Genomic DNA, 70,014 nt, shown 5'->3' on the forward strand with positions numbered 1-70,014 from the left:
AGGGGGTGCACCCTGAATGGAGTGGCGCCCCTGTTCCACCGCTCTGATCGAACATCCCAAGAGCTGGCCCTGCTCCAGCCAATCAGCTCCCAACTGAAATCTGTTTGAAAAATGACAGTTGGGAGCTGATTGGCTGCAGCACCAATTATCATACGCAGAGCAGCTGGTGTGCTGTACGAGAACAGATGCCGTGCGCATGCGCACGGCATCTGTTCTCTTGTGTAGGGAGAACCTGGGGGCTGCCCAGCGTCTCGGAGACTGCTGGGCACGCCCCCAAAGTGACGAAAACGGGGGAAGCCGTGAGGCTCCGCCCCGTTTTCTGTAAGATCCACCCCTTTTTCTTAAGCCACGCCCCCCTTTCGGTCACGCGCGTCTAAGGCGCTCGACCTGTCCCTCCTTTGGAGGATGAAAAGTTGGGAGGTATGTGATTGTCATTTCCTTTCATTCCTTACCAGATTTTCATTCCAACCAATCAACTAGTTGGATGGTTGGACAGAAAGTCTTTACATGTGTACCCAGCTTAATAGTCCTGGTTTTAGTGATATCCATGCTTAAGCACAGATGGTTAAATCAAAATAACTAAGGCACTAATTAAGTCACCTGTGCTCAACTATGGCTATCCTTAAAACCTGGACTAGTTGGTTAGTGTGCCTTGAGGACCGTGGTTGGGAACCCCTGCGCTAACTTCTGGACCTTATCTGAAATATCTTTCTGTTAAACTGAATGGGTGTTACATGTATTAGGGGCCTATTCATCAACACTAAAATAACGTTTTTAAGGACATTTTCCTTAAATAACGTTATTTTGGTATTCATGAACAGACTTAGCACAGGAGATATCACAGATATCTCCTTGCTAAGTTCCCCTGCGTTAATTTCCACACTCCCCATACATTAGTACATTAGTACATTAGTATAGGTACATTAGTACATTAGTACATTAGTATGGGGATGTGGAAATTGTGGTATTCATCAAATTCCGAAAATTATCAATTTTCGGAATATGATGCAGTTACTATTCGCCACTGTGAGGTGGCGAATAGCAGAATCCACTAACCTGTATCCGCGTGTGCAGGTCCCCCGAAGAGTCCCTCCGGCGCTCTGCTCCGTCCTCAGGCTCCGGAGGCTGGTCGGACATGTGTGCTCCCCAGCAGAGCACAAGAAAGTTTAGAAAAAGAAAAAAAAAATTTATTTTTTTTTCTAATCTGTCATGTGGTCTGCTGGGAAACGACATGACAGACCAGCAGGACGGAGCCGGAGGCTGCTGCGCGGACAGGTAAGTCGGGGGGGGTGGGGGGGTCGGGGGGGGGTACGAAACTTACCGCATCTGTAGGCAGTGCTGCGCATGCGCTGGTTTTACAGATGTAACAGCGCATGCGCAGCACTGTTTCCAGATGCGATAAGGTAGTGTAGGCAGGAAAAGTATCTATTTCTCGAAAAGCTGTCATCACAAAAATGACAGCTTTTCGGAATAGATACTTATGGAGAGGTGGAATGATGAATTCCACCTATAATTAGCTAGAACTCCATGAGAGTTCTAAAGCTAATTATCTCCATTGAATTTTTACGTTTAATGAATAGGCCCCTTAGTCCTATAAAATATAGCTTCCATGTCTCATCCCTGGAAACCCTGAGAACTAGATAATGAAAGTTTGCGTTTAGGAACATTTTGTCAGAGGAAGACAATATCCTCCTTTATCTTTTAAATTATTCATATGAATTCTCTTGCAAAAAAAAGGCCTGGAAGGAAATATTGCCACAGCACAATGTGAATTTCACTCAGCAGAAATATGATTTGTGGTTTGGAGTGATGAGAATTTATTGTTATCATGATTTATTTTTAGTCTAGACCACAGGTTCTCAAACTTGGGGGTCGATTCAGACCTGGACGCTAAGCCGCGCTCTCTCGCAGCCGTCAAGGGCCGGGTATGCAAATTCCGCGATCGCACTGTCTCTTAAGGACGCCCTCTATGTTTTAGAGAGCGACGGCAGAGTGAGCGCACGCCAGTGTAAAGACGCCCACTTTTCTTTCTTAGTACGCGTCATCTGCAGGAAGTGTATGATTAATCAGTAACATCGAGAGCCATCGGAGCTGCACACAGCGCTTGAGGTAGACCCTACCCCGCCGTAGGGCACTGCGATCACTGCAGGCTGAAATCCGACCAAGTGACGTGTGCAATGACGCCTCCATGCTAATTATGCACGCCCATTAAATTCCGTTTTGACGCCCAGACACGCCTGTGTTCGCAGCACCACTCCCCCGTTCACAAGCACCTTCCCCACAAACGGCGCTATCTGTCACTCAAAGTAGCGCTCAGTCTGTGTATAACGAGCGCACGATTCCTGATCACAATGACTGGCTTGCGCACGCTTCAATGACTTATATGCATGCGCAGACGGGCAACAGTCGCCCATAGCGAGCGTCCGTGGCTTAGCGTCCAGGTCTGAATAGGGCCCTCGGTCCTCAGGACCCCAAACAGTGCATGTTTTCCAGGTCTTCTCACAGAATCGCAAGTGAAATAATTAGCACCACCTGTGGATGTTTTAAAATGTGTCAGTGAGTAATGAATTCACCTGTGCACCTGCTGGGTGACCTGGAAACCGTGACCTGTGTGGGGTCCTGAGGACCGAGTTTGAGAACCTCTGATCTAGACTAAAGAACTGTTTTCCACTGAAATATCTTTGAAATAAGTGACACATAAAATATGGTCATAAACAGGGCTGGCTCGAGGCACGTTCAGTGCGTGCGGCCGCACAAGGGCACCAGGTGGCCGGTGCGGCTGCACAGTGCAGAATCTACCAGCCACTGCTACCTGAGCGGCTCGTGGGGTAACCCCGCCCCCACCATACTACAGGCGTTATTGGTATAAGCTCAGGGGGAGGGACTGGGGGAGTGAAGGGGCGTAGGGTGGAGGACAGTGGCGACAGAGCAGCACAGGCAGGTGCTAGGTGCCAGGAAACCTAGCACCAGCCCTGATCATAAGAGTGTGGAAATTCCCCTCCTTTCATTGCCTTTAGTACATATGGGGTCTATTCATGAAGCAGAGAAGAGCCCTGTTTAGCTGAACTCAGGACACTTCTCTGCTTCGTGCTATTCATGGAGCAAGTTACCGTGGAGAAGTGTAGTACTTCCCCCAGCAGCACACCCGCTCCATGCCTGCATCGCATCACCATACTTTTGTATAGTGAGTGTGTTTCATAACGGAACACAAAGCTCAGCTTTCCCTTCCTCTCCTGTGGTACAGATTCGCCATCTGAGGACGGCGTAATCTGTACCGCAAGCCGAACAGAGCAGGGACGCTGCGTACTTCTCTGCTGTCTGCCCGGCACCCAGCGCTGGCTCCGCCCCCTTCTCCCAGTGTCCTTTGCAGCAGGGCTGACCTGACCTGCTGCTCACGGATGCCGGGGCATACGCAGTGAGGAGCAGGCATATTGGGCTCCCGAAATGTCTGTCTTCTCACTGCATCCAGGGATCGCGGAGGGGCCGGACAGCTCAGAAAGACGTTGGAGAGGTAAGTGTACATGAATGGCTACTAAACACCACCATATATGGCATCGATGTGATGTGATATATATCGTGATATTTATCGTGAACCACTTGATTGGTTGCTATGGGCAACATCTCCACTTCTAAAATCTCTCACTTTAGTAAATTTACCCCCCCCCATTGTTAGACAGTCAATAGGTTGACAAGGGCAAAATGTCTACAGGGACAAAAGGTCGATACACTAAAAGTCGACATGTAAGGAGGTCTACGGGTACAAATGGTCGACGTGGTCAAAAGGTCAACACACAAAATGGTGCCCGTTCCACCTCCCAAACACTGCAGCCTGTCACTCAGATGGAGGGCTGCACATGTGCTGTATACATCCTGTGCATACACAGTCCTCTAATAATCGGAGATGTGCGTTAACCATCGGGTTAGTGTACATCTTTCGGAATCAAGGCCTGATTCAGAGCCGGACACTATTAGCGCTCGCTCATTCAGGAAAAGGGGCTGGCTATTCAAATGAACCGTTCGCTCTTTGGGGTCTGTTGACGCCTCCATGTCTGAACAAGCGACCAAAACATGCGGTCGTTTTTTTAAAAAATACGCCCCCTGGCCGCTCGCACCATACGTCATGTCCGCTATTTATTAGATTAATCGGGTACATCGAAAGGCGTCTGAACTGCTCGCTATTCTTGTGGTTGGTTTTTCCTACCGCAATGTTGCGAGCAGTTCTGACTTTAAAATAACCAAGTGACGTGGGCAATGACGCTGCTGTAATAATTATGCACACCCATAAAACGCCCGTTTTGACCTTTAGGCACGCCTGCGTCCTGATCTCCACTCCCCGTTTTCAAGCACCTTCCCCTGTTACCACCCACATACGCCTCATCCTGTCACTCAAAATAGCAGGCATTCGCTATTCAGCGAGCACACGATTTTCGGCCGCACTGACTGGTTCGCGCATGCGTATTACAAACCATACGCATGCGCAGTTGTGCGACCATCGCTCGGAACGAACGAGCGGCCGCTTACGAGCGGCTCTGAATGAGACCCTCAGGCCCTATGCAAGAAAGTATTGTGGATAAATACTTTTTTTTTTTGCCGCTTGCTTCATGAATGACCTTGAATGTTTGCTCTTTGTTGCCAGTAAAGGAATATAAGTAACATTTCTTCTTGTTTTTTGTTCCAGCCCCACTGCTGATATCCCCTGCATAAAAGTGTGACACTGCACTCGCTATTCGGGGGCTAAAAAGAAGCCATGGATAAGATACTAGAAGCCGTCATGCAGTCCTCTTATCCCATGTATGTCAAGCAGAGCTTAGCGCGACGAGTGATTGAGGCCTCCAAGCTGCCGATCGACAGTGAGCAATGTTGGTCTATGCTAGAAATATCCACCAAGCTCTTCTTTTTGGGTGAATCTCGATTTGCAAGGGAAACAGCCAGAGAAGTCCTAGAGATCTACGGCAGGTACCACCCAGAAGAGTTTGAGGAATTTTTCAACGTCAGATTTATATTGAGCCTCCTACAGGAAGGATATGGCACTCTCGGAAAGAGACACGTGCACATCTTAGACTACGTACATCTTGGGCTTCAGTTTGTGTTGGACAAGCCTTCCGCCAAGGAGATCTTCAGGCTGCTGAGAATAGAGGTTCTCCGTATCGTCTGCGAAAGGCCGAGTCTTAAGGTCTGTGTGCGGATCAGCAAGCTCTTAACGTTATGTCCACAGTGCATTCCAGAGGGGAAGCACCAGGTCTTGTTCTGCCAACAGCTAGTCAGGTGCATTGGTCAGTTCCACTGCCATTCTGAAGCAGAAGAGGGGATCATACAGTTCCTCGACCAGGTGAACCGAGTCGGTGGGCTGCTGCAAAACATCTGGAGCCTTCAGGCCTCCTTGGTCCTGCCATCCTTAAAGGAATTATTTGCTGTTATCTCCTCAACAGGTAAACACTTTCAGGCTACATTATGATATATATACTGTAAGTAATACTGTCAGGTTATTGAGTGGGATAAGAGAGAAGAGAAGATTGCTTTGGATTAAGTAAGTGTTGGTCTTATTATTATAGCAGACGTGCCGACCCTCCCGACAAGGCCGAGACCCTCCCTAAAATCTGAAAAAAATAGACAAGTTGGTAATCTCGGCATTGTGTAGTGGGGGCGTGGCCATGATGCCGCCATTGTGCGGTCATGCCTCCTGCTTCGCCCCTAATTAAGCATGCTGTCCCCGCCATGCCTACTTATGGAGCGCCACGCCCCCATCACTATGGCGACGTGGCTGCCCCCTCCTGGAGTCTAGTCTTTGGATGGCTTTTGCACTTTCGTTCGACTCAGGATCACATTACTTGCACCTTACGGGTAAGAAATATAATCTAGCTACCAGTATGTAATCGATCACTGCTTATTCAGGAGCTAATTTACTAAATGACTAAACTACTTTGCAGAAAAATCCACAAAACCAGCGCTCCCTTCAATGAAGTAAAGGTTTAGTCATCCACTGATCCTAACGTATCCATTCCATGGTGTCTATAACACATCAACACTTACATTAGGGTTCTCACCCGTAGGCATATAAAGGTATCTTTATCCTTACATTCCATCTTCCCTTCGGAGTAGAATATCTAAGGAACTTACATCAGTATCCTCACCCGCATGCCACAAAAGGTATCTCTACAAATCCACGTCACACAGGTATTCATACATGACGTGTAAACAACCCGACGGAAAGGCACTTACACTGAAGTTCAGTCTCGAGTGTACACAAAGGTTTCTTTTATTCCAATAAGGTATTGATCCTTATAAACAGATCCTCTGTACTCTTGTGTCCGGTTAAAAATAACAGATTTATTAAATAAAATAATAAATAAAATCCTTGGCGTCTGTATAAAAACACAAGTCCTTCAAAGGGGAAAAGGGAACATCCGCATAGCTGATTGGACTTGCTGTGTTAGGAGTCCACCACTGTGCTGCAGTATTCACAGGGAAGATGGTATTCACTTGTCCTCAGCGCGTCCCAGGTCCCCCAAAGGTATGATAGCCACGGCTTAACAGCTTCAGTGCGTTTCGGGGAGCTAACTCCCCTTTTTCAAGAAGTGCCGTGTTGCTTCCTGTGTGTCGATGTTGAGTGACAGCACGCCCCCTTTGGTGGGCGGGCCGGGGGAGTTGCTGTCCAAACTGAGGCATTCCCATGTGAACGCCTCCGTTTGGGGGCGGCCCCACTGACATCACGGTGATGTCAGTGGGAGAGATTTCGGCTCTGTTAGAGCCGAAATCTCTCTGGGGCTTGCGGCAACGAGACCCTACCACAAGGGTCTCGTCGCAAGCCCGATGGTCGCCATGGTCTTGACCATCGCGACCATCTTCCTGGCCGCTCGCTATAGCTGTGGGTGGTCCCCCACAGCTATGCGAGCGGCCAGGAGGCCGTTCTAAAAAAAAAAAAGACCGGCCCTGATTCAGAGCGAGCGCTCTATCAGAGCGTCCGGCTCTGAATCAGGGCCTCTGCACACACGCAGCTCTTATAAAATACATATAATATCTGACTCAAAAATGGATAATTGTAAAACATTATCACACAACAATGAATGTTTAAAAAGGATTATAATCACTAAAAAAAGATATGATAACTCTAAAAAGAAATAAATAATTCCTCAGCCAGCCGGGTGAGATAAAAGAGGGGAGAAAGAAGAAAAGTATTAGGAATAATCCAACTGTCAAGGGGAATAAATAAAATCATAAATAACACTCGAGCTATAAAATAACATTTGGACTCGAAGTTCATATTTAACCCACACAGTTTTTAGTTGATAAATGGTTTTCATTTCAAGTTTCGCAAGGGATTCTACTATATTGCTAATTCTCCAATTCCCTTTGCATATTTTAATACCACAAAAACTCTTTCATTTGTTAATGTTACAATTGTGTCTCTCTTTGAAATGTGATGAGACACTATGTAAATTGTAGTCCTTTTCTACATTCCTAACATGTTCAGTTAAAGGGTCTCTCAACCTTCTACCTGTCCTCCTCACATATTGTTTTTCACACTCACATTCCAGTAAATAAACAACATTTTTACTATTACAAGTAATAAAATCCTTAATGGAATGAATCTGGCCTGTGGTCTTGAATGAATAGTGTGTTATTTTGTTCCCCAATTTACAACGCTTGCACATGGAGCAAGAACCACAGGGATAGAAACCTTTGGATAAAACACCTGTCACCATTTTTTCCACAGGGAGGGCACTCTTAACTAATAACTTTTTTAGATTATCTGCCCTCTTGTATATAAATTTGGGTTTCTCTGTAATATGGTCCTTTAAAAGGGGATCTTTAGTCAGACTTTTCCAGTGTTTACTTAAAATTTGTTCAATACATTTATATTCAGATGTATATTTTGTAATAAACTGCACTTAATTTTTCAGATCCTTACTTGTATTCTTTTTCTATCTGAATTCTCCAGAGATTCTAATCTGGACAGGTTTCTACTCTTGCTTTTAGCATCTCAAACTTTCATTAGATCATAGCCTTTGCCTAAAAATTGTTGTTCCATCATCGCCACCTGTTCATCAAACATCTCTGCTGTAGTGCAGTTACGTCTGAGATGTTGGAACTGGCTATTTGGTATACTAGCAACCCAATTCATATGGTGGTTGCTATCCCAAGAGATGTACCCATTGCAGTCTGTAGGCTTGGTGTAATTCTTTGTAAATAATCTTTCTCCTTCAAGGTATATGGCTATGTCCAAAAAGTTTATTTCCTGAGCACTCACATGAAAGGAAAATTAAATATTTTTATCGTTGGCATTTAAATTTTGACAAAACAGATCCAAAAACTCTCTATCACCATTCTATATAAATAGACAGTCGTCTATATAGCGGATCCAGAGCACCAGGTTGGCACCCCACTGGTGGCCAGTCCATACTGATTGGTCCTCCCAGTGAGCCATAAATAAATATATAATTTAAAGCCTCTGGGCCTGATTCAGAGCCGGACGCTCTGATCAAAGCGCTCGCTCTGAATCAGGGCCCTCCTACCTAACATTGGAGCGGCCTCATGGACGCTCACATAGCTGTGGGTTACCACCCACAGCTATAGCGAGCATCCATGATAATGGTCGCGATGGTCAAAACCATCGCGACCATCGGGCTTGCGACGAGACCCTGCGGTAGGGTCTCGCTGCCGCAAGCCCTGAAGTGATTTTGGCTCTATCAGAGCCAAAATCACTCCCACTGACATCAATACTGATGTCAGTGGGGCCAGACTCAGACGGTAGGCGTTCCCATAGTAACGCCTCCATCTGGCAGCCACGCCCCCGGCACGCCCACCAAAGGGGGCGTGCTGTCACTCACCATCGACAGCACGCCCCCTTTGGTGCGAGACCCCGAGCGACGGATTCCCCGTCGCTTGCCGGGTCTCGCGCATGCGCGCGACAAAGCTCCCTCTGTCGTGCGCATGCGCACTTAGGCACCATCGACCCGCCTGCGAGCGTCCAGCGCTCGCGAGCGGGGCAGAATCAGGCCCTCTATTCCTAATGAGTGTTTTATAATGGTAAATAAAGATTTGACATCAGTAGTTACCATCAGGTAACTGGATTCCCACTCTACATTCATTATTCTTTTAATCATGGAGATTGTATCTTTCACATGTGATTTTGTTTTACATACCAAGTGTTGAATTTTGTGGTCCAAAAATCAATATAAATTGGATGTAATCGAGTTAACCCCTGCCACAATCGGGCATCCTGGCGGCTTCTCCAGATTTTTATGGACCTTCGGTAGCACGTACAATACAGGAATGGAGGGGTTATTTATTTTTATAAAGCCTACTTCATCCTCGAAGATTACAAGGTGGGTGGTGTAAATACCTATAAGAACATCTAACTTATTTTGTATGTTCGAAGCGGGATCACTTCTTAACTTTTTGTACGTATCTTTATCTGAAAGTTGATTTAAGATTTCCGCATGATAATCATCGCTATTTAACACCACCACACCACCGCCTTTATCGGCGGGTTTAATAACTATTTTGTTGTTATTTTTCAATGACGTTATAGCTTTTCTTTGTATTATTGTCAAATTATTACATTTAGGGAATTTAAATTTCGTATTCTCGAGGTCCTCTTTAATCAGATGTTCAAACGTCTCCACAAAACATTCTCTTTTATGTTAAGGGAAGAAAGTGGATTTCTTTCAAAAGAGTCTCCCTTCTACTGGAGTCTCCTTTAATTCTTTATCTGCAAAAAATCTTTTTGATGATAATTTTGTTATGAATCGTTGTAAGTCAATGAAGACTTCGAATTCATCTATCCAGTTAGAAGGGGCAAATTTCAAACCCTTTTCTAAAATCTCACTTTCTTCTTTAGTTAGTGTATAAATACTCAAATTAAAGACCTTAGTTTTATTCTTTCCACCTTTAGCGGGATCATTAGAATCAACTAAATCCACATAATTTTTTCCTGTGCTTTATCTTTTTGTATAAGTTTGAACCTTTTCCTTTTGAACATATTTTTAAAAATCCCTGATCTACAACCTCTTTTATATTTTGTTAAAGCTTTAGTAGGAGATGTTTCTGAGGTCAAGTTCAGTCTCTTTGGAACCTCTCCCTCCATAAAAAATGATCCGATCGATCATTTATTTTTCTGTCTGGTGATCGGTAACTCCCTCTGTTGTTTCTCCCGTAGTCTTTTACAGCCAAATCTTATCTATAAAGGTGCGTACACACTGGGTGATTAAAGTAGATGACTGAACGATAACGATATCGTTCAGTCGTCCACTTTATCGTCCATTTTTAACACAAAAACGATGAACGATAACGACGACGCGCGTTCCTGCGGGTCGTTCGTCGTTATCGTTCATCGGGTTAACATGCAGGCCAACCTGACGATGTCGTCAGGTTGCTGCATGTTATGGAATGGGGGAAGAGAGCCCGGCGCTGAACGATATCGTTAATGATATCATTCAGCGGGTGTGCTCAGTGTCATGAACGACATTGAGCACAACCTGCCGGGGACACACTACACGACATCGCTCAGGGAGCATATCGTCTAGTGTGTACGCACCTTAAGTGTTGCCTTTTACATTTGTTCTATATCCCCTGTCTACCCTTCTTGGTTCATCATATTCTTGAACCTTGAGAAATACAGAACACGTTCCCTGTTTCCGTTCTTAAATTCATTATTCCTCCTCCTACCGATATTATGCTGTATTGTATAATCTTTCTGTCTAGTAGGTCCAGTATTATTTGAAAAGACCGGGGGAGGAAATTACCTCTTATTTCTCTCTCTCTAGTTATTCCTATTCGACCGTAGGGGTCTTCTATTACCTCCAGGAATCCAATCTGGTTTAGTAACAACTGGTTTATAAATGTTGTCACTCCGTGCAGCCGGAGGCAAATCCTGATTTTGGGGAGATCTATCGACACACCCATTGTGCATAGTCTGTTTTATCTCTAAAGAGTTTCTTTTGTTTCTTATTCATAAGTTCTCTTTAATTTTTCTCTATCCAAAATGTAATTCTTTTTTCAAGTTCCTTATAATGCTCTAGTAGGAGTTAGCTCCACGAAACGCGTTGAAGCTATTAAGCCGTGGCTGTCATACCTTTGGGGGACCTGGGACACGCTGAGGACAAGTGAATACCATCTTCCTTGTGAATACTGCAGCACAGTGGTGGATGCAAGTCCGAACAGGCTATTCGGATGTTCCCTTTTCACCTTTGAAGGACTTGTGTTTTTATACAGACGCCAAGGATTTTATTTTATTTAATAAATCTGATTTTTTTTTTTTTTACACCGGACACAAGAGTACAGAGGATCTGTTTATAAGGATCAATACCTTATTGGAATAAAAGAAACCTTTGTGTGCACTCGAGACTGAACTTCAATGTAAGTTCCTTTCCGTCGGGTTGTTTACACGTCATGTATGAATACCTGTGTGACGTGGATTTGTAGAGATACCTTTTGTGGCATGCGGGTGAGGATACTGATGTAAGTTCCTTAGATATTCTACTTAAAAAGGTAAGAAAGAAAGTAAGGATAAAGATACCTTTATATGCCTACGGGTGAGAACCCTAATGTAAGTGTTGATGTGTTATAGACACTACGGAATGGATACATTAGGATCAGTGGATGACTAAACCTTTACTTCATTGAAGGGAGCGCTGGTTTTATGTTTTCTTATATCTATAGGGAGTTCAGGTGTAATCCATTTCACTTTACTAGCTGCTACACCCTTATCTTAAAGCGCTGGTGTTGAATACTTCTTTTTTTTTTTTATTACATATCTTTTTTATTGAATTTTTGAAAAGAGAATGTTTTACATACATCAGTTGGTGCACATAAGTAAAATCGAATTGTACCATAAAACCCAGAGAATTCAAATAGCCAGACAAACTCAATTAAATTGCCAATATAATTTGCTGTAATCATAACAAATCATACAGTATATAAAACTTTGCAAAATAAAAGGAAAAAGGGGAAAAGGGATACTTTTTATCATTTACTTTGCAGAAGAGTCTGAGACGCCCTCGAATTCTTTGGCGAGTGTGGTGCAGTACATCCCGCTAGAACTCATGGAAGGAGTCGTTAGAAATTTGGCTAACGCGGACAGTGTCACAGATGCGCAGATGATGACGGCCATTATCAGGTACAAAGAGCAGCAGCGGAAGTGTCTGAGGAGGGACTGTATGTGTGGGGAAAAGCTATTGTACAAAAGACATAAATATATGTAAAATATCCTAAAAATATATAACGCACGATCTACTGTACATTGTAAAGGATATAAAAAAACAAGATGGATTTCTCTGCCCGGTTTATCCGCACTTGGCCTATGACCTTGTGTTTCTATATGGTCACCAAATGTCTGTGCGACTTTCAGGGCTGAATTCCATTTGTCCCGTCTTTGCCGCAAATTGCTTAATGCGGCTGCTGCTTTTTGCTATTCAATTAAAAACTAGTTAAATGAATGCGTCCGCCAGTCTAGTTTATAGTTCGCAGCCCGCCAGCCTAAGTGGAAAGTAGGAAAACATTTTAAGATAGAACCGTTGAGGTACCTCTGATACACCACCCCCCTCATTTAATAATAATTCATGTTAATAGCATGATTTGGCCAATAATGATTTTTATTTTCTGAGAAAAACTAAAAAAAAAAAAGGGCAGAATTATGTGGGACATGTAATTTAGAGTGTTGTATACAGTGGTGCTGACAGGGGGTTGTTACTCTTTGCCCTGGCCCAGGCTATTTGGAGGTGCCCGGGTCAGTTGCACATCTGGCAGAGGGCCTGATTCAGACCCGGTCGCAAGTGCTGTGCGCTCGCAACCGGGTCGATGGTGGGCCAGTGTGCATGCGCACGATGGAGCTGGCTCCGTCGTGCGCATGCGCGAGACCCGGATAGCGACGGGCACTCCGTCGCTCCGGGTCTCGCAACAAAGGGGGCGAGCTGTCGATGTTGAGTGACAGCTTGCCCCCTTTGGTGGGCGGGCCGGGGGAGTGGCTGCCCAAACGGAGGTGTTCCCTTTGGGGGCGGCCCCACTAACATCACGAGTGATGTCAGTGGGAGAGATTTTGGCTCTGTGAGAGTCGAAATCTCTCTGGGCTTGCGGCAACGAGACCCTACCACAAGGGTCTCGTCACAAGCCCGATGGTCGCGATGGTCTTGACCATTGCAACCATCTTCCTGGCCGCTCGCTATAGCTGTGGGTGGTCACCCACAGCTATGCGAGCGGCCAGGAGGCCGTTCTAAAAAAAAAAAAGCCGGCCCTGATTCAGAGCGAGCGCTCTGTCAGAGCGTCCGGCTCTGAATCAGGGCCAGAGAGCGTGAGTGAGAGAGAGAGAGAAGACTGCTGCCGGTTAACGGAGGGAGCCTCTCTCCCCAGCCCAGCACATGGTCACCCCCCTTCGCTGTACTATCTGCCCCTTGGCTGAGGGGGACAAATATTGAGCGTGCGGTGCCGAGCACGGTACTTTTTTAAAGAAATTTGTGATGGGGCGTCATTTCATTGTCATTTAAGGTAAAACATATCTGTATATATGGATTTGTCTGAAACTGAGACTTTTGTTTTTGAAAAATAGAAGGATATCAGAAGTCACATTTTAGTTCAGTGACCTACAGGGCGTGATTCAGAGGTGAACACACTGCCGCTGTTGGACGCAGTGAAGCAACGTTTTGTTACATCATTAATACGCACTTCAGCAGCCACCTCTGAATAAGTCCCATATACTCTGCGGCCTGCGGCCTCATATTTCTTCTTTAGGTCATGTATCTCCTCTGTAACTTCTACCTTCCTTCCCCTTACTTGCCGCAACATTCTCTGTCTATTCCTCCTCTCTCGGTAGTGGGCTGCCTAACCTGTTATTTGGGCCAGAGCTAATCTAATCTGACTCATCAGGCCTTGAAAGTTTCAGTTGTTTAGTGTATAGCAAATCGATTTGGAACTCATGCCCGCTGCCGTGGTTGGATCATTTGAAAACTCTCATCATATATGGGCAGCTTAGCGCATAGCAATACAAACCTTTATTACAATGTGAAATGGGGGCCCTTTCATTTGCAAACCTCATATTGGACCAGAATAACCAGCTAACAAACCCATGACTTGAATTGGTTGGGTATAATACATTTATTTTGGGCATAAACTTCTCTCCTGCAATTTCGATTGTAGTGGAAAGGCCCTGGAGAGATAGAAGTGCTGTCCTTGCAGTAGAATTTCCTGTGCGCTTTATGACAGCGGAAGTCAGAGACTGGTAATTGTCGTTTAATATTAGATAACAAAACAAAATGTGCTTGTCCTGTGCAGTAACTGTTATATTGTATATACTATAAACTACCAACAAGTACTCAAATAGGATGAGTTGGCTCTTCATTCAGGTGAGTAAGGAGTAATGTAATACCAGGTCTAGTTCACATTACAAGACAGCTGATCTGCCTAGGAACTAGGAATATTCCTCAAATATAATATATATATATATATATATATATATATATAAACGGATGGCACTCCGGTATAGAAACAATAAATCAAGCCACTCAGTGGTGTTGGTCAACGTTTCAGAGGCGTAACCTCTTTTATCAAGACCTCATCCCATGAGGTCTTGATAAAAGAGGTTACGCCTCTGAAACGTTGACCAACACTACTGAGTGGCTTGATTTATTGTTTCTATACCGGAGTGCCATCCGTTTCTACGTTTCTACATTATACCTGTACCATACGGATTACAGCAGGAGGGGCACCTGAACTGTTGAATATATCTCTTGAGTGCAGGACAATTCAAGTACTGTATATATATATATATATATATATATATATATAGCTGAAGAGTGATAAAAATTATGTAATGTAATGGTCTAAACTCTGACCCCTCCCACCAGTGTGAGATGTTACTTCCAGAGGGTTCTGGCATAACACACTACTACGGTCTCCAAACTGTCTTATCACACACCATCTCATCAGGGCTGTAGGGAGGGGTGTACAAGTGGTGCTGTGACCCAGGGTGCAAAGCCCTGGGGTGGCACCATCACTGCTCCCAGGGCTGTAGACAGTGGGGACAAGTCCAGGTACTGGATGCGGGCGTGATCAGAATTAAGGAGCGTGGCTACACCCCCTTCCTCCAAACATTTAAAAAATACTATGTGCAGTGCCTCAAGCTACAGGATGGAGAGTGCCTCCAGCACTACAGGGGGTGGTGTGTAGCACAGAGCTGGGTACCTGTCTCTCTGGGATCCTTGTTAGATCTGTGACTGTGACCGCTTTCACTCTCAGTCACATGATCCCCAGTTCCCGCCATGACTGGCTCTCAGTGCTAGGCCAATCAGGTCCCTGGGAGAGGGGCCGAGCTCCGCTGCATAGGGGGACAATGTGAATATCCCCCTCAGCAGCTTACCATAGTGCTGCCCACTACAGCACCGCTGAGGGAGACAAGTGCACCCCTCAGCAGCAGACTCGGTACCCTGCCATGCCCCACCAACCAAGCATAGGCCCAGGTAAACAGTACCTCTCCTTTTGGTGCACCTGGCCCCTACATCTGGCTAACAGGGCGCCTGGAATCCATAGCTCATGGGGTGAAATTTAGTATATTAGTAGAGAGGAGCCAAAGAGCATCTTTTAGGTCACTGAGACATGGCCAGTCTCCCATGCACGCAAAACGTCGCTGGTTCCTGGTAGCACTCACCCTTACCGATTAAAGCACTTCAAAAGGATATGGCTAAGGAGATTGCTGAGGCATGAGACACTCTGTGCCTTATACCTCAGTGCTGTCACTGGTTTATAGTTAATTATTAGGCTGCATATGTTACTGTATTGGCTCATCCCTGTCACGTTTAGGGTTTTTAGATCTGAGTAAGGACCCGTGGACTGGGCTGACGGCTTGTGGTAGGATCAGTGGTCTACTCATGGGTGAGACCCATGTGGTCAGGGCCGGCTCCAGGGGGATCCGCGCCCTGTGCAGGACGGGACTTATGCGCCACGTTACCAGGACCGAAAATGGAGGCGTGACCTAATTACAAGAGGCCATGCCCCCTAAATGATGTTGTATGGGGGCGTGCCCGTATGGCACGCCTCCGGTTAATGTCAAGCTGGGGGCAAGCCCAGCACTACGTCAGTAGCTGGGCTGCAACCCAGCCCTATTGCTGCACTGAATGTATGCTGCGTGCATATGCGCGGCATCCATTCAGCTTCTCCGGGGCCGGCACCACTGCACAGCTGCGGCGGTGGAGATGCTCAACCTCCCGACCACCCGCAGGACACTTCGTCCCGTGGGTGGAACAGCAGGGCAGTGCCCGAAAAACTGGATTGTCCCGCTGAAATCGGGAATGGTTGGGAGGGGTGCGCCCTCTATGGAGTGGTGACCCTGTTTGACCGCACTGGTCGAACGTGCCTCGAGCCGGCCATGCATGTGGTAAATGTCTGATGCCTTCAGAGAGGTCAGTGACAACAGCAAGGCTCCCTGTCGGCCCCTGGAACCAATTGAGTGTAACGCAATCTCTTACCCTGGGTATAGGGATGCACTGTGGTCTGTCACAGACTTGCCGTCCTCTCTGCATTCCCTTCTCCCCGCTGGTCCTGTCAGCCTGCACAGCCATCGGACATGCACTGTGTGAGGAGGGAGCACTTCATGTACAGTCAGGGAATATCTACTCCCTGGCCGCAGGTGGCACAGCCTTATTGCGCCCCACCTCGGCCAGCGCCCATGGCGAGTGCCATCCTGGCCAAGGGGTAGATACGCCCCTGCCAGTGAGGGTAGCAGACAGCCAGAGTGGAATTGCAGGCTTGGACAGGAGTGGAACCAGAGAGAGTAGCAGCCAGCTGGAGTGGAGTGAGACCAGTGAGGGTAACAGTAGTTGAGCCAGACTGGGATCGGTGCAGGCTGATTTCCGCTGCTTTTCCGCGCGGGAAGATAGAGCGCTCTAGTGGGGGCCGACACAGGGTGCTCCAACCCCTGGAGCCGGCCCTGACTCAGAGGCTGCAGCTTACAGGAATCCAGCAGCACAGGTTCAGGTAGTGGATCGAAGGTAGCACTTGCTCACTAGCGAGTGAGATCACTGGAAGGTAAAGAACCACATTGTTCCGACAAGGTGCTAGTGTCAGGTGCAGGCTTAAATAGGACCCTCCTGTCAGGGATAGGATGAGCTTGTCATGTGAGAGCAGGAGACAGATAGAGACTGGATACTGATTCTCACCTGATCAGAGACAACATGGCTGCACCCATGAACCCCAGGGAATGGATTGACAGTGTACTGGGACAGAATGGCCCACCTTGATAAGGCACCACCAGACAGGGTAAGAGTTACTAAATCCCGCTGTTGTGACTCTGTACCTACTACTTACTTACTATTGGTAGGATGCATTTTATGTATTTTGGCTGCCTGGATAGTGTGTGGATGATGGGTACATTATAAAGATTTTTTCCAGAGTGCTGGACCGGGCACCTGGTGTCTATTGTCTATGGTCTCTCTTTGCAGGATGATGGACTGGGTGTCATGGCCACTGGGCAAGAATATTGACAAGTGGATTATTGCTTTGTTAAAAGGCCTGGCAGCCGTGAAGAAGTTCAGCATACTGACAGAAGTTTCCCTCTCCAAAATACGAAAGGTTGGTTCGAATCCATCTGTATGCTAGTCATGATATAATTATTATAATAATTACTTTTTTAGTTGGCCAATGCCGATCTGTGATATATGTAGCACAAATACCTATATATATATATATATATATATCACAAAAAAATCCTAGACTGTGCTATTAATACAAGTTACAGCAGCACCCTTCAGTAAGTCCTCTGCTGGAAGGACTATTATACAAATGAACAAACAAATTACTGATGGGGCGCTCTTAATAGAACACAGCTTTTTTATATAATAATAATAACATGCAATGCATTCCCTCTTAAAATGTATATATCTTCTATTCTCTTTGAAGAGACAATTTCACTGTGGTTCCTATTTGCTTTTCGATTCAAATCAGTTAGTCCAGATAATGAGCTTGCTTCAAATCCTCCTCGAGGTTCTATAAAAAGATACCCTCGTACCAAAACACCCAGACAGTTGGCCCAAGGCCAATATTAATAAACAAATTAAGAAACAATTAAAATTCTAAAATGATAATTTTATTTCTTTATTAAAAATCCAACAATATTCTTACATGGTATTGATATTAAGCAACAACCGATCTTTAAAGAAGGATAATTTTCACCTTCCAATCGGAAAAATGTTTAGATGTAGTGTCCACCTTTCTTTTAAAAGAAAGGTGGACACTACATCTAAAAATTTTGAATTTTAATTGTTTCTTAATTTGTTTATTAATATTGGCCTTGGGCCAACTGTGGGTGTTTTGGTACGAGGGTATCTTTTTATAGAACCTCGAGGAGGATTTGAAGCAAGCTCATTATCTGGACTAACTGATTTGAATCGAAAAGCAAATAGGAACCACAGCGAAATTATCTCTTCAAAGAGAATAGAAGATACATACATTTTAAGAGGGAGTGCATTGCGTGTTATTATATAAAAAAGCTGTGTTCTATTAAGAGTGCCCCATCAGTAATTTGTTTGTTCATATATATATATATATATATATATATATATATATATATATATATATATACTGTATATAGTGTGATAGTTTGCTTAGAAATGTCCTATTTAGAGATTGTAAAACAATGAGAAGGGTTTCTGTGTGGGTGACAGGTGTCGCCGTGTTTCAGCATCATCATAGCTTAAAGATGGCGGCATGCCAAAGCCAGTTGTGAGAATGCAGACATGGTCATTAGGTCGACAGAGTACACGTACATTGTGAAATCACGTTGACAGAGAACATGTCAACATGTTTACAATTACACTGGTGGAACGCGTGGTGGTTGACCTAGTATGTAGATGGATGTCGACAAGACCACTACGTACCATGTCAACATTGATGAATGTTGGCATGGCCACTATGGCGACATTTCATTAGTAATGAATCCCTAACACTAACCCCTAAACCTTACCCAACCCGACTTTAATGCTAATATTGATATTTTTGTTGAAATTCTGGCAATGTTAACATTTACCAGTTGTCTACATGTTAGATGTCAACATTTTAACCATGTCGGCATCTGGTGTCTGCATTATGAATGTTAACATACTGTAGCGAACATCGACTAAATGACTGCATACCAAATACATATTTAGAGACAGAGCCATCACAAGGGCTCTGATCACCTTGTGCCGGCCCCAACCCTTTTGCACATGATGGAACTGCAGCAGTGCCTGGAGTGTCTTGAAGCAGCTGTGTGTTTGCCTGTAGCATCCAAAGGACTCTATAGGTGGCGATATTGGCTGCAGGGAGCAATTCCAGGCACTCTGTTAGCCAGGGTCAGGGTCATGGGATGGCGACAGTACCACCTACAGAGCCCTGGTCGCATCCCTAGTTACGGCCCTGTTTAGAGACACTTTTAAGGTCTTATATGAGCACAGTTGCAATGAAATTTCGTGCAAATCAATAAGATACAATTCATGGAATTTGCAGTCTAAGGGGCATATCTAATTGACTGTGAGGTTTGGCCCGCAAAAAATTATGCAGACCTTGCAACTAATTTTGGATTACTGCAGGTATGCGCGCTCCAGACACCTGCGATATCCAATTTAATTGTTTTTTTGTTTTTTTTAAATATACCAGCACAAAAAATAGAAATAAATGGGGAAATCATCCTGTCTCCCGCCCCCCAAAAAAGGAATGTTTAAAAAAAAAATCAAACTTTACATTTAATTTCATTTGAATAAAAAGAAAAATACCAAACTACAAAAAGGTATTACAAAAGGTAATTTTGTCATAATTTTAGGTCAATAAAAACAAAAAATGTAAATGATAAAAATAAACGTTCATTTAGATACAAACAATAATATGCATAATACCATATGCAGGAAAAAAACAAATTTGGGGTAATATTAGGACAATAAAAAAAATAAAAAAAAAGAAATAAAGCATTTATTTTTAATTTAAATAAATGCTTTAATTAAATTTGGACTGCAGTAATTAACGGAAAAGTTGATTTTGGGGTAATTTGGGGTTATTATTCATTTTATCAACATGTAATTTTTGTACTAATAAAGCTAATTGGGGTTCTGTAGCAAGTCCCAACAATTTTTCCTAAAAACAACTATTTTAGGAAAAACTAATATTACTTTGAAGGAGCGAAAAAAAAAAACTTGCACACTAAAAAAACAAAATCTTGAACCTGCGTGAATAAACCTGCAGCACAAGTTTTTTTTTTCTTAAATTTTGCTTCCAATTGGATTTGCCCCTATGAATTGAGTTGGTTAGATGGGAGTCAATTCATTCTGCTGTGTGTTGAGGGTGGGTTGTGACTTGTAATACTGAAAGCCAAATTCCCCTAGGTGAATGTGCTAAACCTAGAGGTCTGAAGAACAAGCTTAATATTTTGCTAAACAGTTTTAGTATTGTATTTATTGTTATTCATTTTTCTAACCAGAAACATGCAGTCACCCAAAGCATTTAGTTTTTTGCAAATTAAATTCACAAATCTAATCCAACCAGCATGTAGTGGTAGCTATATAACTAATTTATATTAAGGGAAAATTAATTTTGCAAGAAAAATATTTAAATAATATTTAACAAAATGTAAACATTAAAAATAAATAGGGTGCATAACTGAAAAAAGAAAAATGGTGGTGTTCACTGAGATATGTGTTGCATTGCTACCATCACTATGTGTAATAGCCGTCTCTGTTTCTAGGTCTTTTCCAAGCTGTTGTACCCTGTGATTCGGGAAGGTGCACTCCCTGTCCTGAGATATATGTTGCTGAGTTTTCAGCACTCACCGGAAGCATTTCATTTGGTAAGAATCATATTGGTCGTATCAATTCATAATATGCTGGGCACAATTAAATTCATATTACTCTGTTTTTTTTAATTTGTTTACTAAACAGATTATCCTGGCAGTCCATTAACCATTTTCCGCTGTTCCAAATTCCATCTTACATTTCAAGTACAATTATTTGCAATCTTACAAATAGTAAATACAACCGAAATATAATATTGTAATCCCTTTTTATGAATAACCCTTTTTCCTAATTATATTTTATGTTCTCTAGGAGCTCAGACCAAGTTCTCTAATTGGTTTATGTTTACGTATATCCTCTAAAAAGGTATGGACTGGTGATCTGGTACTTCTGACAAATGCCAGAAGGGCCGATGTCCTTATGGGGTGGTTCGGCCACTTGAAGGCCTGGCCGAACAGCTCTGCCTCCCAATGCTCTGCTATGCCAGTGTGACTTGCGGCACACCCCAGCTATGCGTGGCCATGCCTTTTTCCCCCACCGTAAATGTCAGGGCCGATTATTGCCCACAGTCTGTCCCTGCCCCTATCTTCAAACTATTTGTTTTTTAAGATATGTAGTTAGCAGACTGGCGGAGAGAATGCCATCGGTCTGAATCCCGTCGCTGGAAGTCCGACACGGGATTTAAGATAGGCATCAAAATATTGACGCCCATCTTAATATGGACACCGGAACACAGACAGTGGCCAGCCCGAACCAGGGGGGGGAAGGTTAGGTTTAGGTAGCATAGCGGAGTTAGTGTTAGGTTTTTGGGGGGGAGGTTTGGGTTAGGCACCCATAGGGGGGGTTATGGTTAGGCACCACTGGGCGGGGTCAGGTTTTATTCACCAAGGGGGGAGACATAGGTATGGGCAGTAACGGGGAGGCTTAGGGTGTGGAGTGGGGAGGGTTAGGCTACAGGAAAGGAGGGTTAGAGTTAAGTCAAGAAGAAGGGAGGGTAAGTATAATTACCCAACGAGATACCAACTATTGGGATGCTGCTGTTGGTATTACATACTGATTTAGTTTTTTAACATTATCTTTATTTGATTTTTGTTATTACTTCACACTCTAAAAGCAGATAAACAATATCTCACCTGGAATAATATGGGAGGCCCATAAGGCCACCATTCGGGGCCATTTAGTGGTTAACGCTTCTGCAATTCGCAAAAAAGGCAGCCCAAGAAATTCTGTCTTTAGAGTCCCAAATCTCTCTCTTTTGGCCCAACATCAACGCTCCCCCAGGGCTTCTCTTCTTTCTCAGATAGAATGCCTAAAAGGGCAGCTGAATGGCCTTTTGTCCCATCGGGTTGCCGCTATTTTACATAAACTACACCCGCGGTTTTATGACAAAGCTGATAAAATTTATACACATTTTGACGTAAAGAAAAAAGTCTATTTGCGCTGATAAGACACCATTAATTTATAAAGTAGAATTGAATAATCAGGGGGTCTGATGTTCAATAAAAAAATATATATATTTAATGATATATTATATATGCAATATATATTTATTTATTCAGACTAGTATATGTAAACATTAAAATGTATGCAAAAATTTGTCTAACCATTTAGCCGCCCTTCTTACCCATTTAATTCACCCAGATCAGGTAGAGTTTATTATTCCAGGCCATCAGGCATCTTCCAATACTAGAAGAGCCATCGACCTGATTCACTCTATTCATACTCAGAAATTACCCTCTCCAATTATGGCATTAGACGCTGAGAAGGAATTCGATCGTATTTCCTGGACCTTTGTTTTTGGGGTACTTCAGAAAAATGGGGTTCTCTGGACAATATTTAGATGGTATTTTAGCCCTATATCGATCCGCCACTGCTACAGCACCACTTCTTCCCCTTTTGGAATTGCCAACGGTACCAGACAAGGTTGCCCGCTTTCCCCTGTGATCTTTGCTCTAGTCATGGAACCTCTGGCAGCGAGGATTCGTCACAATTCGGTATAAAAGCTGGTTCCTCAGAGCATAAAATTGCATTATATGCGGATGACATTATAATATCTCTTGGGAACCGAGCTCAATCATTGCAGACTCTCCTCACTGAAATGTACCTTTATTCTGGTTATTCAGGCTACAAAATGAATATGAGTAAAACAGAAGTGCTTGACTTCTATAATCCTGGGTCAACAAAACTCCTTCTGGAGACATCTTTCCCATTTAATTGGCATAAACAAAAAAATCTAATATCTAGGTGTCTTCCTAACACATCACCATCACCAGTTGTTCCAGGCAATTTGCCCCGTATTTTAGACCAGATAAAGTCAGACTTGAATTCTTGGTCTGGTCACTTTATTTCATGGATAGGCAGAGTGAACTCAGTTAAAATGAATGTGCTCCCTTGGATACTCTACCTTTTTCAGACTCCCACGATCTTTATTCCTCCCTATGTTTTTACATTTTTACAGTTCCATACCTTTATTTGGGCAAACAAACATCCTAGGGTACGATTGAAATTACTGCAACGTCCTACGCATAGTGGGGGGTTGGGTATACCTGATTTTAAACTATATTATTTAGCTGCGCAACTTGCTCACTGTGAGCAGTGGTGTAATCCTGCTGCTAGGAAGGTCTGGGTTGCTATTGAGGCAGCTGAATTGGGTCTCTCTGCCGTCTCCTCTCTTTCTGGCTTCCAAGGCCACGTTGACCTAAGAACGTCACCTCTCATCCGATTGTTTCCCGCTCACTATCTGCATGGGATTATGCTAATAGAAAATTTTGTCTGGCCCCCAGCCCTTCTCCCGTTATTCGAATTTTTCACAATCCCGATTTCCCCTAGGTAAAAATAAGAATTTTTAAATGATATCAGTAGAGATTCGAGTTTTCCCCAATCCTCTCAGATTCAGGAGGATATAGCTTTTCCCTCCAGTTTTTGCAACTTAGTCATTTCCACTCAAAAGTAAAACACCTTTTAATTAATAGACCCCTTTACAACTTCGAGGCTTTATGCTTAAGATGCTCCTCGACCAGAGGTTTAATTTTCTCCATATATACAATGCTCCTTGAGGAGCTGTCTCCGCAACGTGATTCTCATGAAAAGGCTTGGGAGGTGGATTTGGGTACCTCTTTAGATGATGAGGAATAGGCCGAGGTCTGAGATAATGCGGTCTCTAGCTCAATTTGTGTTAAAATCAAAGAGAATACATACAAGCTCAGTGTTCTCCCCAGAATTTTTTTCCAGCCGGGTGGCATCAAGAAGTAGCCGGGTGGGGGCCTTCGCGATTATGCACGCGCCCGGAAAAGGGGTATCTTCCTTACCATTCCAGTCCGACAGGTCTCAGGCTGCTCCCCCACTGGTGCTCAGTCAAGAGTGCCCATTATGCAGTGCCCCCTGTTGTTATCCCCATATGCAGTGCCTCCTGTATTTGTGCCCTTTATACAGTGCCCCCTGTAGTTTTGCTTTGCCCTTATGCAGTGCCCCCAGGCTGAAGTAGTGCCCTTATGTAGTGCCCCTATGTAGTGCCCCCAGACTATTCCCTTATGTAGTGCCCCAGGCTTAAATAGTGCCCCAGACTAGCCCCTTATGCAGTGTCCCCATGCTTAAATAATGCCCCTTATGTAGTGCCCCCAGGCTGGCCCCTTATGCAGTGCCCCCAGGCTTAAATAGTGTCTCTTATGCAGTGCCCCCAGGCTGGTCTCTTATGCAGTGTCCCCAGGCTAAATATTGCCCCTTAGGCAGGCCCCCAGACTGGTCCTGGTCCCAGCCCCAGTCCAGAACTTACCTTAATTTGCATGCCGCTCACGCTCCCACTACCGCTGCCACTGCCTAGCTCTGACTGGATCTAACTAGATCCAGCAGGTGCGCGGGGCAGGCTCCTCACATCGCGGGTGGTGCACTGCATCACTGGAAACACTTGCCTCTGAAGCGATCAGAGGCTTCTTTAGCCTCCGGTCACTTCAGAGGCCAGCGTTCCACAGCAAGGGTCGGCGGGGGAAAGTGCTGGGCGGTAGGCTGTTTCAGCATGGGCGATGCGCCCGCAGAAAACAGCCTGGGGAGGACACTGAAGCTATTATATAGATGGTACTCTGTTCCCTCTCGATTGAGCAAAGTGTATCCTAATACGTATGATAGGTGCTGGAGAGGTTGTGCCGCTGAGGGCACCTTTCTCCACATCTGGTGGACTTGTCCTAAGAGAATAGGTCTTTGGTGGGAAGTAATTAGCCTTGTAAACTATCTACTCACTATTACCCAATATAACGGCAACCAAAGAACTATAGAAAATATCTACCGTAAGCATTGGCACATCTTACATCTAGATGATGACCTAAAAGGAATGATAGGAGAGAAACCAAAGGTACAGTAATATACACTAGAGCTAAGAACTTGAAACAAGAACTTACCAAAAGCTACGTACTCATCAAAGAAGGCCAAGTAAGGAATCTAAATACAGGCTTCTATCATTGTTTGAAATGTAAAGCATGCAAGAATTACGGTTATAACACTACGAAAAAAACTGAAGAATTTAAGTCCAACAACACAAAACATGGTTATAAGATAAAAGAACATATCACATGCGAAACTGAAGGGGTCATTTATCTTCTGGAGTGTCCATGCAGTTAACAATATGTAGGACAGACCAAAAGGAAAATGAAAACAAGAATTATGGAACATATCTATAACATTAAAAAAGGATTGGATTCACATAGTGTCTCCAAACATTTCTTAGAAAAACATGACAAAAACCCAAGTGGACTTAATTTTACAGTCATCCAAAAAGTCTCAACAAACTGGAGAGGGGGAAATATTAGCACAGCCTTGAAAAGGTGCGAGACAAAATGGATCCATACATTAAGGACCTTAAACCCCAGGGGATTAAACATTGATATAGAACTTAATGCCTTTTTAGAAGAATTTTAGATTTTTTTTTAAAATGTCTTTCATATAGATTTTATCTGGATTTTTATAAATTTTTTATTATCTTTAATTCTTAAAGAAAACTATGTTCCACCGAATTCAACATCCTTTTAACATGGAAATATTTCTCCACCCTATTTATTACACATTACACTCATATAAAATAGCACTAGAGTACTTTTAAAACAGTGACACAAGGTTACTGCCTTTTTAGCCAGGTAAATGAGTTTTTGAAAGTTTTTTAAGTAAAATCTCCAAATAAAAAGGGTAGCATTTTGAAAACACCCCATCCTTGAAAAAGTACCCAGGAGGGTATGAAACGTGTTGGAGAGCGCAGATTGAGGTCCGGAGCTTACCAACACACAGTATTACAAGAGCCGCACTGTGCACAGAAGCGGGTGATGTCACTTCACCTGACCCGCTGACGAACACCAAAAGCGGGCCGTCCAGCACACGGCAGTGGCAAGGAGAAGACCTGCCGAATCACAAAAGCAAGCCTAGGATGTAAGATAGGGAGAGTTAGGGAACACTGCTACCTCCGTTGTCTGGCCCCACTGTGAGTCGCGCTGCACGTACAATATACTGACGGACCCTCCAAAGATTGTCTCAAAAGAGCTATAAACACCATACTGTTTTTAAGAGCACATGCTTTTATTTTTTATATTTTGTATATTTTTTTTTATCTCTGTTTTAAAGTGCTTTACTGATACACATTTTGATGCATAATATTTGCCAACATATTATCCTTTTATTGATACATTTTTAGACACTCACCTAGTTATTTTAAACACAATATTCCTTACTTGTAACGCTTGTATTTAAACAATAATTCATCTACTCACTATATCTATGCCTTATGATCCTAAGTATATTCTTCTCCCTTTAGACCTTCCTATGCTGACTAGACACCAAAACAAATTGATGCGCCATATTGTTAATGGAACAAAATGTCAGTTAGTTTTGGCTTGGAAAAAGCTTGATTCTCCCCCTATACAGTCTATTTTATCTCCCATTTGGTATACTTATCGTATGGAGTATGTGACTAGTATTATTAACCATTCTTCTAAATCTTTTGATAAAATTTGGAGCCCATGGTTAGCGTCTCTATCTGCCCCCTCCCCTTTTGCCCTGTAACAGTCATTTATATTGACATATGTATAAATATCTAGGTATATTCACAGGATATTATGAATATATGTAGTTATTTATTTTCAGCTTTGGAACCCACCCCAGGGATCTCTCCCCCCCCCTTATTTTTTTTTCTTTCCTCTTCTCTTCAACCTACTTTACAGTTGTGTACGTTTTACCTTTTTTCTTGCTTCACTTCCCATGTTAAATTGCAAAAATGGATCACAATTTCTGTTTTCATTTTATAAGGACCAGACCTTTTCTGACTGATAATCATTTGTATAAAGGTGCGTATCCACCAATAGACGGAGAAACGAGAGCACGATTACGACATTTTAATCATGCTGTAGTTTCACAGTCTGTGATGTGCCGTACACTGAACGTTCAGTCGTTCAGTGTAGGCACATCCATCATCCCAGTACATGCTGAACCTGACGTGATCGTCAGATTGACCAGCATGTACGGACGATGATAGATGTCAAAAACGACCAGCGGGTACGCGCGTCCCTGGTCATTTTTTACATTTAAATGCCTGATTTGCGGCCGACTACTGAGCGATTGCACGATTATGATGTCGTAATCGTGCGATCGCTCTGTAAGGTCACATAGTGGATACACACCTTAAGTGAGATTTTGATTATTATGGTCTCTGTTATTCATTGAGATCTTTCTAATAAAAACTATTTTTAAAAAAAAAAAGCAGATAAACAGAACATTGGCCCTCATTCAGAGCCGCACGTTACCAACAGTACGCTCGTTGCGTTCCGATGTTGACTAACCGCGCATGCGTCGGTGTTACACTGCGCATGTGCGTACGGCAGATTGCGAGCTTTTTTTCTCTCGTTCCTAAAATAGCGTACAGGAAGTGACATGTCAAATGTGATTGACAGAACAGGGCGTTTTTGGGTGTTGACGGGGGTGGAGATGGAAAAACGCAGGCGTGGCGAGGCGTTTTTGGGGCGTACATACATTAGCAGATGCGAACGTCAAATGTGTTCGGACCGTCACATACGTCACTGGAACATCCTCTTTCCCTTCAAAATGCTCGCACAGTTTAGGGTCTGGATTACTCGACCACATTGGCGATGGCCTTCTCCTCCATCCCGGGACTCCATGATGTTGCAGCGATTAATCGCGGGTGGTCACAAAAGCAATTAGTGTTGTATTGAAAACCGGCTTGGTATGTGTTTGGAAAGCAGTTTATTGGGATAGCACAAAACCGTACGCAGGTGGAAATCATACCTGCTAATGTCAGGATTACACAATCAATTGGCGTACATTTTTTGGGTTTTTTTTTGGCCTCAATTTGTTGTTTATGGCCTATTGTGACAATAATGTCATCATGTTTTAATTAGCTCCCCTTTTTTTTTTTAATGTGGAATTTGCATCGTTATGTGATTTTTTAAACGTTCCTTCAAGAGGCCTTTTTTTTTTAAAAATTAAATGGTTTTTGGTGTCCTTTTTTGCCTTTAGGGCCAGGATTAAATGTAACCCATTTGTCCAATAATGTCACAATACAATGTCAGATTTTTATCATAAATTTATTGTTTAAACACAAACCAATTGGCATAATATTTTGTTTTCTTTTTTTCTTGCAAAGATACTTTTTTTCAAAAATAAATAATCAATAACTGCTAACATAAACGTACAAAAATAAATTAAAAACATTTCACAAGAAAGGAGAGGGAAGTTTTGACCAGAAAGGAATATGAGCCAAGCACAGAAGGAGTGTGGGAAAAGTCGCCATTGCTGTCACCGTTTTTTCGCCCGTTTGGATGGGGGAGGGTGGGCGCCAGACCGGGTCCGGGATGCCATCGGGCTGGCCTGTCCAGAGGCAGATGTTGTGGCCTCTGGACTAGGCACAGGGCTAGGCACATTTGGAGGATTGGCTGATGTTGTGCCAGAGGTGGAGGATCCTGATGTTCCGGCAGGAAGGGAGGTCGGCTCCACCATGTGCTGGCGAACGAGCTGCTCCAGGGCATCGGCGATGCGGATGTTGGCCCTGGTATTTTCCGCCAGGGCCTGACCAATGGTCACGTTGGCCGCAGCATTTTGCTCCAGGGCCTCAGCCACCCGTATCAGATTGGCGTCCATCCTCTGCAGAATCTCCGTATGGAAATCCAATTTTAAATTGAGTTCTGTGAGGAGGCCCACTGCCTGCGAGGGGGCACGCCCTGGACTGGCTTCTCCAGGGTCCTCAGCCGGATGTACTGCTTCCTCCCCTGCAGAGCCAGCAGAAATTCTGCGGCCAAGGCTTCCCTCTGGAGCAGACTCATCCGCCTGTGTCTCTGTTGGAAAAATGAGAAAAGAGTCACATTAGAATCTACATATTGGCACAATAGCATTTCAGAGTTGGTGACATCACAATACTTACCTGGGCCAACATGAGGAGCCGCAAAGTCTGGCATGTCCGTATCCATGTTGGACACGCCAAACACCTCCACAGGCTGCACACACCCCTGTGCCAGCTCTTCTAAATCCGTCAACTCCAATGACACAGGGGTGGGACCCCCACCTGTCCCCCTTGCATGCCTAGCCCTGTCCGCGAGTTTTTGCTTTAGGCGATATTTGAAGTCGCCCCATCTGTGGGAAAAAATGGAAGCCATTATCCTTTGGTTTAAAATGGGGTTTGTTTTTAGGGGGGGCAAGGGTTTACTTACCGCCGTTTGACATCCCGGGCTAGACGGACATAATCACCCACTCTATTGACAGCAACGGCTACCTCTTCCCACATTCTCCACTTCTGGCTTAGACTCATATTCCTGTCTGCCTGTGGCAGGATGTCCACACACTTCTGGATCAAAACCTCCATCTCCTTTCTTGTGAAATGTGGCTGCCTTTTTTTTTTGCCCGCTTTGGCCGGAATACTGGGCCCAGCAGCCTCTTCCATGTCATCCTCCTCACCTATTTGTGTAAATTTACAGAATTCACAAAATCACAACTTGCCTAATCTTATGTTTCAAATTAATCGTTGATAGAAAATGCATGAAAGACTTACCGCCTGACTCTTGGGCATTTTTTCCCTGGTCTGTCGCCATGTCTGAGGTCCAAACAAGAAATACACCAGAATTTGAATGTGTTTTCGTGACGTATTTATACATGCGTCCTTATTTTGCGGCCGCATCATTGATTGTGCGGCCCTATGATCCCTCCTTAATTTGTGCGGGAAACGAAACACTATTTATGGCTTGGTGTGTCTCAAGTCGAGGTGGCGTTTTTGGATTGTTGGAGGTTATCTTGGCTGGAGTTTATTGATTGCGTAGAAAGGAGTTGGCGGTTGGAGATTCGTTTGTTGGTTAGATTTGCGTTTTTTTTTCCGTTATCTTTGTTGGTTTATATTTTTGGGACCTCGTTTCTTGATTTGGTAAGTTTTGTGAAGTCTAACTTTTGTTCAATTGTTGTTTCATTGTGTTTCGTATATTTTGAAATTTTAGGATCCCTAATTTCTTCTATTTTAGATTTTGTTTATTTTCGACCCCAAAGACCTTTTGATTTTGCATCTTAGATATTTGCTCTTGGTAAGTCCATTTTTTATCTTGTATTAGCGAACTAATTAGCGCATTTTTAGTAGTTACTCTTGTGACTTGTATTAGCGAACTAATTAGCGCATTTTTAGTAGTTACTCTTGTGACTTGTATTAGCGAACTAATTAGCGCATTTTAAACAGCTTAATAATCATTCTACCTTTTTGGTGGTTTATCTTTCGCTTTTTGAGCCAACATTTCGACCCGTTTTGATGTACTGTGTTAAATGTCGCTTTGCGGTTTTGCTAAATGGGTGTTTGGCATATTTTAACTTTGGTCTAGCACAAAATTTATAAACAAAAATGCACAGAGTGAAATGTGTCAAGTAATTTTGGTGTTTATTTTCAGTTTGGACGTATCATGACAATACCCCGGCATGTAAGCAGCAATGGATGGTATCATCAAGCTAAGTTGTTTTAATATAGTTTTGGGGTGGGTCAAAAGCCTTACTTTGAAATCTTTCAATTTCAGGTTGATCTGGGGCGGATTGTTCTGGCCATGCTCCCGGAAGCCGACCAACCTCAATCTCATCCCAGGCGTAGGCATCGTAGGCATGCAAGGCCCCAGATATTTCGAACACGTGTCACCCTTTTTGGAATGCCCGATGATGAGGTTTTAAGACGCTACCGTCTACCTCCCAAAATCATCATAGACACTCTCTCATTAATAGAAAGTGATCTTGAGCGGCAAATTGACAGTCCAACAGCAATACCACCACTGACGCAATTTATGGCGGTGTTACATTTCTGTGCCTCAGGATCGTTTCAAACAACGGTGGGAATAGTGGCGGGCATCTCCCAATCCTCCTTTTCCCGGATCCTGAGGGCAGTGATGGAGGCACTTTTCAAGCACCTCCATCATTTTATTCAAATGCCTTTGGATATGGGTGCCCTTAGTGTGGCCAAGGCCAATTTTTACCAAATAGCTGGCTTCCCACACATCATAGGGGTTGTGGATGGTACTCACATACCACTTCAGCCTCCAGCACGGCTGGAGGCAATATTTAGAAACAGGAAACACTATCACTCCCTGAATGTAATGGTGGTATGTGATGCCTCCCTCCAGATCCTGTCCCTGAATGCTAAATTACCAGGAAGTGCACATGACTCCTTTGTCATCCGGCAATCAGGGATATGGCAGAAATTAACCAACCTACAAGCTGGTGATGCGTGGCTTCTGGGTAAGTGGAGACCTTTAGTACATAACAATGTTAAGCTTGATACACAGTGTTCCTGATGTTGTCTCTTATTTTTCACAGGAGACAGTGGATACCCTTGCATGTCCTGGCTGCTCACTCCTTATTTGGCTCCCACACCAGGCCCACAAAGTGAGTATAATTCCGCACTTACAGCCACCAGGCAAGTGGTGGAGTGCTGTATCGGCCTTTTAAAAGGCCGATTCAGATGCCTCCACCGCTCTGGTGGCGAGCTCATGTATGTGCCGGATATGGTGTCGAAAATTGTGGTCCTGTGTGGGATATTTCACAACATTGCCATAAGGAGTGGTGTCCCAATGCAGCCAGAGGATGCCTTACCTGAGGATGGCCCCCCCGAGGTTGGTCAGAGGTCAGTATGTGGGGGGGCCATACGCGATGATGTGGTGGCCAGATTTTTTAGGTAAGTTTGACCAAAACTACAATGTTTATACCTAATGTGTTTGTGTTTGTTTGCGAACATCTAATTTATTTTTATTTTTTTCACCATCTTCTGTTTGTTCACATAATCTTTGCCACTCCAACGCTCACTACTTCCTGCTACCCTTGCCAAACCTGTATCTGGTGATTTTGGGCATATATTCTGGAACCCATATCGCAACGCCATGTTTGTGGAATCATGTTGGCATGGTCCTTCGTCAACCAGTTCTTGATTGTTTTTTTTATTTAAATATTTTATTTGTATGTGTTGTATTTGAGATTATCACTGTTTTTTTTTTTTGGGAGTGACCACTTTGATTTCTCATTTATGTTGTGAATAAATGTTTGGAGAGTGAAATGGTCTTCCTTTTTTTGGACGTTAACAGCAAGTGTAACCAGGTTAACACACCTTACATTTGACTAAGGGGTAATCCAGTACTGACACCAGTTGATGTAAACTGAAATATGTTTTCAGGTTCCCAACCCACACCAAAAGGAAGCCTGTCCAAACCTTTGGATTTGGAAGATTGGCCTAAGCAGCTTGCACACCAACTAGGAACCTGTAAAATGTCGAAATATCTAATTGACACTACACCCAAAAAAGGAAATGACATTGTTACTGTTATGTGTTTCTTGTGGCTGTTTAACAAACAAATACAAAACACAATCTAACTTTTAAAAAAGGGAAATCCTTGCAGGAACAGTCTACTTATGTCAGGGAAAACTATTTTTGTTTTGGAAAAAAAGAATGAGCCAGAACGTATATTAGAACTAAAAAATGTATTTAGAAAACGAAAATAAACAAAAAAAACTACTGGCGAAGGATGCCAGACAGCCGGTCAAGGCCCACAAGAATGCCAATGACATGTTGGCGCATCTGGCCAACACATTCGTCCACCTCTTGTCGACGTCTCTGTTCCTCTGTGGGTGAGAAAAGTGTGTGGATTAATAAAACAATAGGGAATCCACATTAAAAAAACAAAAACACAACGAAATCACTCCTAAACCTAAAAAAAAGAAACCAAAACAAAAAGGGGGTGCTGCCAAAAATACAAGGCCTATGTACAAATTCCCACAGGTGTGATATGTGTATGTTGAAATCAGCAGGAAGAGGTAAAGGCAAACTGCTAAATCACCAAAAGTAAACCAAACAAGCACGAATAAAGGCACGACACATGATTACATACAAACAGTTTGTGGTTAAAAAAAATGAGAAAGAAAAACATACCGGGAGCCAAAACGGGAGCTCCGGAAGTCCCTCCATGTTCTTCCTCGGAGGAGCCTTCATTCCCCAAAGAACGGGGAGGGGTAATGACGGACTCCGGGGAGGGGGTAATTGGAAGAGGGGTGGGTGGAGGAGAGGGGGAAGTGGGACGGAGGGGAAGGAGGCCCGACAGTTCCGGGAGAGGGTCTTGGAAGGCTGGGTAGGAGTGGGGAATAGGGGAAATATTTGGGGTGGAGTGTTGGCTGGGGGTTGGGGATAGTGGCCGGGAACGCCGTCTGGCCGGACGGTGACGGCGTAGTCTTGGCTGTCCACCTAAAATATGTCAAACAAATTGAGGTTAGTTTCTGGCCAAATCCGGGGCCCAAATAAAAAAAAAAAAACCACCAACAAAAAACATGCAAATAGGAGTAGAATGAAAAAAACAGAAATAGAGGGAAAACATGCACACGCAGATATGAGGACAAATAATAAATAGGACAGACAGGAAAACATGCACACGCAGATATGAGGACAAATAATAAATAGGACAGACAGGAAAACATGCACACGCAGATATGAGGACAAATAATAAATAGGACAGACAGGAAAACATGCACATGCAGATATGAGGACAAATAATAAATAGGACAGACAGGAAAACATGCACACGCAGTTTGCCCCACAAACACAAACATGAAAACCACAATACATAACACTTACTTTCCAGTATCTGCATGCGAAAGCATGCCAGCAAGCGGGGCGTTCGCCGTTGCAGGTCTGACCACCTGCGCTCCAGCTGCCCGATGTTGCGGCGTGAACCTAAGGACCGCAGGCGGGACCGTGCCTCCGCATACGCGGAGCGCTTCTGCCGGTTGGTGATGGGTGGAGGCTGGCTGGTGATACGGCGATCCATCACCTCCGTAAGCACCAGCAGCTCGCGCCTGGTGAATGCGGAGGCTCTCATGATGGCAATGGAGTTTTTCATACAAAACATTTTTGATAAAGTGTGCAAAAAATTTCTGATTGGCTAATGTATTTTGGAAATTAACAGGAGCAATTTTATTGGTTAGTGTATGAGTCATGTGTTCAACAGGGCCAGAAATCTCTGGAAAGTTATGATAGGCTTGATGCAGTGACATGCGTTTGCAAATTTAAAAAAAGAAATGAACCCCGGAAAATATGCGAGGATCCACAGCAATAAAACAATTGTTTAATTGTGGTTCACATGTTTTTTGAACAATAAAAGCGAATGTTCCATCCGTACGTATTCTGCGGGTAAACACAAACACGGACAAGAGTAAAGTTTCTTGCATTGTGTTGAAAAAAAAAAAACAATTAAGCTAATTGATACATTGATTGGCATGATACGATTGAGGGAGGTAGGCAGAATAAAGGAGCAGGTAATCGACATCTGACAAGGCCACTTCCGGTTTCACTTGTGCGTGCGTTCCCTTCAAGCCATTTCGGGGATGTACGCTCGCTATTTCGCACGCTCGTTAGTTAGAGGAGGGGTCGCCTGAGTTTAGGGAGGAATTTTAGATGCGAAAGAAAATACGAGCGAGCCATTGAATTTAAATAATTTTGTACGTACGCCTAACGTACGTGCGCCCGCTTGCGAGTGGGTCTGAATGAGGGCCATTGTTTGCACAATAATGATGTATATCATTAAACTGTAAAAAAACACTTAAAAAAAAAGATTATAAATATATTTAATTCAGTCCATATACTCACCAGAACTAAATTATTATAAAAAAATACATGTTACTCGTGGTGTCTGAAAATAACAATTCTATTTGGAATATCAGTTAATTAACTGTTATTTGTTTTGTACGCTGGTATTTAATCTATCAATTAGTTATACAAAGTATTTTGCTAAGGGAAAGGGAACCTTCCTTTATCGCTAGTTATGCGTGGAACCCTCCCATGGTTATTTTTAAGGAACACATTTGGAACGCTCGCTACTACACCACAAAACAAGCTGATGATACAAAGACTGCACCCAATTTAAAGACTTGAGACATTGGCGCCCGACAAGTGTGGCAAGTACGGTGTGGGAAGAATTTAGCAACATCTCAGCGTCTATCCACCAGTCACACTAGACATCGTCTATTGTGTACATGGCGTTAGTCCGTAGTCTATTAATACTGCATTTGAGTTTATATTGTATCATGTGTTTTTTAATCTGCTCCCCTTTAGAATGTAAGCTCTTACGAGCAGTGGTGTCCCTCCCCACGGTGTTACCTGGTGTGGGGAGGGACATTGTGAGTGGCGCCCCGGAAAGGGGCGTGGCCTCGCGGGACAGGGCATGGCCTCGCAGCCCGATCCCTCTCGTCCCGTTTTTTTTTATATTACTGGGAGAGGGAGCAGGGGGTGCTGACTGCATTGTGTGGCAGTGCCGACTCCCTCACAGTGTCAGGAGCCGGGTGCTGCACTTAATACTACAGTGCAGCACCCGGCTCCTGTCACTGTGGGGGAGTATCAGTCTGCACCTTGGTGTCACCTCTCAGCAGGTGACACCAGGGTGCGGCCCGCACCCCCTTGTGACACCACTGCTTACGAGCAGGGCCCTCTACCCTGTTGTGCTTCTCCTTACTTTACTTTCATCTACTTCCTACTCCCCACTAGGGTACCTAACACTTGGTTGCTTATCTGGGTGTTATGGTCGCTAATGTAGCAATGTATATTATAATGCATGCGCACGGCACCTATTCTCTTCCTGCATAGCAGAGCAGCGGTATGTGCTCTCCCCAACGTCCCCCCCACCGCGGGACACTGCGGCCCGCGAATGGGACAGCGGACAGCCCCAGAAAAACGGGACTGTCCCGGTGGATTTGGGACAGTTGATAGGTATGGGATAATAATAAAATAACAATAAAAGCATTTTGATTCCTGTTGGGAGAAAAGTGCCATATAATTAACCTTCTCGTTTCCAGATCATCCCTCACATCCCGCAGCTGCTTTGCTGCCTCTCCAATGAAAACACAAATTCCGCCAGCAGTTGCCTGGAGCAGCTTGCCGAACTCATCCACTGCATGGTCTTCCGCTTTTCCGGATATCCCGACCTTTACAGACCGCTCATGGGAGCAATAAAGGTGGGGAACGTGCCTGTATAAAAATTAGTCACTATTACTGGGAAAAAGCAAAGTACAAAGGGCGCAGAACCACAAAGGACCTGTGTTATTTACAACAGCTGCCGTGGGGATCGGCAGTTGACTGGATGCTATAACAAGTCAGGCCGCCATAAGGTTTGGTATTAGTAAAATCTAATTTTACTTATAAATCACACATAAGGGGTATATTTACTAAAGTGAGAGTTTTTAGAAGTGGAGATGTTGCCCATAGCAACCAATCCGATTCTACTTAACATTTAACTAGCACCTTCTAGAGGATCATAGCTAGAATCTGATTGGTTGCTATGGGCAACATCTCTACTTCTTAAACCTCTCACTTTAGTAAATATACTCCTAGACTCCTGAGGTAAATAGGATAACACAGCACAAATATATAAAGTATATACCATCCGTTAGCTCAAATAAATATTCACGGCGCTAACACTTAATTGGAGTAGGAACATATCCCAGGATCGACACGTTTATTTCCCATAGTTTTATTGTTTTATTTATCTGAAATGGTTTATTCTGCATTGACGGCACTGTATGTGTTTTCCTGCTGCCAGGACCTCCCAGTCCCTAATGAAGACCGGATAAAACAGCTGCTTGGACAGAATGCATGGACCTCACAGAAGAATGAGTTAGCACCATATTACCCCAGACTGGTATCGAAATCCGACACCGGCAAAATTGGCCTAATAAACCTGGGTAATACGTGTTACATGAATAGCATCCTGCAGGCCTTGTTTATGGCTTCGGAGTAAGTGACGCATCGTATTCCTAGACACCCTATAAAATGACTGTAGCTGGTTGGTTGCTATTGGCAACCCCTCCACTTGTTTTCTTTAGATGTTTTGATACGTTTCCCCCTCTAAAAAATAATCATGGCATCTTTGGCACCGGGAGGTTGAGCTCAGCTTTGGCGATGACCATGAATGTGGATTGATGTATTTTCCATGACACTTATAAGTCCTAGTCCTGACCTGCTGCAAAACATGCTTGGACTTGTAGTTCCACAACAGCCAGAGTGCCACGAGTGACCTGAGCCTGCCCTGACAGTTCCAGCACTCAGATGTGAGGCTCTTGGTCCTAGCAGATCGCAGAGCACGAAACTCGACGTGTCCTTGTAAAATTATTTGAGAACAGCAATCTTCATTTAAGTAGTTACCAGAATGAGATCACTGTGCCCTAGGGGAGGATGTTTACTGTAGGATCATCGATTCGCCTCACACAACGCTCTTAGCAGGCAATCATGAATTTGTTTCTCCCTAAAATAGCATCACAGATTTAAGCAGCAGACAAGTAGTATTCTCTTCTCTCTGCTATTTATTTCCAGGTGACTCTGACCCGGGGTAAATGTTATTAGAGTAATGCGGCATTGTAATGTGTTGTAATTTTACCGAACGTGTCAGCCAGTGCGGGATTTAGCTTGTTCACAATAGGCTTGTGCCTAAGGGCAGCCCGGGATGAGGGGCAGCACTAGCACACATCACAGGCCCGAGTCACAGGTTAGAACACTACTGTCCCACGACTAATCCATCCAGACACAAATCTGCATGGGCATATATACCCCCGCTTTTATAGGCATATGCATTGTGAATACACGCTAAGTAAACGAGCGTAGTACTCTCTCAGCTTCAGTCCCCTTATATGGCACCCATTAAGTCTGATATTTACCTGTTCTATGTCTTCATTCCCTGCTTCCTAACTTCCTATTTCAGCCAGCTCCTTTCACTTCATCCCTGTTTTTAGTTATTCGGAAGAAATGATTGCTACACTGTGCCCTTGAATTAGATTATAGGGGTTGTAGGGTGGCATTCTGGCAGTAGATTGTAGTGGTTGCTGGGTGGTGTTCTGGAAGTAGATTGTAGTGGTTGCTGGGTGGTGTTCTGGAAGTAGATTGTTGTGGTTGCTGGGTGGTGTTCTGGAAGTAGATTGTAGTGGTTGCTGGGTGGTGTTCGGGAAGTAGATTGTAGTGGTTGCTGGGTGGTGTTCTGGAAGTAGATTGTAGTGGTTGCTGGGTGGTGTTCTGGAAGTAGATTGTAGTGGTTGCTGGGTGGTGTTCTGAAAGTAGATTGTAGTGGTTGCTGGGTGGTCTGGAAGTAGATTATAGTGGTTGCTGGGCGGTGTTCTGGAAGTAGATTGTAGTGGTTGCTAGATGGTGTTCTGGAAGTAATTTGTAGTGGTTGCTGGGTGGTGTTCTGGAAGTAGATTGTAGTGGTTGTAGTGCAGTGTTCTGGAAGTAGATTGTAGTGGTTGCAGTGCAGTGTTCTGGAAGTAGATTGTAGTGGTTGCAGTGTGGTGTTCTGGAAGTAGATTGTAGTGGTTGCTGGGTGGTGTTCTGGAAGTAGATTGTAGTGGTTGCAGTGTGGTGTTCTGGAAGTAGATTGTAGTGGTTGCAGTGTAGTGTTCTGGAAGTAGATTGTAGTGGTTGCTGGATGGTGTTCTGGAAGTAGATTGTCGTGGTTGCTTGGTGGTGTTCTGAAAGTAGATTGTAGTGGTTGAAGTGTAGTGTTCTGGAAGTAGATTGTAGTGGTTGCTGGGTGGTGTTCTGGAAGTAGATTGTAGTGGTTGCTGGGTGGTGCTCTGGAAGTAGATTGTAGTGGTTGCTGGATGGTGTTCTGGAAGTAGATTATAGTGGTTGCTGGGTGGTGTTCTGGAAGTAGATTGTAGTGGTTTCTGGGCGGTGTTCTGGAAGTAGATTGTAGTGGTTGTAGGGTGGCGTCTGGAAGTATATTGTAGTGCTTGCAGTGTAGTGTTCTGGAAGTAGATTGTAGTGGTTGCTGGGTGGTGTTCTGGAAGTAGATTGTAGTGGTTGCTGGGCGGTGTTCTGGAAGTAGATTGTAGTGGTTGTAGGGCGGCGTCTGGAAGTATATTGTAGTGGTTGCAGTGTAGTGTTCTGGAAGTAGATTTTAGTGGTTGCTGGGTGGAGTTCTGGAAGTAGATTGTAGTGGTTGCTGGGTGGTGTTCTGGAAGTAGATTGTAGTGGTTGCAGTGTGGTGTTCTGGAAGTAGATTGTAGTGGTTGCAGTGTAGTGTTCTGGAAGTAGATTGTAGTGGTTGCTGGATGGTGTTCTGGAAGTAGATTGTCGTGGTTGCTTGGTGGTGTTGTGGAAGTAGATTGTAGTGGTTGCAGTGTAGTGTTCTGGAAGTAGATTGTAGTGGTTGCTGGGTGGTGTTCTGGAAGTAGATTGTAGTGGTTGCTGGGTGGTGTTCTGGAAGTAGATTGTAGTGGTTGCTGGATGGTGTTCTGGAAGTAGATTATAGTGGTTGCTGGGTGGTGTTCTGGAAGTAGATTGAAGTGGTTTCTGGGCGGTGTTCTGGAAGTAGATTGTAGTGGTTGTAGGGTGGCGTCTGGAAGTATATTGTAGTGCTTGCAGTGTAGTGTTCTGGAAGTAGATTGTAGTGGTTGCTGGGTGGTGTTCTGGAAGTAGATTGTAGTGGTTGCTGGGCGGTGTTCTGGAAGTAGATTGTAGTGGTTGTAGGGCGGCGTCGGGAAGTATATTGTAGTGGTTGCAGTGTAGTGTTCTGGAAGTAGATTTTAGTGGTTGCTGGGTGGAGTTCTGGAAGTAGATTGTAGTGGTTGCTGGGCGGTGTTCTGGAAGTAGATTGTAGTGGTTGCAGTGTGATGTTCTGGCAGTATATTGTAGTGGTTGCAGTGTAGTGTTCTGGAAGTAGATTGTAGTGGTTTCTGGGTGGTGTTCTGGAAATAGATTGTAGTGGTTGCAGTGCAGTGTTCTGGAAGTAGATTGTAGTGGTTGCTGGGTGGTGTTCTGGAAGTAGATTGTAGTGGTTGCTGGGTGGTCTGGAAGTAGATTATAGTGGTTGTAGTGTGGTGTTCTGGAAGTAGATTGTAGTGGTTGTAGTGTGGTGTTCTGGAAGTAGTTTGTAGCAGTTGCTGGGTGGTGTTCTGGAAGTAGATTGTGGTGGTTGCTGGATGGTGTTCTGGAAGTAGATTGTAGTGGTTGCTGGATGGTGTTCTGGAAGTATATTGTAGTGGTTGCTGGGTGGTGTTCTGGAAGTAGTTCGTAGCAGTTGCTGGGAGGTGTTCTGGAAGTAGATTGTAGTGGTTTGCTGTGTGGTGTTCTGGAAGTAGTTTGTAGCTGTTACTGAGTGGTGTTCTGGAAGTAGATTGTAGTGGTTGGTGGGCTGTGTTCTGGAAGTAGATTATAGTGGTTGCTGCGCGGTGTTCTGGAAGTAGATTGTAGTGGTTGTTGGGTGGTGTTCTGGAAGTAGATTGTAGTGGTTGTAGGGCGGCATCTGGAAGTATATTGTAGTGGTTGCAGTGTAGTGTTCTGGAAGTAGACTGTAGTGGTTGCTGGGTGGTGTTCTGGAAGTAGATTGTAGTGGTTGCTGGCTGGTGTTCTGGAAGTAGATTGTAGTGGTTTCTGGGTGGTGTTCTGGAATTGTAGTGGTTGCTGGGTGGTGTTCTGGAAGTAGATTGTAGTGGTTTCTGTGTGGTGTTCTGGAAATAGATTGTAGTGCAGTGTTCTGGAAGTAGATTGTAGTAGTTGCTGGGTAGTGTTCTGGAAGTAGATTGTAGTGGTTGCTGGGTGGTGTTCTGGAAGTAGATTGTAGTGGTTGCTGGGTGGTGTTCTGGAAGTAGATTGTAGTGGTTGCTGGGTGGTGTTCTGGAAGTAGAATGTAGTGGTTGCTGGATGGTGTTCTGGAAGTAGATTGTAGTGGTTGCTGGATGGTGTTCTGGAAGTAGATTGTCGTGGTTGCTTGGTGGTGTTCTGGAAGTTGATTGTAGTGGTTGCTGGATGGTGTTCTGGAAGTAGATTATAGTGGTTGCTGGGTGGTGTTCTGGAAGTAGATTGTAGTGGTTGCAGAGTGGTGTTCTGGAACTAGATTGTAGTGGTTTCTGGGTGGTGTTCTGGAAGTAGATTGTAGTGGTTGCTGGGTGGTGTTCTGGAAGTAGATTGTAGTGGTTTCTGGGTGGTGATCTGGAAGTAGATTGTAGTGGTTTCTGGGCGGTGTTCTGGAAGTAGATTGTAGTAGTTGGTGTGCAGTGTTCTGGAAGTAGATTGTAGTGGTTGCAGTGCAGTGTTCTGGAAGTAGAATGTAGTGTTAGCAGTGCAGTGTTCTGGAAGTAGATTGTAGTGATTGCAGTGCAGTGTTCTGGAAGTAGATTGTAGTGGTTGCAGTCCAGTGTTCTGGAAGTAAATTGTAGTGGTTGCAGTGCAATGTTCTGGAAGTAGATTGTAGTGATTGCTGGGTGGTGTTCTGGAAGTAGATTGTAGTGGTTGTAGGGCGGCCTCTGGAAGTATGTTGTAGTGGTTGCAGTGTAGTGTTCTGGAAGTAGATTGTAGTGGTTTCTGGGTGGTGTTCTGGAAGTCGATTGTAGTGGATTCTGGGTGGTGTTCTGGAAGTAGATTGTAGAGGTTTCTGGGCGGTGTTCTGGAAGTAGATTGTAGTGGTTGCAGTGCATTGTTCTGGAAGTAGATTGTAGTGGTTGCTGGGTGGTGTTCTGGAAGTAGATTGTAGTGGTTGCAGTGCAGTGTTCTGGAAGTAGAATGTAGTGTTAGCAGTGCAGTGTTCTGGAAGTAGATTGTAGTGGTTGCAGTGCAGTGTTCTGGAAGTAGCTTGTAGTGGTTGTACGTTAGTGTCCTGGAAGTAGAATGTAGTGATTGTAGGTCGGCATCTGGAAGCAGATTGTAGTAGTTGCTGGGTGGTGTTCTGGAAGTAGATTGTAGTGGTTGCTGGGTGGTGTTCTGGAAGTAGATTGTAGTGGTTGCTGGGCAGTGTTCTGGAAGAGGATTGTAGTGGTTGCTGGGTGGTGTTCTAGAAGTAGATTGTAGTGGTTGCAGTGTGGTGTTCTGGAAGTAGTTTGTAGCTGTTGCTGAGTGTTGTCTTGAAGTAGATTGTAGTGGTTGCTGGGCGGTGTTCTGGAAGCAGATTGTAGTGGTTGCTGGATGGTGTTCTGGAAGTATATTGTAGTGGTTGCTGGGAGGTTTTCTGGAAGTAGATTGTAGTGGTTGTAGGGCGGCGTCTGGAAGTATATTGTAGTGGTTGCAGTGTAGTGTTCTGGAAGTAGATTGTAGTGGTTGCTGGGTGGTGTTCTGGAAGTAGATTGTAGTGGTTGCTGGGTGGTGTTCTGGAAGTAGGTTGTAGTGGTTTCTGGGTGGTGTTCTGGAATTGTAGTGGTTGCTGGGTGGTGTTCTGGAAGTATATTGTAGTGGTTTCTGGGTGGTGTTCTGGAAATAGATTGTAGTGGTTGCAGTGCAGTGTTCTGGAAGTAGATTGTAGTGGTTTGCTGTGTGGTGTTCTGAAAGTAGTTTGTAGCTGTTACTGAGTGGTGTTCTGGAAGTAGATTGTAGTGGTTGGTGGGCGGTGTTCTGGAAGTAGATTGTAGTGGTTGCTGGGCGGTGTTCTGGAAGTAGCTTGTAGTGGTTGTTGTGTGGTGTTCTGGAAGTAGATTGTAGTGGTTGTAGGGCGGAGTCTGGAAGTATATTGTAGTGGTTGCAGTGTAGTGTTCTGGAAGTAGATTTTAGTGGTTGCTGGGTGGTGTTCTGGAAGTAGATTGTAGTGGTTGCTGGCTGGTGTTCTGGAAGTAGATTGTAGTGGTTGCAGTGTAGTGTTCTGGAATTAGAATGTAGTGTTAGCAGTGCTTTGTTCTGGAAGTAGATTGTAGTGATTGCAGTGCAGTGTTCTGGAAGTAGATTGTAGTGGTTGCAGTCCAGTGTTCTGGAAGTAAATTGTAGTGGTTGCAGTGCAATGTTCTGGAAGTAGATTGTAGTGATTGCAGGGTGGTGTTCTGGAAGTAGATTGTAGTGGTTGCTGGGTGGTGTTCTGGAAGTAGATTGTAGTGGTTTCTGGGTGGTGTCCTGGAATTGTAGTGGTTGCTGGGTGGTGTTCTGGAAGTAGATTGTAGTGGTTTCTGGGTGGTGTTCTGGAAATAAATTGTAGTGGTTGCAGTGCAGTGTTCTGGTAGTAGATTGTAGTGGTTTGCTGTGTGGTGTTCTGGAAGTAGTTTGTAGCTGTTACTGAGTGGTGTTCTGGAAGTTGATTGTAGTGGTTGCTGGGCTGTGTTCTGGAAGTAGCTTGTAGTGGTTGTTGGGTGGTGCTCTGGAAGTAGATTGTAGTGGTTGTAGGGCGGCGTCTGGAAGTATATTGTAGTGGTTGCAGTGTAGTGTTCTGGAAGTAGATTGTAGTGGTTGCTCGGTGGTGTTCTGGAAGTAGATTGTAGTGGTTGCTGGCTGGTGTTCTGGAAGTAGATTGTAGTGGTTTCTGGGTGGTGTTCTGGAATTGTAGTGGTTTCTGGTTGGTTTTCTGGAAGTAGATTGTAGTGGTTTCTGGCCCTCATTCAGAGCCGTACGCTCTGAGCAGAGCGCACGCTCTGCATGAGGGCCAAGCTCCATTTTCATGGAGCGTCCTCCTGGACGCTCGTATAGCTGTGGGTCACCACCCACAGGCTATACGAGCGTGCATTTTGATGGCCGCGATGGTCGTGACCGTCGCGACCATCGAAATTGCGAGCCGGAGCCTGCAGTTGAGGTTTTCAACCGCAAGCTCCGGAGTGATTTTGGCTCTATCAGAGCCAAAATCACTCCCACTGACATCACTAGTGATGTCAGTGGGCCGGCTTCTGACGGGAGGCGTTCCCATGGGAACGCCCCCGTCAGGGAGGCACGCCCCCGGCACGCCCACCAAAGGGGGCGTGCTGTCAATCAACATTGACAGCACGCCCCCTTTGATCGGACACAACGAGCGAAGGAAAGTCCTTCGCTCGTCGTGTCTGGCGCATGCGCACGACGGAGCTCCCTCCGTCGTGCGCATGCTCAGTGCAGACCATCGACCCACTTGCGAGCGGACAGCCGCTCGCGAGTGGGTCTGAATCAGGCCCTCTGTGTGGTTTTCTGGAAATAGATTGTAGTGCTGTGTTCTGGAAGTAGATTGTAGTAGTTGCTGGGTAGTGTTCTGGAAGTAGATTGTAGTGGTTGCTGGGTGGTGTTCTGGAAGTAGATTGTAGTGGTTGCTGGGTGGTGTTCTGGAAGTAGATTATAGTGGTTGCTGGGTGGTGTTCTGGAAGTAGATTGTAGTGGTTGCAGGATGGTGTTCTGGAAGTAGATTGTAGTGGTTGCTGGATGGTGTTCTGGAAGTAGATTGTCGTGGTTGCTTGGTGGTGTTCTGGAAGTAGATTGTAGTGGTTGCTGTATGGTGTTCTGGAAGTAGATTGTAGTGGTTGCTGTATGGTGTTCTGGAAGTTGATTGTAGTGGTTGCTGGATGGTGTTCTGGAAGTAGATTATAGTGGTTGCTGGGTGGTGTTCTGGAAGTAGATTGTAGTGGTTGCAGAGTGGTGTTCTGGAACTAGATTGTTGTAGTTTCTGGGTGGTGTTCTGGAAGTAGATTGTAGTGGTTGCTGGGTGGTGTTCTGGAAGTAGATTGTAGTGGTTTCTGGGTGGTGATCTGGAAGTAGATTGTAGTGGTTTCTGGGCGGTGTTCTGGAAGTAGATTGTAGTGGTTGGTGTGCAGTGTTCTGGAAGTAGATTGTAGTGGTTGCAGTGCAGTGTTCTGGATGCAGAATGTAGTGTTAGCAGTGCAGTGTTCTGGAAGTAGATTGTAGTGGTTGCAGTGCAGTGTTCTGGAAGTAGATTGTAGTGTTTGCAGTCCAGTGTTCTGGAAGTAAATTGTAGTGGTTGCAGTGCAATGTTCTGGAAGTAGATTGTAGTGATTGCTGGGTGGTGTTCTGGAAGTAGATTGTAGTTGTTGTAGGGCGGCGTCTGGAAGTATGTTGTAGTGGTTGCAGTGTAGTGTTCTGGAAGTAGATTGTAGTGGTTGCTGGGTGGTGTTCTGGAAGTAGATTGTAGTGGTTGCTTGGTGGTGTTCTGGAAGTAGAATGTAGTGGTTGCAGTGTGGTGTTCTGGAAGTAGATTGTAGTGGTTTCTGGGTGGTGTTCTGGAAGTAGATTGTAGTGGTTTCTTGGTGGTGTTCTGGAAGTAGATTGTAGTGGTTTCTGGGTGGTGTTCTGGAAGTAGATTGTAGTGGTTTCTGGGCGGTGTTCTGGAAGTAGATTGTAGTGGTTTGCTGTGTGGTGTTCTGGAAGTAGTTTGTAGCTGTTACTGAGTGGTGTTCTGGAAGTAGATTGTTGTGGTTGGTGGGCGGTGTTCTGGAAGTAGATTGTAGTCATTGCTGGGCGGTGTTCTGGAAGTAGATTGTAGTGGTTGTTGGGTGGTGTTCTGGAAGTAGATTGTAGTGGTTGTAGGGCGGCATCTGGAAGTATATTGTAGTGGTTGCAGTGTAGTGTTCTGGAAGTAGATTGTAGTGGTTGCTGGGTGGTGTTCTGGAAGTAGATTGTAGTGGTTGCTTTCTGGTGTTCTGGAAGTAGATTGTAGTGGTTTCTGGGTGGTGTTCTGGAATTGTAGTGGTTGCTGGGTGGTGTTCTGGAAGTAGATTGTAGTGGTTTCTTTGTGGTGTTCTGGAAATAGATTGTAGTGCAGTGTTCTGGAAGTAGATTGTAGTATTTGCTGGGTAGTGTTCTGGAAGTAGATTGTAGTGGTTGCTGGGTGGTGTTCTGGAAGTAGATTGTAGTGGTTGCTGGGTGGTGTTCTGGAAGTAGACTGTAGTGGTTGCTGGGTGGTGTTCTGGAAGTAGATTGTAGTGGTTGCTGGGTGGTGTTCTGGAAGTAGATTGTAGTGGTTGCTGGATGGTGTTCTGGAAGTAGATTGTCGTGGTTGCTTGGTGGTGTTCTGGAAGTGGATTGTAGTGGTTGCTGTAAGGTGTTCTGGAAATTGATTGTAGTGGTTGCTGGATGGTGTTCTGGAAGTAGATTATAGTGGTTGCTGGGTGGTGTTCTGGAAGTAGATTGTAGTGGTTGCAGAGTGGTGTTTTGGAACTAGATTGTAGTGGTTTCTGGGTGGTGTTCTGGAAGTAGATTGTAGTGGTTTCTGGGTGGTGTTCTGGAAGTAGATTGTAGTGGTTTCTGGGTGTTGATCTGGAAGTAGATTGTAGTGGTTTCTGGGCGGTGTTCTGGAAGTAGATTGTAGTGGTTGGTGTACAGTGTTCTGGAAGTAGATTGTAGTGGTTGCATTTTAGTGTTCTGGAAGTAGAATGTAGTGTTAGCAGTGCAGTGTTCTGGAAGTAGATTGTAGTGATTGCAGTGCAGTTTTCTGGAAGTAGATTGTAGTGGTTGCAGTCCAGTGTTCTGGAACTAAATTGTAGTGGTTGCAGTGCAATGTTCTGGAAGTAGATTGTAGTGATTGCTGGGTGGTGTTCTGGAAGTAGATTGTAGTGGTTGTAGGGCGGCGTCTGGAAGTATGTTGTAGTGGTTGCAGTGTAGTGTTCTGGTAGATTGTAGTGGTTGCTGTGTGGTGATCTGGAAGTAGATTGTAGTGGTTGCAGTGTGGTGTTCTGGAAGTAGATTGTAGTGGTTTCTGGGTGGTGTTCTGGAAGTAGATTGTAGTGGTTTCTGGGCGATGTTCTGGAAGTAGATTGTAGTGGTTGCAGTGCAGTGTTCTGGAAGTAGATTGTAGTGGTTGCTGGGTGGTGTTCTGGAAGTAGATTGTAGTGGTTGCAGTGCAGTGTTCTGGAAGTAGAATGTAGTGTTAGCAGTGCAGTGTTCTGGAAGTAGATTGTAGTGGTTGCAGTGCAGTGTTCTTGAAGTTGCTTGTAGTGGTTGTACGTTAGTGTCCTGGAAGTAGAATGTAGTGATTGTAGGTCGGCATCTGGAAGCAGATTTTAGTAGTTGCTGGGTGGTGTTCTGGAAGTAGAATGTAGTGGTTGCTGGGTGGTGTTCTGGAAGTAGATTGTAGTGGTTGCTGGGCAGTGTTCTGGAAGAGGATTGTAGTGGTTGCTGGGTGGTGTTCTAGAAGTAGATTGTAGTGGTTGCAGTGTGGTGTTCTGGAAGTAGTTTGTAGCTGTTGCTGAGTGGTGTTCTTGGAGTAGATTGTAGTGGTTGCTGGGCGGTGTTCTGGAAGTAGATTGTAGTGGTTGCTGGATGGTGTTCTGGAAGTAGATTGTAGTGGTTGCTGGATGGTGTTCTGGAAGTATATTGTAGTGGTTGCTGGGTGGTGTTCTGGATGTAGATTGTAGTGGTTGTAGGGCGGCGTCTGGAAGTATATTGTAGTGGTTGCAGTGTAGTGTTCTTGATGTAGATTGTAGTGGTTGCTGGGTGGTGTTCTGGAAGTAGATTGTAGTGGTTGCTGGGTGGTGTTCTGGAAGTAGATTGTAGTGGTTTCTGGGTGGTGTTCTGGAATTGTAGTGGTTGCTGGGTGGTGTTCTGGAAGTAGATTGTAGTGGTTTCTGGATGGTGTTCTGGAAATAGATTGTAGTAGTTGCAGTGCAGTGTTCTGGAAGTAGATTGTAGTGGTTTGCTGTGTGGTGTTCTGGAAGTAGTTTGTAGCTGTTACTGAGTGGTGTTCTGGAAGTAGATTGTAGTGGTTGTGGGCGGTGTTCTGGAAGTAGATTGTAGTGGTTGCTGGACGGTGTTCTGGAAGTAGCTTGTAGTGGTTGTTGGGTGGTGTTCTGGAAGTAGATTGTAGTGGTTGTAGGGCGGCGTCTGGAAGTATATTGTAGTTCTTGCAGTGTAGTGTTCTGGAAGTAGATTGTAGTGGTTGCTGGGTGGTGTTCTGGAAGTAGATTGTAGTGGTTGCTGGCTGGTGTTCTGGAAGTAGATTGTAGTGGTTGCTGGCTGGTGTTCTGGAAGTAGATTGTAGTGGTTTCTTGGTGGTGTTCTGGAATTGTAGTGGTTGCTGGGTGGTGTTCTGGAAGTAGATTGTAGTGGTTTCTGTGTGGTGTTCTGGAAATAGATTGCAGTGCTGTGTTCTGGAAGTAGATTGTAGTAGTTGCTGGGTAGTGTTCTGGAAGTAGATTGTAGTGGTTGCTGGGTGGTGTTCTGGAAGTAGATTGTAGTGGTTGCTGGGTGTTCTGGATGTAGATTGTAGTGGTTGCTGGGTGGTGTTCTGGAAGTAGATTGTAGTGGTTGCTGGATGGTGTTCTGGAAGTAGATTGTAGTGGTTGCTGTATGGTGTTCTGGAAGTTGATTGTAGTGGTTGCTGGATGGTGTTCTGGAAGTAGATTATAGTGTTTGCTGGGTGGTGTTCTGGAAGTAGATTGTAGTGGTTGCAGAGTGGTGTTCTGGAACTAGATTGTAGTGGTTTCTGGGTGGTGTTCTGGAAGTAGATTGTAGTGGTTGCTGGGTGGTGTTCTGGAAGTAGATTGTAGTGGTTTCTGGGTGGTGATCTGGAAGTAGATTGTAGTGGTTTCTGGGCGGTGTTCTGGAAGTAGATTGTAGTGGTTGGTGTGCAGTGTTCTGGAAGTAGATTGTAGTGGTTGCAGTTTAGTGTTCTGGAAGTAGAATGTAGTGTTAGCAGTGCAGTGTTCTGGAAGTAGATTGTAGTGATTGCAGTGCAGTTTTCTGGAAATAGATTGTAGTGGTTGCAGTGCAGTGTTCTGGAAGTAGATTGTAGTGGTTTGCTGTGTGGTGTTCTGGAAGTAGTTTGTAGCTGTTACTGAGTGGTGTTCTGGATGTAGATTGTAGTGGTTGGTGGGCGGTGTTCTGGAAGTAGATTGTAGTGGTTGCTGGACGGTGTTCTGGAAGTAGCTTGTAGTGGTTGTTGGGTGGTGTTCTGGAAGTAGATTGTAGTGGTTGTAGGGCGGCGTCTGGAAGTATATTGTAGTGGTTGCAGTGTAGTGTTCTGGAAGTAGATTGTAGTGGTTGCTGGGTGGTGTTCTGGAAGTAGATTGTAGTGGTTGCTGGCTGGTGTTCTGGAAGTAGATTGTAGTGGTTGCTGGCTGGTGTTCTGGAAGTAGATTGTAGTGGTTTCTGTGTGGTGTTCTGGAAATAGATTGTAGTGCTGTGTTCTGGAAGTAGATTGTAGTAGTTGCTGGGTAGTGTTCTGGAAGTAGATTGTAGTGGTTGCTGGGTGGTGTTCTGGAAGTAGATTGTAGTGGTTGCTGGGTGGTGTTCTGGAAGTAGATTGTAGTGGTTGCTGGGTGGTGTTCTGGAAGTAGATTGTAGTGGTTGCTGGGTGGTGTTCTGGAAGTAGATTGTAGTGGTTGCAGAGTGGTGTTCTGGAACTAGATTGTAGTGGTTTCTGGGTGGTGTTCTGGAAGTAGATTTTAGTGGTTGCTGGGTGGTGTTCTGGAAGTAGATTGTAGTGGTTTCTGGGTGGTTATCTGGAAGTAGATTTTAGTGGTTTCTGGGCGGTGTTCTGGAAGTAGATTGTAGTGGTTGGTGTGCAGTGTTCTGGAAGTAGATTGTAGTGGTTGCAGTGCAGTGTTCTGGAAGTAGAATGTAGTGTTAGCAGTGCAGTGTTCTGGAAGTAGATTGTAGTGGTTGCAGTGCAGTGTTGTGGAAGTAGATTGTAGTGGTTGCAGTCCAGTGTTCTGGAAGTAAATTGTAGTGGTTGCAGTGCACTGTTCTGGAAATAGATTGTAGTGATTGCTGGGTGGTGTTCTGGAAGTAGATTGTAGTGGTTTCTGGGTGGTGTTCTGGAAGTAGATTGTAGTGGTTTCTGGGCGGTGTTCTGGAAGTAGATTGTAGTGGTTTGCTGTGTGGTGTTCTGGAAGTAGTTTGTAGCTGTTACTGAGTGGTGTTCTGGAAGTAGATTGTAGTGGTTGGTGGGCGGTGTTCTGGAAGTAGATTGTAGTCGTTGCTGGGCGGTGTTCAGGAAGAAGATTGTAGTGGTTGTTGGCTGGTGTTCTGGAAGTAGATTGTAGTCGTTGCTGGGCGGAGTTCTGGAAGTAGATTGTAGTGGTTGCTGGATGGTGTTCTGGAAGTAGATTGTCGTGGTTGCTTGGTGGTGTTCTGGAAGTAGATTGTAGTGGTTGCTGTAAGGTGTTCTGGAAGTTGATTGTAGTGGTTGCTGGATGGTGTTCTGGAAGTAGATTATAGTGGTTGCTGGGTGGTGTTCTGGAAATAGATTGTAGTGGTTGCAGAGTGGTGTTCTGGAAGTAGATTGTAGTGGTTTCTGGGTGGTGTTCTGGAAGTAGATTGTAGTGGTTGCTGGGTGGTGTTCTGGAAGTAGATTGTAGTGGTTTCTGGGTGGTGATCTGGAAGTAGATTGTAGTGGTTTCTGGGCGGTGTTCTGGAAGTAGATTGTAGTGGTTGGTGTGCAGTGTTCTGGAAGTAGATTGTAGTGGTTGCAGTGCAGTGTTCTGGAAGTAGAATGTAGTGTTAGCAGTGCAGTGTTCTGGAAGTAGATTGTAGTGATTGCAGTGCAGTGTTCTGGAAGTAGATTGTAGTTGTTGCAGTCCAGTGTTCTGGAAGTAAATTGTAGTGGTTGCAGTGCAATGTTCTGGATGTAGATTGTAGTGATTGCTGGGTGGTGTTCTGGAAGTAGATTGTAGTGGTTGTAGGGCGGCGTCTGGAAGTATGTTGTAGTGGTTGCAGTGTAGTGTTCTGGAAGTAGATTGTAGTAGTTGCTGGGTAGTGTTCTGGAAGTAGATTGTAGTGGTTGCTTGGTGGTGTTCTGGAAGTAGATTGTAGTGGTTGCTGTGTGGTGTTCTGGAAGTTGATTGTAGTGGTTGCTGGATGGTGTTCTGAAAGTATAGTGGTTGCTGGGTGGTGTTCTGGAAGTAGATTGTAGTGGTTGCAGTGTGGTGTTCTGGAACTAGATTGTAGTGGTTGGTGTGCAGTGTTCTGGAAGTAGATTGTAGTGGATGCAGTTTAGTGTTCTGGAAGTAGAATGTAGTGTTAGCAGTGCAGTGTTCTGGAAGTAGATTGTAGTGATTGCAGTGCAGTGTTCTGGAAGTAGATTGTAGTGGTTGCAGTCCAGTGTTCTGGAAGTAAATTGTAGTGGTTGCAGTGCAATGTTCTGGAAGTAGATTATAGTGATTGCTGGGTGTTGTTCTGGAAGTAGATTGTAGAGGTTGTAGGGCGGCGTCTGGAAGTATGTTGTAGTGGTTGCAGTGTAGTGTTCTGGAAGTAGATTGTAGTGGTTGCTGTGTGGTGATCTGGAAGTAGATTGTAGTGGTTGCAGTGTGGTGTTCTGGAAGTAGATTGTAGTGGTTTCTGGGTGGTGTTCTGGAAGTAGATTGTAGTGGTTTCTGGGCGGTGTTCTGGAAGTAGATTGTAGTGGTTGCAGTGCAGTGTTCTGGAAGTAGATTGTAGTGGTTGCTGGGTGGTGTTCTGGAAGTAGATTGTAGTGGTTGCAGTGCAGTGTTCTGGAAGTAGAATGTAGTGTTAGCAGTGCAGTGTTCTGGAAGTAGATTGTAGTGGTTGCAGTGCAGTTTCTGGAAGTAGCTTGTAGTGGTTGTACGTTAGTGTCCTGGAAGTAGAATGTAGTGATTGTAGGTCGGCATCTGGAAGCAGATTGTAGTAGTTGCTGGGTGGTGTTCTGGAAGTAGATTGTAGTGGTTGTTGGGTGGTGTTCTGGAAGTAGATTGTAGTGGTTGCTGGGCAGTGTTCTGGAAGAGGATTGTAGTGGTTGCTGGGTGGTGTTCTAGAAGTAGATTGTAGTGGTTGCAGTGTGGTGTTCTGGAAGTAGTTTGTAGCTGTTGCTGAGTGGTGTTCTTGAAGTAGATTGTAGTGGTTGCTGGGCGGTGTTCTGGAAGTAGATTGTAGTGGTTGCTGGATGGTGTTCTGGAAGTAGATTGTAGTGGTTGCTGGATGGTGTTCTGGAAGTATATTGTAGTGGTTGCTGGGTGGTGTTCTGGAAGTAGATTGTAGTGGTTGTAGGTCGGCGTCTGGAAGTATATTGTAGTGGTTGCAGTGTAGTATTCTGGATGTAGATTGTAGTGGTTGCTGGGTGGTGTTCTGGAAGTAGATTGTAGTGGTTGCTGGGTGGTGTTCTCGAAGTAGATTGTAGTGGTTTCTGGGTGGTGTTCTGTAATTGTAGTGGTTGCTGGGTGGTGTTCTGGAAGTAGATTGTAGTGGATTCTGGGTGGTGTTCTGGAAATAGATTGTAGTGGTTGCAGTGCAGTGTTCTGGAAGTAGATTGTAGTGGTTTGCTGTGTGGTGTTCTGGAAGTAGTTTGTAGCTGTTACTGAGTGGTGTTCTGGAAGTAGATTGTAGTGGTTGGTGGGCGGTGTTCTGGAAGTAGATTGTAGTGGTTGCTGGACGGTGTTCTGGAAGTAGCTTGTAGTGGTTGTTGGGTGGTGTTCTGGAAGTAGATTGTAGTGGTTGTAGGGCGGCGTTTGGAAGTATATTGTAGTGGTTGCAGTGTAGTGTTCTGGAAGTAGATTGTAGTGGTTGCTGGGTGGTGTTCTGGAAGTAGATTGTAGTGGTTGCTGGCTGGTGTTCTGGAAGTAGATTGTAGTGGTTGCTGGCTGGTGTTCTGGAAGTAGATTTTAGTGGTTGCTGGGTGGTGTTCTGGAATTAGATTGTAGTAGTTGCTGGCTGGTGTTCTGGAAGTAGATTGTAGTAGTTGCTGGCTGGTGTTCTGGAAGTAGATTGTAGTGGTTGCTGGCTGGTGTTCTGGAAGTAGATTGTAGTAGTTGCTGGCTGGTGTTCTGGAAGTAGATTGTAGTGGTTGCTGGCTGGTGTTCTGGAAGTAGATTGTAGTGGTTGCTGGCTGGTGTTCTGGAAGTAGATTGTAGTAGTTGCTGGCTGGTGTTCTGGAAGTAGATTGTAGTGGTTGCTGGCTGGTGTTCTGGAAGTAGATTGTAGTGGTTGCTGGCTGGTGTTCTGGAAGTAGATTGTAGTGGTTGCTGGCTGGTGTTCTGGAAGTAGATTGTAGTAGTTGCTGGGTAGTGTTCTGGAAGTAGATTGTAGTGGTTGCTGGGTGTTGTTCTGGAAGTAGATTGTAGTGGTTGCTGGGTGGTGTTCTGGAAGTAGATTGTAGTGGTTGCTGGGTGGTGTTCTGGAAGTAGATTGTAGTGGTTGCTGGATGGTGTTCTGGAAGTAGATTATAGTGGTTGCTGGCTGGTGTTCTGGAAGTAGATTGTAGTGGTTGCAAAGTGGTGTTCTGGAACTAGATTGTAGTGTTTTCTGGGTGGTGTTCTGGAAGTAGATTGTAGTGGTTGCAGTGTAGTGTTCTGGATGTAGATTGTAGTGGTTGCTGGGTGGTGTTCTGGAAGTAGATTGTAGTGGTTGCTGGATGGTGTTCTGGAAGTATATTGTAGTGGTTGCTGGGTGGTGTTCTGGACGTAGATTGTAGTGGTTGTAGGGCGGTGTCTGGAAGTATATTGTAGTGGTTGCATTGTAGTGTTCTGGATGTAGATTGTAGTGGTTGCTGGGTGGTGTTCTGGAAGTAGATTGTAGTGGTTGCTGGGTGGTGTTCTGGAAGTAGATTGTAGTGGTTTCTGGGTGGTGTTCTGGAATTGTAGTGGTTGCTGGGTGGTGTTCTGGAAGTAGATTGTAGTGGTTTCTGGGTGGTGTTCTGGAAATAGATTGTAGTGGTTGCAGTGCAGTGTTCTGGAAGTAGATTGTAGTGGTTTGCTGTGTGGTGTTCTGGAAGTAGTTTGTAGCTGTTACTGAGTGGTGTTCTGGAAGTAGATTGTAGTGGTTGGTGGGCGGTGTTCTGGAAGTAGATTGTAGTGGTTGCTGGACGGTGTTCTAGAAGTAGCTTGTAGTGGTTGTTGGGTGGTGTTCTGGAAGTAGATTGTAGTGGTTGTAGGGCGGCGTCTGGAAGTATATTGTAGTGGTTGCAGTGTAGTGTTCTGGAAGTAGATTGTAGTGGTTGCTGGGTGGTGTTCTGGAAGTAGATTGTAGTGGTTGCTGGCTGGTGTTCTGGAAGTAGATTGTAGTGGATGCTGGCTGGTGTTCTGGAAGAAGATTTTAGTGGTTTCTGGGTGGTGTTCTGGAATTGTAGTGGTTGCTGGGTGGTGTTCTGGAAGTAGATTGTAGTGGTTTCTGTGTGGTGTTCTGGAAATAGATTGTAGTGCTGTGTTCTGGAAGTAGATTGTAGTGGTTGCTGGGTGGTGTTCTGGAAGTAGATTGTAGTGGTTGCTGGGTGGTGTTCTGGAAGTAGATTGTAGTGGTTGCTGGGTGGTGTTCTGGAAGTAGATTGTAGTGGTTGCTGGGTGGTGTTCTGGAAGTAGATTGTAGTGGTTGCTGGATGGTGTTCTGGAAGTAGATTGTAGTGGTTGCTGGATGGTGTTCTGGAAGTAGATTGAAGTGGTTGCAGTGTGGTGTTCTGGAAGTAGATTGTAGTGGTTGCTGTATGGTGTTCTGGAAGTAGATTGTAGTGGTTGCTGTGTGGTTTTCTGGAAGTTGATTGTAGTGGTTGCTGGATGGTGTTCTGGAAGTATAGTGGTTGCTGGGTGGTGTTCTGGAAGTAGATTGTAGTGGTTGCAGTGTGGTGTTCTGGAAGTAGATTGTAGTGTTTTCTGGGTGGTGTTCTGGAAGTAGATTGTAGTGGTTTCTGGTTGGTGTTCTGGAAGTAGATTGTAGTGGTTTCTGGGCGGTGTTCTGGAAGTAGATTGTAGTGGTTGCAGTGCAGTGTTCTGGAAGTAGATTGTAGTGGTTGCTGGGTGGTGTTCTGGAAGTAGATTGTAGTGGTTGCAGTGCAGTGTTCTGGAAGTAGAATGTAGTGTTAGCAGTGCAGTGTTCTGGAAGTAGATTGTAGTGGTTGCAGTGCAGTGTTCTGGTAGTAGATTGTAGTGTTAGTAGTGCAGTGTTTTGGAAGTAGCTTGTAGTGGTTGTACGTTAGTGTCCTGGAAGTAGAATGTAGTGATTGTAGGTCGGCATCTGGAAGCAGATTGTAGTAGTTGCTGGGTGGTGTTCTGGAAGTAGATTGTAGTGGTTGTTGGGTGGTGTTCTGGAAGTAGATTGTAGTGGTTGCTGGGCAGTGTTCTGGAAGAGGATTGTAGTGGTTGCTGGGTGGTGTTCTAGAAGTAGATTGTAGTGGTTGCAGTGCGGTGTTCTGGAAGTAGTTTGTAACTGTTGCTGAGTGGTGTTCTTGAAGTAGATTGTAGTGGTTGCTGGGCGGTGTTCTGGAAGTAGATTGTAGTGGTTGCTGGATGGTGTTCTGGAAGTATATTGTAGTGGTTGCTGGATGGTGTTCTGGAAGTATATTGTAGTGGTTGCTGGGTGGTGTTCTGGAAGTAGATTGTAGTGGTTGTAGGTCGGCGTCTGGAAGTATATTGTAGTGGTTGCAGTGTAGTATTCTGGTTGTAGATTGTAGTGGTTGCTGGGTGGTGTTCTGGAAGTAGATTGTAGTGGTTGCTGGGTGGTGTTCTCGAAGTAGATTGTAGTGGTTTCTGGGTGGTGTTCTGTAATTGTAGTGGTTGCTGGGTGGTGTTCTGGAAGTAGATTGTAGTGGTTTCTGGGTGGTGTTCTGGAAATAGATTGTAGTGGTTGCAGTGCAGTGTTCTGGAAGTAGATTGTAGTGGTTTGCTGTGTGGTGTTCTGGAAGTAGTTTGTAGCTGTTACTGAGTGGTGTTCTGGAAGTAGATTGTAGTGGTTGGTGGGCGGTGTTCTGGAAGTAGATTGTAGTGGTTGCTGGACGGTGTTCTGGAAGTAGCTTGTAGTGGTTGTTGGGTGGTGTTCTGGAAGTAGATTGTAGTGGTTGTAGGGCGGCGTTTGAAGTATATTGTAGTGGTAGCAGTGTAGTGTTCTGGAAGTAGATTGTAGTGGTTGCTGGGTGGTGTTCTGGAAGTAGATTGTTGTGGTTGCTGGCTGGTGTTCTGGAAGTAGATTGTAGTGGTTGCTGGCTGGTGTTCTGGAAGTAGATTTTAGTGGTTGCTGGGTGGTGTTCTGGAATTAGATTGTAGTAGTTGCTGGCTGGTGTTCTGGAAGTAGATTGTAGTAGTTGCTGGCTGGTGTTCTGGAAGTAGATTGTAGTGGTTGCTGGCTGGTGTTCTGGAAGTAGATTGTAGTAGTTGCTGGCTGGTGTTCTGGAAGTAGATTGTAGTGGTTGCTGGCTGGTGTTCTGGAAGTAGATTGTAGTGGTTGCTGGCTGGTGTTCTGGAAGTAGATTGTAGTAGTTGCTGGCTGGTGTTCTGGAAGTAGATTGTAGTGGTTGCTGGCTGGTGTTCTGGAAGTAGATTGTAGTGGTTGCTGGCTGGTGTTCTGGAAGTAGATTGTAGTGGTTGCTGGCTGGTGTTCTGGAAGTAGATTGTAGTAGTTGCTGGGTAGTGTTCTGGAAGTAGATTGTAGTGGTTGCTGGGTGTTGTTCTGGAAGTAGATTGTAGTGGTTGCTGGGTGGTGTTCTGGAAGTAGATTGTAGTGGTTGCTGGGTGGTGTTCTGGAAGTAGATTGTAGTGGTTGCTGGATGGTGTTCTGGAAGTAGATTATAGTGGTTGCTGGCTGGTGTTCTGGAAGTAGATTGTAGTGGTTGCAAAGTGGTGTTCTGGAACTAGATTGTAGTGTTTTCTGGGTGGTGTTCTGGAAGTAGATTGTAGTGGTTGCAGTGTAGTGTTCTGGATGTAGATTGTAGTGGTTGCTGGGTGGTGTTCTGGAAGTAGATTGTAGTGGTTGCTGGATGGTGTTCTGGAAGTATATTGTAGTGGTTGCTGGGTGGTGTTCTGGACGTAGATTGTAGTGGTTGTAGGGCGGTGTCTGGAAGTATATTGTAGTGGTTGCATTGTAGTGTTCTGGATGTAGATTGTAGTGGTTGCTGGGTGGTGTTCTGGAAGTAGATTGTAGTGGTTGCTGGGTGGTGTTCTGGAAGTAGATTGTAGTGGTTTCTGGGTGGTGTTCTGGAATTGTAGTGGTTGCTGGGTGGTGTTCTGGAAGTAGATTGTAGTGGTTTCTGGGTGGTGTTCTGGAAATAGATTGTAGTGGTTGCAGTGCAGTGTTCTGGAAGTAGATTGTAGTGGTTTGCTGTGTGGTGTTCTGGAAGTAGTTTGTAGCTGTTACTGAGTGGTGTTCTGGAAGTAGATTGTAGTGGTTGGTGGGCGGTGTTCTGGAAGTAGATTGTAGTGGTTGCTGGACGGTGTTCTAGAAGTAGCTTGTAGTGGTTGTTGGGTGGTGTTCTGGAAGTAGATTGTAGTGGTTGTAGGGCGGCGTCTGGAAGTATATTGTAGTGGTTGCAGTGTAGTGTTCTGGAAGTAGATTGTAGTGGTTGCTGGGTGGTGTTCTGGAAGTAGATTGTAGTGGTTGCTGGCTGGTGTTCTGGAAGTAGATTGTAGTGGATGCTGGCTGGTGTTCTGGAAGAAGATTTTAGTGGTTTCTGGGTGGTGTTCTGGAATTGTAGTGGTTGCTGGGTGGTGTTCTGGAAGTAGATTGTAGTGGTTTCTGTGTGGTGTTCTGGAAATAGATTGTAGTGCTGTGTTCTGGAAGTAGATTGTAGTGGTTGCTGGGTGGTGTTCTGGAAGTAGATTGTAGTGGTTGCTGGGTGGTGTTCTGGAAGTAGATTGTAGTGGTTGCTGGGTGGTGTTCTGGAAGTAGATTGTAGTGGTTGCTGGATGGTGTTCTGGAAGTAGATTGTAGTGGTTGCTGGATGGTGTTCTGGAAGTAGATTGAAGTGGTTGCAGTGTGGTGTTCTGGAAGTAGATTGTAGTGGTTGCTGTATGGTGTTCTGGAAGTTGATTGTAGTGGTTGCTGGATGGTGTTCTGGAAGTAGATTATAGTTGTTGCTGGGTGGTGTTCTGGAAGTAGATTGTAGTGGTTGCAAAGTGGTGTTCTGGAACTAGATTGTAGTGTTTTCTGGGTGGTGTTCTGGAAGTAGATTGTAGTGGTTGCTGGGTGGTGTTCTGGAAGTAGATTGTAGTGGTTTCTGGGTGGTGATCTGGAATTAGATTGTAGTGGTTTCTATGCGGTGTTCTGGAAGTAGATTGTAGTGGTTGGTGTGCAGTGTTCTGGAAGTAGATTGTAGTGGTTGCAGTGCAGTGTTCTGGAAGTAGAATGTAGTGTTAGCAGTGCAGTGTTCTGGAAGTAGATTGTAGTGGTTGCAGTGCGGTGTTCTGGAATTAAATTGTAGTGGTTGCAGTGCAATGTTCTGGAAGTAGATTGTAGTGATTGCTGGGTGGTGTTCTGGAAGTAGATTGTAGTGGTTGTAGGGTGGCGTCTGGAAGTATGTTGTAGTGGTTGCAGTGTAGTGTTCTGGAAGTAGATTGTAGTGGTTGCTGGGTGGTGTTCTGGAAGTAGATTGTAGTGGTTGCTTGGTGGTGTTCTGGAAGTAGATTGTAGTGGTTGCTGTGTGGTTTTCTGGAAGTTGATTGTAGTGGTTGCTGGATGGTGTTCTAGAAGTATAGTGGTTGCTGGGTGGTGTTCTGGAAGTAGATTGTAGTGGTTGCAGTGTGGTGTTCTGGAAGTAGATTGTAGTGTTTTCTGGGTGGTGTTCTCGAAGTAGATTGTAGTGGTTTCTGGTTGGTGTTCTGGAAGTAGATTGTAGTGGTTTCTGGGCGGTGTTCTGGAAGTAGATTGTAGTGGTTGCAGTGCAGTGTTCTGGAAGTAGATTGTAGTGGTTGCTGGGTGGTGTTCTGGAAGTAGATTGTAGTGGTTGCAGTGCAGTGTTCTGGAAGTAGAATGTAGTGTTAGCAGTGCAGTGTTCTGGAAGTAGATTGTAGTGGTTGCAGTGCAGTGTTCTGGTAGTAGATTGTAGTGTTAGTTGTGCAGTGTTTTGGAAGTAGCTTGTAGTGGTTGTACGTTAGTGTCCTGGAAGTAGAATGTAGTGATTGTAGGTCGGCATCTGGAAGCAGATTGTAGTAGATGCTGGGTGGTGTTCTGGAAGTAGATTGTAGTGGTTGCTGGGTGGTGTTCTGGAAGTAGATTGCAGTGGTTGCAGTGCAGTGTTCTGGAAGTAGATTGTAGTGGTTGCAGTGTAGTGTTCTGGAAGTCGATTGTAGTGGTTGCTGGATGGTGTTCTGGAAGTAGATTGAAGTGGTTGCAGTGTGGTGTTCTGGAAGTAGATTGTAGTGGTTGCTGGGTGGTGTTCTGGAAGTAGATTGTAGTGGTTGCTGGATGGTGTTCTGGAAGTAGATTATAGTGGTTGCTGGTTGGTGTTCTGGAAGTAGATTGTAGTGGTTTCTGGGTGGTGTTCTGGAAGTAGATTGTAGTGGTTGTAGGGTGGCGTCTGGAAGTATATTGTAGTGCTTGCAGTGTAGTGTTCTGGAAGTAGATTGTAGTGGTTGCTTGGTGGTGTTCTGGAAGTAGATTGTAGTGGTTGCTGGGCGGTGTTCTGGAAGTAGATTGTAGTGGTTGTAGGGCGGCGTCTGGAAGTATATTGTAGTGGTTGCAGTGTAGTGTTCTGGAAGTAGATTTTAGTGGTTGCTGGGTGGAGTTCTGGAAGTAGATTGTAGTGGTTGCAGTGTTGTGTTCTGGAAGTAGATTGTAGTGGTTTCTGGGTGGTGTTCTGGAAATAGATTGTAGTGGTTGCAGTGCAGTGTTCTGGAAGTAGATTTTAGTGGTTGCTGGGTGGTGTTCTGGAAGTAGATTGTAGTGGTTGCTGGGTGGTCTGGAAGTAGATTGTAGTGGTTGTAGTGTGGTGTTCTGGAAGTAGATTGTAGTGGTTGTAGTGTGGTGTTCTGGAAGTAGTTTGTAGCAGTTGCTGGGTGGTGTTCTGGAAGTAGATTGTAGTGGTTGCTGGATGGTGTTCTGGAAGTAGATTGTAGTGGTTGCTGGATGGTGTTCTGGAAGTATATTGTAGTGGTTGCTGGGTGGTGTTCTGGAACTAGTTCGTAGCAGTTGCTGGGTGGTGTTCTGGAAGTAGATTGTAGTGGTTTGCTGTGTGGTGTTCTGGAAGTAGTTTGTAGCTGTTACTGAGTGGTGTTCTGGAAGTAGATTGTAGTGGTTGGTGGGCGGTGTTCTGGAAGTAGATTATAGTGGTTAATGGGCGGTGTTCTGGAAGTAGATTGTAGTGGTTGTTGGGTGGTGTTCTGGAAGTAGATTGTAGTGGTTGTAGGGCGGCATCTGGAAGTATATTGTAGTGGTTGCAGTGTAGTGTTCTGGAAGTAGATTTTAGTGGTTGCTGGGTGGTGTTCTGGAAGTAGATTGTTGTGGTTGCTGGCTGGTGTTCTGGAAGTAGATTGTAGTGGTTTCTGGGTGGTGTTCTGGAATTGTAGTGGTTGCTGGGTGGTGTTCTGGAAGTGGATTGTAGTGGTTTCTGTGTGGTGTTCTGGAAATAGATTGCAGTGCAGTGTTCTGGAAGTAGATTGTAGTAGTTGCTGGGTAGTGTTCTGGAAGTAGATTGTTGTGGTTGCTGGGTGGTGTTCTGGAAGTAGATTGTAGTGGTTGCTGGGTGGTGTTCTGGAAGTGGATTGTAGTGGTTTCTGTGTGGTGTTCTGGAAATAGAATGTATTGCAGTGTTCTGGAAGTAGATTGTAGTAGTTGCTGGGTGGTGTTCTGGAAGTAGATTGTTGTGGTTGCTGGGTGGTGTTCTGGAAGTAGATTGTAGTGGTTGCTGGGTGGTGTTCTGGAAGTAGATTGTAGTGGTTGCTGGATGGTGTTCTGGAAGTAGATTGTAGTGGTTGCTGGATGGTGTTCTGGAAGTAGATTGTCGTGGTTGCTTGGTGGTGTTCTGGAAGTAGATTGTAGTGGTTGCTGTATGGTGTTCTGGAAGTTGATTGTAGTGGTTGCTGGATGGTGTTCTGGAAGTAGATTATAGTGGTTGCTGGGTGGTGTTCTGGAACTAGATTGTAGTGGTTGCAGAGTGGTGTTCTGGAACTAGATTGTAGTGGTTTCTGGGTGGTGTTCTGGAAGTAGATTGTAGTGGTTGCTGGGTGGTGTTCTGGAAGTAGATTGTAGTGGTTTCTGGGTGGTGATCTGGAAGTAGATTGTAGTGGTTTCTGGGCGGTGTTCTGGAAGTAGATTGTAGTGGTTGGTGTGCAGTGTTCTGGAAGTAGACTGTAGTGGTTGCAGTGCAGTGTTCTGGAAGTAGAATGTAGTGTTTTCAGTGCAGTGTTCTGGAAGTAGATTGTAGTGATTGCAGTGCAGTGTTCTGGAAGTAGATTGTAGTGGTTGCAGTCCAGTGTTCTGGAAGTAAATTGTAGTGGTTGCAGTGCAATGTTCTGGAAGTAGATTGTAGTGATTGCTGGGTAGGGTTCTGGAAGTAGATTGTAGTGGTTGTAGGGTGGCGTCTGGAAGTATGTTGTAGTGGTTGCAGTGTAGTGTTCTGGAAGTAGATTGTAGTGGTTGCTGGGTGGTGTTCTGGAAGTAGAGTGTAGTGGTTGCTTGGTGGTGTTCTGGAAGTAGATTGTAGTGGTTGCTGTGTGGTGTTCTGGAAGTTGATTGTAGTGGTTGCTGGATGGTGTTCTGGAAGTATAGTGGTTGCTGGGTGGTGTTCTGGAAGTATAGTGGTTGCTGGGTGGTGTTCTGGAAGTAGATTGTAGTGGTTGCAGTGTGGTGTTCTGGAAGTAGATTGTAGTGGTTTCTGGGTGGTGTTCTGGAAGTCGATTGTAGTGGTTCCTGTGTGGTGTTCTGGAAGTAGATTGTAGTTGTTTCTGGGCGGTGTTCTGGAAGTAGATTGTAGTGGTTGCAGTGCAGTGTTCTGGAAGTAGATTGTAGTGGTTGCTGGGTGGTGTTCTGGAAGTAGATTGTAGTGGTTGCAGTGCAGTGTTCTGGAAGTAGAATGTAGTGTTAGCAGTGCAGTGTACTGGAAGTAGATTGTAGTGGTTGCAGTGCAGTGTTCTGGAAGTAGCTTGTAGTGGTTGTACGTTAGTGTCCTGGAAGTAGAATGTAGTGATTGTAGGTCGGCATCTGGAAGCAGATTGTAGTAGTTGCTGGGTGGTGTTCTGGAAGTAGATTGTAGTGGTTGCTGGGTGGTGTTCTGGAAATAGATTGTAGTGGTTGCTGGGCAGTGTTCTGGAAGAGGATTGTAGTGGTTGCTGGGTGGTGTTCTAGAAGTAGATTGTAGTGGTTGCAGTGTGGTATTCTGGAAGTAGTTTGTAGCTGTTGCTGAGTGGTGTTCTTGAAGTAGATTGTAGTGGTTGCTGGGCGGTGTTCTTGAAGTAGATTGTAGAGGTTGCTGGATGGTGTTCTGGAAGTAGATTGTAGTGGTTGCTGGGTGGTGTTCTGGAAGTAGATTGTAGTGGTTGTAGGGCGGCATCTGGAAGTATATTGTAGTGGTTGCAGTGTAGTGTTCTGGAAGTAGATTGTAGTGGTTGCTGGGTGGTGTTCTGGAAGTAGATTGTAGTGGTTTCTGGGTTTTGTTCTGGAATTGTAGTGGTTGCTGGGTGGTGTTCTGGAAGTAGATTGTAGTGGTTTCTGGGTGGTGTTCTGGAAATAGATTGTAGTGGTTGCAGTGCAGTGTTCTGGAAGTAGATTGTAGTGGTTTGCTGTGTGGTGTTCTGGAAGTAGTTTGTAGCTGTTACTGAGTGGTGTTCTGGAAGTAGATTGTAGTGGTTGGTGGGCGGTGTTCTGGAAGAAGATTGTAGTGGTTGCTGGCCTGTGTTCTGGAAGTAGATTGTAGTGGTTGGTGTGCAGTGTTCTGGAAGTAGATTGTAGTGGTTGCTGGATGGTGTTCTGGACGTAGATTGTAGTGGTTGCTGGATGGTGTTCTGGAAGTAGATTGTCGTGGTTGCTTGGTGGTGTTCTGGAAGTAGATTGTAGTGGTTTCTGTAAGGTGTTCTGGAAGTTGATTGTAGTGGTTGCTGGATGGTGTTCTAGAAGTAGATTATAGTGGTTGCTGGGTGGTGTTCTGGAAGTAGATTGTAGTGGTTGCAGAGTGGTGTTCTGGAACTAGATTGTAGTGGTTTCTGGGTGGTGTTCTGGAAGTAGATTGTAGTGGTTGCTGGGTGGTGTTCTGGAAGTAGATTGTAGTCGTTTCTGGGTGGTGATCTGGAAGTAGATTGTAGTGGTTTCTGGGCGGTGTTCTGTAAGTAGATTGTAGTGGTTGGTGTGCAGTGTTCTGGACGTAGATTGTAGTGGTTGCAGTGCAGTGTTCTGGAAGTAGAATGTAGTGTTAGCAGTGCAGTGTTCTGGAAGTAGATTGTAGTGATTGCAGTGCAGTGTTCTGGAAGTAGATTGTAGTTGTTGCAGTCCAGTGTTCTAGAAGTAAATTGTAGTGGTTGAAGTGCAATGTTCTGGATGTAGATTGTAGTGATTGCTGGGTGGTGTTCTGGAAGTAGATTGTAGTGGTTGTAGGGCGGCGTCTGGAAGTATGTTGTAGTGGTTGCAGTGTAGTGTTCTGGATGTAGATTGTAGTAGTTGCTGGGTAGTGTTCTGGTAGTAGATTGTAGTGGTTGCTTGGTGGTGTTCTGGAAGTAGATTGTAGTGGTTGCTGTGTGGTGTTCTGGAAGTTGATTGTAGTGGTTGCTGGATGGTGTTCTGGAAGTATAGTGGTTGCTGGGTGGTGTTCTGGAAGTAGATTGTAGTGGTTGCAGTGTGGTGTTCTGGAACTAGATTGTAGTGGTTTCTGGGTGGTGTTCGGGAAGTAGATTGTAGTGGTTGCTGGGTGGTGTTCTGGAAGTAGATTGTAGTGGTTTCTGGGTGGTGATCTGGAAGTAGATTGTAGTGGTTTCTGGGTGGTGTTCTGGAAGTAGATTGTAGTGGTTGGTGTGCAGTGTTCTGGAAGTAGATTGTAGTGGTTGCAGTTTAGTGTTCTGGAAGTAGAATGTAGTGTTAGCAGTGCAGTGTTCTGGAAGTAGATTGTAGTGATTGCAGTGCAGTGTTCTGGAAGTAGATTGTAGTGGTTGCAGTCCAGTGTTCTCGAAGTAAATTGTAGTAGTTGCAGTGCAATGTTCTGGAAGTAGATTGTAGTGATTGCTGGGTGGTGTTCTGGAAGTAGATTGTAGTGGTTGTAGGGCGGCGTCTGGAAGTATGTTGTAGTGGTTGCAGTGTAGTGTTCTGGAAGTAGATTGTAGTGGTTGCTGTGTGGTGATCTGGAAGTAGATTGTAGTGGTTCTAGTGTGGTGTTCTGGAAATAGATTGAAGTGGTTTCTGGGTGGTGTTCTTGAAGTATGTTGTAGTGGTTTCTGGGCGGTGTTCTGGAAGTAGATTGTAGAGGTTGCAGTGCAGTGTTTTGGAAGTAGATTGTAGTGGTTGCTGGGTGGTGTTCTGGAAGTAGATTGTAGTGGTTGCAGTTCAGTGTTCTGGAAGTAGAATGTAGTGTTAGCAGTGCAGTGTTCTGGAAGTAGATTGTAGTGGTTGCAGTGCAGTGTTCTGGAAGTAGCTTGTAGTGGTTGTACGTTAGTGTCCTGGAAGTAGAATGTAGTGATTGTAGGTCGGCATCTGGAAGCAGATTGTAGTAGTTGCTGGGTGGTGTTCTGGAAGTAGATTGTAGTGGTTGCTGGGTGGTGTTCTGGAAGTAGATTGTAGTGGTTGCTGGGCAGTGTTCTGGAAGAGGATTGTAGTGGTTGCTGGGTGGTGTTCTGGAAGTAGATTGTAGTGGTTGCAGTGTGGTGTTCTGGAAGTAGTTTGTAGCTGTTGCTGAGTGGTGTTCTTGAAGTAGATTGTAGTGGTTGCTGGGCGGTGTTTTGGAAGTAGATTGTAGTGGTTGCTGGATGGTGTTCTGGAAGTAGATTGTAGTGGTTGCTGGATGGTGTTCTGGAAGTATATTGTAGTGGTTGCTGGGTGGTGTTCTGGAAGAAGATTGTAGTGGTTGTAGGGCGGCGTCTGGAAGTATATCGTAGTGGTTGCAGTGTAGTGTTCTGGATGTAGATTGTAGTGGTTGCTGGGTGGTGTTCTGGAAGTAGATTGTAGTGGTTGCTGGATGGTGTTCTGCCAGTATATTGGAGTGGTTTCTGGGCGGTGTTCTGGAAGTAGATTGTAGTGGTTGCAGTGCAGTGTTCTGGAAGTAGATTGTAGTGGTTTCTGGGTGGTGTTCTGGAAGTAGATTGTAGTGGTTGTAGGGTGGCGTCTGGAAGTATATTGTTGTGCTTGCAGTGTAGTGTTCTGGAAGTAGATTGTAGTGGTTGCTGGGTGGTGTTCTGGAAGTAGATTGTAGTGGTTGCAGGGCGGTGTTCTGGAAGTAGATTGTAGTGGTTGTAGGGCGGCGTCTGGAATTATATTGTAGTGGTTGCAGTGTAGTGTTCTGGAAGTAGATTTTAGTGTTTGCTGGGTGGAGTTCTGGAAGTAGATTGTAGTGGTTGCAGTGTTGTGTTCTGGAAGTAGATTGTAGTGGTTTCCGGGTGGTGTTCTGGAAATAGATTGTAGTTGTTGCAGTGCAGTGTTCTGGAAGCAGATTGTAGTGGTTGCTGGGTGGTGTTCTGGAAGTAGATTGTAGTGGTTGCTGTGTGGTCTGGAAGTAGATTGTAGTGGTTGTAGTGTGGTGTGCTGGAAGTAGTTTGTAGCAGTTGCTGGGTGGTGTTCTGGAAGTAGTTTGTAGTGGTTGCTGGATGGTGTTCTGGAAGTAGATTGTAGTGGTTGCTGGATGGTGTTCTGGAAGTATATTGTAGTGGTTGCTGGGTGGTGTTCTGGAACTAGTTCGTAGCAGTTGCTGGGTGGTGTTCTGGAAGTAGATTGTAGTGGTTTGCTGTGTGGTGTTCTGGAAGTAGTTTGTAGCTGTTACTGAGTGCTGTTCTGGAAGTAGATTGTAGTGGTTGGTGGGCGGTGTTCTGGAAGTAGATTATAGTGGTTAATGGGCGGTGTTCTGGAAGTAGATTGTAGTGGTTGTTGGGTGGTGTTCTGGAAGTAGATTGTAGTGGTTGTAGGGCGGCATCTGGAAGTATATTGTAGTGGTTGCAGTGTAGTGTTCTGGAAGTAGATTGTAGTGGTTGCTGGGTGGTGTTCTGGAAGTAGATTGTAGTGGTTGCTGGGTGGTGTTCTGGAAGTAGATTGTAGTGGTTGCTGGCTGGTGTTCTGGAAGTAGATTGTAGTGGTTTCTGGGTGGTGTTCTGGAATTGTAGTGGTTGCTGTGTGGTGTTCTGGAAGTAGATTGTAGTGGTTTCTGTGTGGTGTTCTGGAAATAGATTGTAGTGCAGTGTTCTGGAAGTAGATTGTAGTATTTGCTGGGTAGTGTTCTGGAAGTAGATTGTAGTGGTTGCTGGGTGGTGTTCTGGAAGTAGATTGTTGTGGTTGCTGGGTGGTGTTCTGGAAGTAGATTGTAGTGGTTGCTGGGTGGTGTTCTGGAAGTAGATTGTAGTGGTTGCTGGATGGTGTTCTGGAAGTAGATTGTAGTGGTTGCTGGATGGTGTTCTGGAAGTAGATTGTCGTGGTTGCTTGGTGGTGTTCTGGAAGTAGATTGTAGTGGTTGCTGTATGGTGTTCTGGAAGTTGATTGTAGTGGTTTCTGGGTGGTGATCTGGAAGTAGATTGTAGTGGTTTCTGGGCGGTGTTCTGGAAGTAGATTGTAGTGGTTGGTGTGCAGTGTTCTGGAAGTAGATTGTAGTGGTTGCAGTGCAGTGTTCTGGATGCAGAATGTAGTGTTAGCAGTGCAGTGTTCTGGAAGTAGATTGTAGTGGTTGCAGTGCAGTGTTCTGGAAGTAGATTGTAGTGGTTGCAGTCCAGTGTTCTGGAAGTAAATTGTAGTGGTTGCAGTGCAATGTTCTGGAAGTAGATTGTAGTGATTGCTGGGTGGTGTTCTGGAAGTAGATTGTAGTTGTTGTAGGGCGGCGTCTGGAAGTATGTTGTAGTGGTTGCAGTGTAGTGTTCTGGAAGTAGATTGTAGTGGTTGCTGGGTGGTGTTCTGGAAGTAGATTGTAGTGGTTGCTTGGTGGTGTTCTGGAAGTAGAATGTAGTGGTTGCAGTGTGGTGTTCTGGAAGTAGATTGTAGTGGTTTCTGGGTGGTGTTCTGGAAGTAGATTGTAGTGGTTTCTTGGTGGTGTTCTGGAAGTAGATTGTAGTGGTTTCTGGGTGGTGTTCTGGAAGTAGATTGTAGTGGTTTCTGGGCGGTGTTCTGGAAGTAGATTGTAGTGGTTTGCTGTGTGGTGTTCTGGAAGTAGTTTGTAGCTGTTACTGAGTGGTGTTCTGGAAGTAGATTGTTGTGGTTGGTGGGCGGTGTTCTGGAAGTAGATTGTAGTCGTTGCTGGGCGGTGTTCTGGAAGTAGATTGTAGTGGTTGTTGGGTGGTGTTCTGGAAGTAGATTGTAGTGGTTGTAGGGCGGCATCTGGAAGTATATTGTAGTGGTTGCAGTGTAGTGTTCTGGAAGTAGATTGTAGTGGTTGCTGGGTGGTGTTCTGGAAGTAGATTGTAGTGGTTGCTTTCTGGTGTTCTGGAAGTAGATTGTAGTGGTTTCTGGGTGGTGTTCTGGAATTGTAGTGGTTGCTGGGTGGTGTTCTGGAAGTAGATTGTAGTGGTTTCTTTGTGGTGTTCTGGAAATAGATTGTAGTGCAGTGTTCTGGAAGTAGATTGTAGTATTTGCTGGGTAGTGTTCTGGAAGTAGATTGTAGTGGTTGCTGGGTGGTGTTCTGGAAGTAGATTGTAGTGGTTGCTGGGTGGTGTTCTGGAAGTAGACTGTAGTGGTTGCTGGGTGGTGTTCTGGAAGTAGATTGTAGTGGTTGCTGGGTGGTGTTCTGGAAGTAGATTGTAGTGGTTGCTGGATGGTGTTCTGGAAGTAGATTGTCGTGGTTGCTTGGTGGTGTTCTGGAAGTGGATTGTAGTGGTTGCTGTAAGGTGTTCTGGAAATTGATTGTAGTGGTTGCTGGATGGTGTTCTGGAAGTAGATTATAGTGGTTGCTGGGTGGTGTTCTGGAAGTAGATTGTAGTGGTTGCAGAGTGGTGTTTTGGAACTAGATTGTAGTGGTTTCTGGGTGGTGTTCTGGAAGTAGATTGTAGTGGTTTCTGGGTGGTGTTCTGGAAGTAGATTGTAGTGGTTTCTGGGTGTTGATCTGGAAGTAGATTGTAGTGGTTTCTGGGCGGTGTTCTGGAAGTAGATTGTAGTGGTTGGTGTACAGTGTTCTGGAAGTAGATTGTAGTGGTTGCATTTTAGTGTTCTGGAAGTAGAATGTAGTGTTAGCAGTGCAGTGTTCTGGAAGTAGATTGTAGTGATTGCAGTGCAGTTTTCTGGAAGTAGATTGTAGTGGTTGCAGTCCAGTGTTCTGGAACTAAATTGTAGTGGTTGCAGTGCAATGTTCTGGAAGTAGATTGTAGTGATTGCTGGGTGGTGTTCTGGAAGTAGATTGTAGTGGTTGTAGGGCGGCGTCTGGAAGTATGTTGTAGTGGTTGCAGTGTAGTGTTCTGGTAGATTGTAGTGGTTGCTGTGTGGTGATCTGGAAGTAGATTGTAGTGGTTGCAGTGTGGTGTTCTGGAAGTAGATTGTAGTGGTTTCTGGGTGGTGTTCTGGAAGTAGATTGTAGTGGTTTCTGGGCGATGTTCTGGAAGTAGATTGTAGTGGTTGCAGTGCAGTGTTCTGGAAGTAGATTGTAGTGGTTGCTGGGTGGTGTTCTGGAAGTAGATTGTAGTGGTTGCAGTGCAGTGTTCTGGAAGTAGAATGTAGTGTTAGCAGTGCAGTGTTCTGGAAGTAGATTGTAGTGGTTGCAGTGCAGTGTTCTTGAAGTTGCTTGTAGTGGTTGTACGTTAGTGTCCTGGAAGTAGAATGTAGTGATTGTAGGTCGGCATCTGGAAGCAGATTTTAGTAGTTGCTGGGTGGTGTTCTGGAAGTAGAATGTAGTGGTTGCTGGGTGGTGTTCTGGAAGTAGATTGTAGTGGTTGCTGGGCAGTGTTCTGGAAGAGGATTGTAGTGGTTGCTGGGTGGTGTTCTAGAAGTAGATTGTAGTGGTTGCAGTGTGGTGTTCTGGAAGTAGTTTGTAGCTGTTGCTGAGTGGTGTTCTTGGAGTAGATTGTAGTGGTTGCTGGGCGGTGTTCTGGAAGTAGATTGTAGTGGTTGCTGGATGGTGTTCTGGAAGTAGATTGTAGTGGTTGCTGGATGGTGTTCTGGAAGTATATTGTAGTGGTTGCTGGGTGGTGTTCTGGATGTAGATTGTAGTGGTTGTAGGGCGGCGTCTGGAAGTATATTGTAGTGGTTGCAGTGTAGTGTTCTTGATGTAGATTGTAGTGGTTGCTGGGTGGTGTTCTGGAAGTAGATTGTAGTGGTTGCTGGGTGGTGTTCTGGAAGTAGATTGTAGTGGTTTCTGGGTGGTGTTCTGGAATTGTAGTGGTTGCTGGGTGGTGTTCTGGAAGTAGATTGTAGTGGTTTCTGGGTGGTGTTCTGGAAATAGATTGTAGTAGTTGCAGTGCAGTGTTCTGGAAGTAGATTGTAGTGGTTTGCTGTGTGGTGTTCTGGAAGTAGTTTGTAGCTGTTACTGAGTGGTGTTCTGGAAGTAGATTGTAGTGGTTGTGGGCGGTGTTCTGGAAGTAGATTGTAGTGGTTGCTGGACGGTGTTCTGGAAGTAGCTTGTAGTGGTTGTTGGGTGGTGTTCTGGAAGTAGATTGTAGTGGTTGTAGGGCGGCGTCTGGAAGTATATTGTAGTTCTTGCAGTGTAGTGTTCTGGAAGTAGATTGTAGTGGTTGCTGGGTGGTGTTCTGGAAGTAGATTGTAGTGGTTGCTGGCTGGTGTTCTGGAAGTAGATTGTAGTGGTTGCTGGCTGGTGTTCTGGAAGTAGATTGTAGTGGTTTCTTGGTGGTGTTCTGGAATTGTAGTGGTTGCTGGGTGGTGTTCTGGAAGTAGATTGTAGTGGTTTCTGTGTGGTGTTCTGGAAATAGATTGCAGTGCTGTGTTCTGGAAGTAGATTGTAGTAGTTGCTGGGTAGTGTTCTGGAAGTAGATTGTAGTGGTTGCTGGGTGGTGTTCTGGAAGTAGATTGTAGTGGTTGCTGGGTGTTCTGGATGTAGATTGTAGTGGTTGCTGGGTGGTGTTCTGGAAGTAGATTGTAGTGGTTGCTGGATGGTGTTCTGGAAGTAGATTGTAGTGGTTGCTGAATGGTGTTCTGGAAGTAGATTGTCATGGTTGCTTGGTGGTGTTCTGGAAGTAGATTGTAGTGGTTGCTGTATGGTGTTCTGGAAGTTGATTGTAGTGGTTGCTGGATGGTGTTCTGGAAGTAGATTATAGTGTTTGCTGGGTGGTGTTCTGGAAGTAGATTGTAGTGGTTGCAGAGTGGTGTTCTGGAACTAGATTGTAGTGGTTTCTGGGTGGTGTTCTGGAAGTAGATTGTAGTGGTTGCTGGGTGGTGTTCTGGAAGTAGATTGTAGTG

At 44.9% G+C, this 70,014-nt stretch overlaps 1 protein-coding gene across 1 annotated transcript; it reads left to right on the top strand.

The window, feature by feature from the left end:
• The first annotated feature begins 4,747 nt into the window (after positions 1–4,747).
• Positions 4,748–41,689, top strand: LOC148522756 (ubiquitin carboxyl-terminal hydrolase 35-like). The gene is made up of 7 exons (XM_088473784.1): positions 4,748–5,429; positions 11,983–12,118; positions 17,427–17,556; positions 20,696–20,797; positions 36,069–36,227; positions 36,812–37,005; positions 41,629–41,689. The coding sequence occupies exons 1-7, from the start codon at positions 4,748–4,750 to the stop codon at positions 41,687–41,689; spliced, it is 1,464 nt and encodes a 487-aa protein (XP_088329910.1).
• Positions 41,690–70,014: the final 28,325 nt, after the last annotated feature.

The sequence above is a fragment of the Taudactylus pleione genome, unplaced genomic scaffold (genome assembly GCF_031769625.1).
Source record: "Taudactylus pleione unplaced genomic scaffold, aTauple2 ptg000140l, whole genome shotgun sequence".
In the NCBI taxonomy this organism is placed as follows: Eukaryota; Metazoa; Chordata; class Amphibia; order Anura; family Myobatrachidae; genus Taudactylus; species Taudactylus pleione.

Coding starts and splice junctions, on each gene's coding strand:
- LOC148522756 (XM_088473784.1), top strand. CDS start 4,748: ATGGATAAGATACTAGAAGCCGTCATGCAGTCCTCTTATCCCATGTAT. Junction 20,798..36,068: donor CACCGGAAGCATTTCATTTG/GTAAGAATCATA, acceptor TCTCGTTTCCAG/ATCATCCCTCACATCCCGCA. Junction 36,228..36,811: donor CGCTCATGGGAGCAATAAAG/GTGGGGAACGTG, acceptor TCCTGCTGCCAG/GACCTCCCAGTCCCTAATGA.